Source organism: Onychomys torridus, chromosome 13 (genome assembly GCF_903995425.1).
Source record: "Onychomys torridus chromosome 13, mOncTor1.1, whole genome shotgun sequence".
In the NCBI taxonomy this organism is placed as follows: domain Eukaryota; kingdom Metazoa; phylum Chordata; class Mammalia; order Rodentia; family Cricetidae; genus Onychomys; species Onychomys torridus.
In genome coordinates, this window is record NC_050455.1 from 58308010 (window position 1) to 58380098 (window position 72089).

Consider the following 72089-nt stretch of genomic DNA (forward strand, 5'->3'; position numbering starts at 1 on the left):
TTGTGCATATCCAGTTTATACAGCGTACTATCAATCAGTCCAGACAAGAGCAGTTTCTTGCCCAAATGGCTAGCCTTTCCTCCATGAAAGCAAACTCCATAAGGAGTTTCTTCGATGCCCATCATCTCTGAAATAAATTGGTGCTTCCAGGAGCACATGTGCCATTGTCATGAAAAGCCCCAAGTTAACAGCACATTTTAAATGCCATATTCTGCAGGTCTTTGGAAGATTTGAAGACCATATATCTATCTAAAAGATATCTCTGTATGATCTGGAAAGCACACCTAACATATCTACAATTTTGATTGTTATAAATGATTAATCATTAACCTATAGTTCCTCATTATCCTATAGTTTATAATAATAGCTTTCAAAAACTAGAACTTCACCCCACATTTCCAAATGAACTGCATTGGTACAATACCTCAAACAAAAATAGAAACATACATACAATATGTTGTAACAAAAATAATGTTAATTTTTTATCAATATACAAAAATCCTTTAAAGGAGTAGAAACATATATACACTGTAACAAAAAAACTTTAAATTTGTATCAATATTCTATATTTCTCTGAATCATAACAAACCTTTACAACCCACCAAATAACCCAAACCACCCACACTCCCAACTCTTGGGAATGTGGGCATAGCAGTAACTTTTGTTGATAGATATCAACCTGTCAAGATTCAGGAGGTCTCTCCTGATCAAACCTGATCCATATTATTCCTGAAGGAATCCATAATATCTTGTCTCCTGTAGGAACAAAACTCCAAAGCATTTTTTACTTCCATTTGACAAATACACACACACACACACACACACACACACACACACACACACACACATATATATATATATATATATATATATATATATATATATATTTTAAACATTTTACAGACTGGTTTATTTCATCAGCCCCTCTTTCAATCCCATGTCTGTTAGCAGCTGTTGTTTGCTCATTAATAAACAAAAAATTTAAAATCAACACAATATTATACAGGATCCAGACTCCCTGTGTGTTACCCATCTTACATGGGTTTTTTCATTGATATTACCTTTACTCTCTCTTTAAAGACTTTATTTTTAAACTATTTATTTTTACAACTGTCTATACTCATATTCTTTCTTTCTCATGCCTACTCACACTTAAACCTGTTTAGAGGTTTTTCCATCTGGACTTTTTTTTTTTTTTTTTTTTTGAGGCAGGATTTCTCTGTGTAGTTTTTGGTGCCTGACCAGGCTATCCTCGAACTCACAGAGATCTGGCTCCATAGTGCTGGGATTAAAGGCCTGCGCCACCGCTGCCTGGCGTAGACCTCTTCTTACTGCATATTTTTAGCCTTTTTTTGACTTCATGGGCAAACTTTAGACTGCTAAGCTACATCTATATCCTTCCTGTGTGGCTCTTGGCTGGTTCTACCCACTTCTGGGCTAGTGAAAGCCAGGCCTAAATCTCATGGCTCGGTCAGAGCTTCCTGACCGAGAACTGCATTCAACCTTTTTAGAGTTCTAGAATGCTGATGCTTGTGCTGTGGCAGGAGTTTTTACTTAGTTTTTTGTTCCTTCTTAATGTACTGGCTGCTCAAGGGTTCCCCGCCTGGCAGAAACTCTTCCAGGAGCCGTATTTTTTTTCTCTTAAGCTTTCTTAGGCACTGTGAAAATTCAAGCCCCACAATGGGTGTCAAAATGTTGTTAGTTGCTTTTTCTACTTTTGGGGGGAGCCCCCCCCCGGCACCCAGCTCCCACAGAAATACACAGAGACTTAGCCTTAGCTTGGCTTGTTTCTTGCCAGCTTTTCTTAACTTTAAATTAACCTTTCTGTCTTTTGTTTCTGGGCTTTTACCTTTCTCTATTTTTATATACCTTTCTTTCTTACTCCGTTGCTGTTTTTGTAGCTGGGTGGCTGGCCCCTGATGTCCCCTCCTTCTCTCACTCCTAGATCATTCCTCTCCTCCCAGATTTCTCCCTCTATTAACTCTTCTGCCTGAGAGTCCTGTCTATCTCTTCTCCTGCCTCACTATTGGCCACTCAGTTCTTTATTAGACCTCCAAGTGTTTTACACAGGCAAAGGAACACAGCTTCATAGAATCAAACAAATGCAACATAAGCGAAAGTAACTCACCTTAAAATAATATTCCCCAACAGCCTACTGCCCACAAGCCCTAGCTACTATTAGATAAAGTCCCTTTCCTTTACCTTCCATTGATATGTTTGGGCAAGAACAGTTACTTGAACTATTTGAACTAAGTTCTTGACAACAACTCTTTCAAGTACAAACACACATTTGTGATAGTTCCCTTATTTGGCAGTTTTCACTTTTTCCCTTTTCTTTTATTATTATTATTATTATTATTATTATTATTATTATTGGCCACAAGCAAATAAAATTTAGTCAGGACCATGTAAAGGAGTGTTGGTACAGGTTATGGCTGTCTTTTTCTTTGGAGGCAAATCCATCACAGAATCTTCCTTGGGTGAAGGAAGGAGAGGAAATGGGTATGGGGTGTGCCGCAGATTCCTGCCCAACCCAAGGGCAAGCTCCTTGGCCTCACTCCTTGGTTATTTGCTTTGTGCTGGAGGCATGAGTCATGGTGCTTTCCACCTGGAGTGTCTATTCTAAGAACCATTGTCCCTGTTGACTTTTTCTCTAACAGAGAAAACACATACCGCCACATAGTTACTAAGTCTTAGAGAGAGAGAGGGTAACATACACTCATTTCAATGGCCATCAATTTATAATGTGAACTGAAGTTATCAAGAACAAAAGCTATGCCTACTTAAGCACATTACAAAGTTGATTGAGGTGAATTGGGATGTTACAGGTTCATACACAAGTTATCTTGAATTATCTTAGCCTCTCTTCTGAATGTGACCTAATGTCCTTGTGACTACTATATAAACTCTTCTGGAATGCACAAATAGATCCATAGCTTTCCCAAAATCTAAAGATAAGAATGTCATCAGATGATGCCTGATGTCTCTGATTTTCTGTAACCCAGTTATCTGATGTTTCCAGTAATGAATTTAAAAACTGTTTTGATTGATGACTGTCTTTGCTTTATCACCATATTGGAACATGGAGCTATTGGAGTAACTTGTTGGAGTAACTTGACTCAGTCTTTCCAGGACACACCCTCCTCTATTTGGTTTTAGAATACACTACTGAAATCTTTGAATTGAGGGCTGGTCTTATTTTTTTGTTGTTGTTTTTGTTTTGTTTTTTGTTTTTGTTGGGTGGGGGGATATCTACAATAGTACAGTTCCTTTAAAAAGGGAGATCTGGGGCAAAAAGCTCCCCAACTTGTGGTGATACTGTATTTGTAAAATGTGATTTTATTTGTATGTTAATAAAGTTGCCTTGGCATCAGAGCAAGCCATAGCAGAAGCTGTGTGGTGGTAGTGCACACCTTTAATCCCAGCACTTGGGAGGCAGAGCTAGGTGGATCTCTGTGTGTTCAAGCATACAGCCAACATGGTAACACATGCCTTTAATCTTAATACCAACCATAGAAGACCTGGAGGTCTGTACATACAGGCAGTGACGAGGAGGTCATGTGGCTGGGTTTACAACCAATGAGAAAGCAGAACAGAAAGTCTATATAAAAGACAGACACACAGGAAGTAGCTCTCTAGCAGAGAGGAAAGACAGCAGAAGCAGTGAAGGGTAAGGTTTTCAGCTTTTGCTCTGACCTCGTGGCTTTTAACTCTGCAATTGGATCTGTGTTTCTTATTCAATGAGACGGTTATATCTATACCAACTCTAAAGTGGAAAACTCAGGTTTCATTGGAGCCTCTCCTAGGATCAGAACTGAGAACAGGAACAATCCAGCACCAAGTAGCCAGAGCAGGCAATTGACACGAAAGCATGAGGACCAGAGTTCTAAATCCCAGAAGTCACACAAAAGCCAGGCTAGCATGGTGGCCACCTGTAATCCCAGCACTCAATGTTCAAAGACAGGATCCCCAGGGCAAACTAAGGAGTAGATCTATATACCCTAGTTAGTTGAGAGATTCTACCTCAATAAACTAGAGAGTTCAAGGAAGGCACACAGTATCAGCTTTGTGCCTTTTCATGAGCCTGCACATGAATGTACATGCACTCATAAACACACATGTGAATATGCAAACACATAAGCCAAAACAAAAACAAAAAGCAAAACAAAAGAAGGTTGAGTTCCAGAATCTATAAGGATCCATTCTATTCCAGGAGAAGAGGTGAGAACACAGGTGCTATTGAAGTGCTGTTGAAATCCTCTGCAGCGGTAAAGACAACAGGAGAGCATGTGAACAAACGGTACTAAAGACAGCAGTCTTGAGCTTTGTTGGCTCTAGGTATGGCCAACAAACTGTTTAACACTCCTTCCTGTTCCTTACTCTGCACTTTGCATCCCTCCTCCAGACAATCTCTGAGAAAAGTGTTTATAGTTGACATTTCAGCTGTTAGTTCCAAAACACAACCCTCAAGTCAAATGGACTAACAGGTGACTTTATTTGACAGCCAAATATAAATGACCATAGCTCAGGAACACAGATCTAGGCTCCTCTAAATTCTGTGTTTCAATGTGGTGGTGATTATATCAAGTTCTTACTGTAATCAAACAAGTTTTAAAACACATTGGTGGGGCTGGTGAGATGGTTCATCAGTTAAGAGCACATTCTGCTCTTTTAGGGTTGTATTCCAGCATAATCCCCAGAAGGTTTACAACCTCTATCTCCAGCTCCAGGGGATCTAGCACTTCCTTCTGGTCTCTAAGGGCACTGTACTCATGTATCCACACACAGATGTGTACACATAGACATAATTCATTTTCTTACAAAATAAAATATTTAAAGTGCACTGCTAAGAACGTCAGTCAGGCAGGGTACAGTAAAACAGGGAGGTCTCTGCTATAGGCTTCAGATGCTACCTGACAACATTCTTAACCTGGGGGTTGGTGGAAGCTAAAGTGTTGTTGGCAGATTTTAAAGAGATTTATTTACCTACTAATACAGGGAGGGATGATGGGTCACAGATGTGAGCAAGGAATGATTATTAAGAGTGATAAAGACAGGTCCAGATGATTTGACTCTGTGATTTGATGGTCCCTCTTTCCATAAACACACAGGTTTTAATCAGTCAGCCTTGCAGAGGAAAGTGACCTTTAATATTCTAGCCATGTTCAAGCTAGGTGAAAGCTGAACTCATCAGCGTAAGGAAGTCCATAGAAATCAGAACTTACTAACAGCAAACAGCTATTGGACCAGAGTGTTTTGAAATGACATTTCTGGTAGAATATCAGCTTTGTGTCTGTAGGGCATGGTTGTGAAGATGGTTTGTTTGTTTTTGTGGTGCTGGGAATCAAATGCAGGCCTTGTGCGTACTAAGCAGCTACCTTACCATTGACATGCATACCTAGGCTTGGACTTCTAGTTTTGCTAAGAAGGAAGCAAATACTGATACGTAGACGTCACATTCAGCTGGTTGACATACCAATGGTGTATTGTGGTTAGCATTTTTTTGATTGTTTAACCAGTAGGTACATATTTCGGATATCACTCTTGGTTATGTCATGGTTTCTGCATCTGTGATGTGAAAGGAGTCATATAAAAGACTTAGCTGTTCAGACAGACTTGTATATACAGATGGACATGCTTATTGTTCCTAAACACTTGCTATGTGTTTTGCCCATGACCTTATAACAATGATGAGGGTTCCAGTTCCTGTAATGATTCTTTCCATCTTTTCTTCACAGAGACTGACCAAAAAGTAACATTAAGATGTGAGTGAAGCAAACATTTCCAGGACTTTCTTCCTATTATCCCACCCCTGTTTTACCTGCAACTAGAGTCCTTTATCCCAGGTGCACTGGTCTAATTGTTAGCTCCTAGACTGCAGAAAAGTGTGGATTTAGGAAAGCACACAGAATCTTACTTTTCTATCTGATTTTGCAGATTTCTTCAGAGACATTGTCTTAATCCATTCTGACTGTGATAACAAAATGCAATAGGTTCACACACACACACACACACACACACACACACACTCACACACACACATGTTTATATTTAACTGGCTAAGTAATTAATTTTATTTCTCACATGTTAAAGACTGGGAAGTTCAAGATCAAAGCCCACACAGATGTGATATGTGAGATCCTCTTCCTCCTTTGTCTCCTCTTTGCTGTGTCCTCAAATTACAGATTCCTTCTCTCCTGTTTCTTCTAAGGATACCACACTCACAGGGCCCAAGACCTAACTGCTTAAGAAAGATCTCATGTTTGAACATGTATTTATTTTTATTTTATATGCATTGGTGTTTTGCCCACCTACATGTCTGTGTGAGGGTGCTGGATCCTCTAGAACTGGAATTACAGATAGCTGTGAGCTTCAGTGTGAGTGCTAGGAATTGAATCTGGGTTCTCTGGAAGAGTAGCTAGTGTTCTTAACCACCGAGCCATCTCTACAGCCCTGAAAATTCTCATTTTCATTTTAAATGGCCTGGCCGTGGTCATTTGAGATTTAGTGTGTGTGGGTGGGTGAAGGGATAAGATTTACTCTATTAGCAAATCTGATAACACTTAACTATAAAGTCAAAGGGTAGTTGTAAAGTAGGAAGCCAGTCACCTCTGTGGGCTGCTCATTATGTGAACCGGGCACATCCTGGGTCAGCGGAGAAATAGCGTTACTGTTCTGGGGAGGATTCTGGCCAGACAGAGAGGTTGAGAGAGCCTCGTCAGCAAAGTGGCCCCAAAAGCTGAGTGAAAGCCAAGCTGAAGGGAGGAAGTATGATGTTTAAGGAACAGGCTGGCAAAAGAAAACAGGAGCAATCCAAAGCCAAATAACAAATGGTTTGTAGCATCTGAACTCCTGTGTTTAAGCCAGGAATAAACATCTGTGGCTATCTTGGGATCATGAGTTTTCTACAAGCATAGGTGTACGAGTTTAATAGAACCCCATGGATGAGTGAACAGAAAATTACCTGAGAGCCATCACCTTAAGAATATCATTTTTACTTTTTCAATCTCTTGCTCTTTCTTGCCAAAGATAATTTCATTAGTTTGTTTTATTTTGAAATTAACGAACTAGTTAATTAATTTGGTGTGTATGCATGTATGTATGTAAATATATGTGTACTGAGCATATCTGTCTGTGCAGGTCAGAAAACAGCTGTTCAGAGTCAATTCTCTCCTGCCGTCTTGTGGGATCTAGGGACTGAATCTAGGTGGAAAGAACTGCAAACAGTTACCTCTCTTCTCTCAGCCACCTCACTGGTCTTCCTTAATATAAGGTTTCATTTTATAAGGGTACCTGTAGAAGGTTTCCTTTTATTATTGAAAATTACTGTTTCTTTGGCTTTAATAAAAATATCAAATTCTAAAAAAAAAAAAAAAAAAGCTATCAACATTTGTTTCTCCAATTGGGCCATAATCCACACAAATTAATTTGTTGAGAAAATACCATTTCCTTCCTTCAGATATGCTGGGTTCAAAGGGAAATTCTGAAAAGCCTTTTGATATTGAGGGATTAGGCAGCAGTTTTCCTGTTAAACATGAGAGGAGTGGAGAAAGAAGCATTGTTGTTTGTGACTTTGTTTTTGTTTTTCTTCAAAGACCTAAATATTTGTAAACTTTCAAAGGGACATAGAAAAATAGCTAAAATGGTCTCCCATAAAATAAATGTACAGGTCCATACTGATGTAACTGATTGTACAGATAGGTGAGAGATAAGAAAAAAAAAAACACCTTAAATGCTAATATCTGGATACCACAGGAAGTAGAGTTCAATCTTCCTCTCACATGGAGTAAAATGAACTGAATGATTTCAATACAAAGAAGACGGTGTGGGAAGAGAAAAACAGTAACTCAGCAGAGACACCTAGCCTAGACTTGACTTTAATCAAGGAATCAAGGTCAACATTGCCAGTGATGTCATGTTGCTATCATATTGACCATGGGCAGGGACTGGTCCCTGTGGTTTTTTTCCTGGTACACACATAACCACGTGTGAAAAACACCTGACAGACAGGTGGGATACTTACATAACCTCACTGGTGTACCTCAAATCTCTACAGCTGTTCGAAACGAGGAAGGACTAAGAAACTGTCACAGACCAGCAGAGTCAGGGTGGCCTATACTAATGCCATGTAGCATTTTGAATGGGATCTTGGGGATGGGGGTAAAAGGTATTAGCTAAAACACTAGTGACATTTGCAGAAGTTTGAGGCTTGTTCATAGCAATGGGCATTGTTAACTTCATAGTTTCGACACACCCACCTCTGTGAAAGTGTGTACCTTGCGGGCACTGGCTGAGGGGTCATGGGAATTTTTCCTCCTGATTTCTCAACTGTTTGGTTTCAGATCATCCCCAAATAAAGTTTTATTCACACACACACACACACACACACACACACACACACACACGAAATGAGTTTGTGTACTTAGGTGCAAATAGGTCATCATCATCTAGGGCCTCTCTCCTGGAACAGGCCCCTTAGGGCGTGGTCCGCACGTCCCAGGCAGCTGGAGCAGAGGCTCCTCCCACGAGGCCCGCCCCGCACCGGGCACCGGACTCTGCCCTGGACGCCCTACCTAACTGAGCACTAGCTGCCCACAGTCGCCAAACTGCACCAGCTGGGGACCGACCCTGGGCTCATCCCGGATCTCCCCGAGCTGCAGCAGGCGGAGCCGTGCACTGAGCGCCTTCCAAGGTAGGCGAGCCCCATCCAGCTGAGGCCGCACCAGAGGCGCGCCAGGTGGGGGCACGCCAGGTGACCTTGGAGCGGGTCACCCAGTGGAGCTTTGCGCCCTGAGACGTTTCCTGGAAAGGAGGGAAGAGGTCTCCAAGAGGTGAGGAGGGTGTTTCTTGGAACCTCTGTTCTGGGCGCTCGAATTCCCTGGCCCGAAGTTTCAAGGAAGAGAGAAAGTTGCCTTTCTCCTACATAGGAATCCACCCCAGGGCACTCACACCTGCTTGTTTGTTTAGGCTGTTGTTATTCACTCCCTTAGTCAGAACTCTGGAGACACCGGGCTGTCTGCCTGTTTCAGCGATCCTGCAGAAAACGCTGATTCCCCTGGCGCTGCGTTTCTGCTTCCGCGATTTTCAGCAGCAAAGATGAGCAAAGGTATCAGCTGTTAGCGCTGAGTGGAGAAGCTGCAGGTGCAGCGAGGGGACAGCCCACTGCCGAACAGTTTCCTACTGTTCATCTCGATTTTAGACAGGCCTGGGCAGCGTTGCCAGCGAGCAAAATCCCCTCCAGAAGCAGTTCAGGTGCTAGGATCACCATGGTTGTGAACTTTCAGCCTCTTTCAGAAGGGGAAAAAAAAGTGAACATAAACTTCAGAGTATAGAGCATGCCTCCAGCCCAGGACATAATAATGCTCCACCATGATCTCACAGTTGTTTTACTCAAAGGATCGAGCCTCCTGCCCCCTTCCGTTTGTGCTATATAAACGTTAGCCGAGTTAGGTGATACTTAGGAATGGCAAACAGAAAGTTTAGCAACGACAAATGTTGTCTAGCCTCCTGATGTTACCCCGTACCATTAAATATTCAGCTCTACGGAAGACTAGTTTCCCAGACACTTGAGCTGGGCAGGAGTGTCAGGTGGCTGGGCACAATCGGTGCTGTTGTTCTGTGGTTGCGGAGGTGTCCCTCTCCCTCTGTCTCCCCATGCAGAGGGAGGGGGAAGAGAAGGGAGAGGAGAGGGAGACCTCCATGCGTTGTGTCTCAGGCAGGTAAGAACTCTGTGTGACTCCTCAACTCCAGAAATAAAAATGAAAAGAGCTGCATGCCCTAGGACCCAGACAGACAAGGTCTTAAGATTCGTAATTTGTTCATTTCAAAATAAATTGATCCTCTGTCCTAACCAGAAAGAGACTTGGAAATAAACACAGGCACTGTTCGTGACTTACTAATAGGAACCACAATCCAAATGAATCCACATAATATGGTTTTTTGAGCTTGGCTGTTTCAAATGTGCTCCAACAGTGGACTAGGGGTGTAATGCACTTTTTGGCCAAAATGCTTTTCAAAAAATGTAAGTTAGATTTGACCGAAGCTGTGAAAATATTTACTTCAGAGAACTGCTCATCAGAGAAAAGATGTTGAAGAGAGTTGAAAAGTGATTAAACTTGAAGGTTCATGTATTTTGAACTGAGACAGGTGCATCCAATTTCGATGGCCATTTGCTGATTGAAACATTTCAAATCAACAAACACGCGCTACAAACAACTTGTGGATTGATTCAGGTCATAGTCGCCCAACAGTATCTTGTGTTTGATTAATTTAATGACCTGTTCAACAAATAAACTTACATTTTGCTAAGCACAAAATCTGCCCTCTATTTGGGTTTGGGAAACAAACGTTAGTAGGGTTGTTTTTTTTTACATTCAGCTTTAGAAAACACTTGAAGCAATTGTGAGTTTGTGGACCAGATCACACATTCTTTAGGTCAGCATGGTGTTCCTGCCTGGCACCATATTCCATGTTGAAGGCACAGGAAGACACACTCCTGTCTGGTTATGCAACACTGGATCCCTCCAGGGCATTGTAGGATCATATCAGGAAGCATACCAACAACAGCCTGTCAGTTTTGACATGGATAAGAGAAACTTCCTTCTGAAGGAAGTTTTCCTCACTTACAACTAAATCTACAACATACAGAAGAACTCCATGCTGTTTTGGCCGGTGCTGTTTTATTTCCTGTAGATTTGGGAAAAACTTAGGAACTATGGATTCTCAGTTTAATATTACTATCATGAAACTATTGAGCCTAAAAAGTCAAATGTGAATGTCTTAAAGAATAACTAAAGATTAAATGTGTTGTGTTGGGTAGCAGTAATTCTGTAGAGAAATGCGAGCAAAAATTTTTAAATTTAAGAAAAACTTATTCACATAATTATTTTCCCCTTTAAATTAGAAAAAAAAAAAAAAACATAGCAACAATTATTGCAATTCCCCATGGGGGCAAATCAGCTATGTCCAAGTTATTCTTGCCTTTATTTGATTTTCTTGAAAACAGGTTTGATGGAAGTAAAATCAAAATACTCTGAAACATATCTGATTTCCTGCAGTGCTGAGGATCAAACTCAGGACCTAGTTCACACTTGGAAAACACAGGTACCAGCTGAGCTACACCTCCAACCAATTTTTAATATCAACATTACAAACATATCATCTCATTCCTATTAAATAGTGGAATTTTCTGGATGAAACTGTCTAGGAAATCAAGTAATCTTGTCCCAATGCTGCAAAAGGATTCAGGAAACTGATTGCTTTCTAGGCCCCCCATTTACCTTGCTGTGTGCTTTGACAATGGATGCCTTTGGAGGAGGGTGATGCATGATGGTTAAGGCTTTTCTGTCCTTGAGCTGAAACTCTTGTAAAGAGTCCCCGGGTTCTGAGATTCAAGGAGAAGACAATGTCTCCCCCCAGGAGTGCCTTTCTGTCACTGCTCAAAGTTCCCACTGTAGAAATCATGAACAGTAAGATAGCATGAGGTCTTCTTTGCCGGGCAACTTAGAATGCAAGAAATTTTTAAGAAAGCCTGATTTGAGGACAACATAACCCGAATCGAATAGTCTTATTTTCTGTGTTGAATGTATACAGCTCAGCTTTTCTGGTTGAAATGTCAGAGGAGCCTCCTGAAGGTCCTGTGAGAGCCCCTGACTGTGAGCCCAGTCACACCTTTTGTTTTCCCACCTTGGTAAAGGCTTCCAATATCACAAAACAGAAGCGTTGGGAAAGTTTTGCAGTGGCAATCACATTCCAAATGCCCCCCAAGTAGTTTATTCCCAATCCAGGATTCCGTCTTCATCCTTTCCCCTGCCACACACTTCAGGAATTAGTGTGGAAGTGTCCCTCATGCTGTGTGGATCCACCCAGAGGAAGAACTCCACAGATACTGAGCTGTGAGCGCCTTCTGATTATTTTCCTCAAGTTCATGTATGTTGTTAAGATTGACAGAAGGAAGTCCATCTTCCGTCAACACCCGGCGTCTATCTGCCCCTCTCTAGTATCTTTCTATTATCACTTGAGTCTAGGTAGGATGGTGTTTTGGGACAATCGGGCATCTTCATTGTACAGAAAGGATCACAAATGGTAGCAGAAAGAACGGTCTTGGCTGCTTCAGGCTCTGAACAGATTTTGTAGTCATTGCTTCAGTAATCTGCATGTAAAGGGACTCAAGAAAACCATTCAGAAGGGTTAGGTATTTTGGTACTACAAGAGGAGTTGAAGGTTCATGAGTCAAATTTAGATCTTGTTGCAAATGCTCATCTATTTCTTACATACTTTTTCCTGCTCTTTTATGTTAGTACCCGGTGCTCACGATTAACTTTTATTTTCCCCCCTTATATTGAAAATAGATATTTCTCAAACAATACATTCTGATTACAATTTCCCCTCCCTTATGCCTCCCAGTTCCTCCTCCCTGCCATCCCATCCGGATCCACACCCCTTTGTTTCTCTTTAGAAAACAAACAGGCAGCTAAGAAATAATACTGAAAGGAAGGAAAATAAAATAAAATAAAATAAAAACAGAAGAAAAAAACACAAGACACACAAATAAACACAGAGACACACATGTTCATACACATAGGAATCCCATAAAAACACAAAAGTGGAAGTCGTGTAATATATATGCAAAGGACCTGTAGGGTTAAAAAAGGCAAAAAAGCCCTGACACAACATTGTGAGACAAAGAACCTCCAAAGATGCCACTGAGTTCGTTTTCTGTTGGCATCTGCTGCCAGGCATGGGACTTACTTAAGAGTGGTTTGTTTCCCCCTGCGAATCCCCTGGAGAAAACCAATTTTTCATTTGCAGGTGATTATCCAATAGAGATAGCTTTTGGGTTATGGATGGAAATCAGTGTCCATCTACCTCTCTTGTTTCTAGGGGCCCATCAGAGGCAGATGAATGCAGGCCGTGTTCATGGCCACAGCCTCAGTGAGTTCATAGGTGTGTTGTGTCCAGAAGGCTTTGTTTCCTTGGTGTCCTCCATCCCCTCAGGCTCTTATACTTTTTCCACATCCTCTTCCAAAGATATCTCTGAGCATTTGGCAGGGAAGGAGTGGCTACTGTAGCAGGGCTGCTGGACTCCATTGTCCTGGATGTCATTTGTGTTTTTAGGCTGATGTCTAGGCATCTGGGTTTAGGATGATTGTAATTCTAGGTGCTGACACCTGGTCTTGTTTTTGTTGGGTGGGTATTTTGTTCCTTGCTTTCTTTGGCCTTCTCTTGTTTCTGGGAGAGTGTGGAGCTGTGGGTTGCCTGGTAGGGAATGCTTCTGGGATCCTGCCAAGTGGTGGCTACTAGGGGCATGGGATATAATATGCTTTTGGGTATTTGGAGCTGACACTTAAGAATTGGGATGACCTAGAAGGGAGCTGCAAGGATCCTCTAGAGGGAAAAAAAAAGCAGAATTTGCCACTGGAATCTGGGTAGACCCCTGGAATAGGGACAGAGAGGGAGGAGAGGCCACACAGGTGCTCTGTTACAGAGCTGTGGAGGAGATGGGTGATCGAGGGGTTGATTACTTGGTTCCCTGGCTGGATTGACGAGAGGGTTTCCAGGGAAGGTCAGTGGGAATTGAGACAAAGGAATGGGATGGTGAGAAGGGCTATAGTGTGATCCTCTGGCAATGGGTGCCCAGAAGGGGAGGCTTCAGCAGGCGGTCTGCTACAGAGCTGCGGATGAGACTGGGGGATTGAATTTGGAGGAGAGGAGGAAGAGTGAAAATCTCCTAACTGCTTCCCTGGTCAGTGTGTCCAGTGGGTAGCCAGGAAAAATCAGTGATGAACTGTCTTGCTCCTCTTAGAAGGCTCTCCTTGTCTCTGTTGTCACAGCACACTGTGAAACAGTTTTGTTGTGACTTGACCCCAGTTTTCCATAACCTTTGCATAGTTAGCCTTTCCTGTACTCCCAGACCAGAAGCCGTAGATCTGTATCCATGGGCATCTGACCAGGACTACAGAGCAAGACATGAGATTCTATCCAATGGAGCAGGCCTCCAAAAGCAGTTATCCCATAACAGTCATACCACTATTACACCAGTGAGCTCATTGCCTGATGGATTGGTATTGCACCATGCAGGATCCAGCCCCGAGTAAGACTATTGCTATCTTCTTTCTTCCTGTAGCCTACATAGCACCTTCTGGCCCTATAAAAGCAAGAGGGAGGAGGTGTTCTGGTTTGTTTAAGGTTAATTTCTCTGTGTTCAGAAGTCGAGTGTGTGGTGTGTTCAGCAATAGGGCCATACCATGCAGTTAAGATGGGTTACAAAGGGTAATGACAATTGACAACAGCCAATTGTTTTGGAGGTCCCTGGGGTCTCCCTGACCAATGTGAATGCTAATTCCATTCAAAATCTTTTTGTTTAACTTTTTTTAAAGTTGTGTTTTGAAGTTAGTTTCCTGAGTACAGGGTTTTCACACGTCCTTACTTTTGGTTAACTCACTTTCGACTCCCTCCTTCCCTCCATTCTCCAGCTTCCATTCTTGCTTAATCCTGTTGTTGTGGGATTTTTGCTCTTTTTTGGGGTGCCCCACCACTCAGCTCCCAAATAAATCACACATAGAGCCTTATCTTACTTATGAATGCCCGGCCTTAGCTTGGCTTAGTTTCCTGCCAGCTTATCTTAACTTATCCCATCTATCTTTTGCCTCTGGGCTTTTCCAGTTCTCTTTCTTTTGTAATTTTTTTTTTCTTTTTCTTTATTGGTTTTTCGAGACAGGGTTTCTCTGTGTAGCTTTGCACCTTTTTCCTGGAACTCACTTGGTAGTCCAGGCTGGCCTTGAACTCACAGAGATCTGCCTGGCTCTGCCTCCCAAGTGCTGGGACTAAAGACATGTGCCACCACTTCCCGGGTTGTAAATCTTATTCTTATTCCATGGCTGGCTGTGTAGCTGAGTGGTTGACTCCTGGAGTCCTCCTCCTCTTCTGGCTCCTAGCTAGCTCTCTTCCCCCAGATTTCTCCCTCTATATATTCTCTGTGCCTGCCAGCCCTGCCTATCCTTCTTCCTGCCTTGCTATTGGCCAGTTCTTTCTTAGACAATAAGGTGTTTTACACAGGCACAGTAACACAGCTTCACAGAGTTAAACAAATTCAACATAGTCAAAAATAACACACCTTACAATAATATTCTACAACATAATCCTCTAGCTCTTTGTATTCCCCCTCTTCTTTCATTTCACGAGTCTTCTACTATCCCGTCAACTGGTATTTTCAGGTTGGGTTGTGAGATTAGTAACTTCTGTGTGGCTTTTCACACCACCTTCCTTCAGGTTAGCCCTCCCCTTCTCTGCTTTTCCCTGTACTGAACAAAAATAATTCAATTAAAAAGGGGCTGTGTCTTAATACAAGAGGAGGTGCCATGTTTTGTTGATATCCATGGGAAGCCTGCCTGTTTCTGAATAGAAATGGAGGACACGATGGGGGGAGGGGAGAGGGGAGGTTTAGGAGAGACAGGGAGGAGAGGAGGGAGGGGAAACTGCTGTCAGAAAGTAAAGGAGAGAGAGAGAGAGAGAGAGAGAGAGAGAGAGAGAGAGAGAGAGAGAGAGAAGAAATGGGCTGTGGAACTGAACAAAAATTTCTCAAGAGAAGAGATGTAAATGCAAATGGTAAGGACACGCTAAGAGTTCTCAGTATCCTCAGCCATCAGGGAAATGAAAAGTAAAACTGCTATAGTATTCTTCTTCCCTCAAATTGGAATGGTCGTCATCAGGAGTACACATGTCAACAAGTGCCGGTGTGGAGGCAGGGGAAAGGGGAATTCATGTGGTGTTGGTGGGACCATCAACTAGTGCAGTCACTTTGGAAATCAGTCTGGAGGTGTCTCAGAAACCAAGAATGGGAACAGCCATGTGGCCTAGTGATACCACCCTTAGGCATGTACCCAGAGACTTTGTAAACTGCTACAGATACGCTTCACTCCGTGTCCATTGCTGTTGTTTTCACAATAGCTAGGAAATGGAGCCAAGTAGATGTTCCTCAACAGGTGGATGGATCAAAGAGCGGTTTATACGTTTATACATAAACACAGTATTAGTCGCCTACAAAGAAAAGTGAAATTTGCAAATGGATGGATGGACCTGAAAAAATTATTTTGAATGAGGTTACTCAGGTTTGGAAAGACGAATGTTTTATGTTTTCTCTCACATGTGGATTCTAAGTTCAGATGGTTTGTTGCGGGTGTTTAACCTGGAGCCCAAATGGAGGCCAGGAAACTAGAAAAGGGAACTCTTGTGTGGGAAAGGGGCAAATTAAGGGAGGGAGGATAATGGATTCTAGATAACACAAGTGGAACATTGTGGGCAGAAAGGCTGAAGCTGGGAGGGGTCTGCAAATACATCGGCAAGCAATTCCTAGGACACAGACACATTCTATAATATAGCGTATTTGCAGTGATCGTTTTCTTCCAAAGAAATACCTTATATTTTATATCTAGGAATTTTCTCTAGGACTAATGCATAATACATACTTGTGCATGTGTACTGAAGAATAGACACATGGCTGAACAGAATTAACCCTTCCTAAGAATATCATAGTGAAAGGCTTGGGTTCTGTGTTACATGCATGCCTTTGGTGGGCTGTACTTCATTTTCAGGTAAAACCTGTCACCTAGGCTTACAACCAGACACTGAATGTCACCATTGTGCTGTGAAATATCACAGAACAGGTGTGCTACTTAATATTCCAGGCATAAAATTCTCTTCAAGTCTTGAAGATGCATGGCCCCTTCCCCTCACAACCCGCTCATCCTGTGGGACGTTTCTCCTAACTTCCTTTTACAGTTGAGCTGGTATCAAAGCATACATTATATCCTAGTGATAAAAAACAAACAATGTTGTTAGCTCAGGGCCAAAATTCTGAAACCTGAAAACGCAGAAAATGTGGCAAAACCAGTCAGGGCTCCTGCTTACAGAACACTGTAATTGCCTGAATGATGTTGCCAGTAAGAATCTGCTGTAAGGATGTGTACTTGCCCCCAGAATTGGTGGGGAAGTTGAAAAACCAGGTTTGGAAAGTGGGAGGGTCCCTGTGAGGCTAATTCTGCAAGATAAGGACTAAGGAAGAGCAGGTGGGGCTCCTGGGGTCCAGCGGCCACCACCACTTCCTGCTTCTTCCTTGGTGGATTTGAGAGGGGATTTTTCTTTCAAGACTAGGGCAGAATGTAAACGGTGATTCCATCAGTCTTGCTGCTCTGTGCTGTCTGCCATGGTGCCCCTCAGAACAAAACCAGGCAAATCTGCTTTGCCCCTCCTCCTGCTTCTACCTGGAATCCGCTTCTCCAGGTAGCCACGGGTTTTCCTCTGTTCCAGAGTTTTCTCCAGTGGGACTTCCTTGGGTTGGCTTCCTTCGTGTTCATTCCTAGCAGCACTTCCTTTCATTCTGCTCCCCCAGTCTGCTTTATTCTTTACACTGCCCGCCCCCATATTTATTTATTCCTCTCTGCCTTGCTTGCTGAACACAACGTTCTGTGTAGCGGTCTTCAGAGACTGAACCTGTAGACACAGCTCCTACCGCAGCAACGTTCAGGAAATCTCTACTACAAGAAAGGATGAACCACCAGGTAAAGAAAGGCAATGCCTTTATTAATGTTTCTTGATGACAAGCAGCCCTATCTTGGATCCCTACAGCAGCAGCTGTAACCTACAACCACCAACTGAGTGGCTTAAACAGAGGTCTGCCATTTGGGAGTTCTGAAGTTTGGAAGTCTAAGATCCAGGAATTTGAAAATTAGATCTGTTTGGGAATATGGAAAAGAGTCTGTTGCAGGCTTCCCTCCAGGCTGCTGGAGGTTTGAGGCAAATCCTTGATGTTTCCTGGCTGGTAGAAACATCACTCCGTGTGTGCCTTCATCTTCACATGGCCTTGTTCTAATGAGTCCATCTCCAAACACCCCCTTTTGCATAAAGATGTCGGCAGTTGGAATGGAGGTCACACTGCTACTGTGGCACATTACTATACATGCAATTACCCTACTTCAAAGAAAGTCTTATCTTGAAATACTGGGGGCTAGGACTTCAGCCTGTAAACTTGGAGGTGGGTCACAGGTAGATCGGTAGCAAAGCCTTATTATGAGCTTACTTCATACTCCCTCAGCTCTTTCCAGGTCTTTAAACTGTGAAGTGGGTTTAATTACATTATCCTGGTCCTGTGCTGTGTTGGTTTATCGCACAGAAAACAATGCACCACAATATGTCTGCATTGCTGTGTAGACCGTAAACTATTGCTAATATCATCATTTCAATATGTTGAAGAACTACTGATGCTTTAGCAATAAGGAATGACTGATATAATTTGCTAATTTCAAAATGCCCCTCAAGCAAACTTCCCTTTGTAGCCCAACTCAGAGTGCAGACTATTTCAAATACTACCTGATTTTTCCCAATGGGGGGAAAATCTACTCAGCCTGCTCTTCAGCTTTAATTATGGATAATTGTCTCATATTTTATTTACTCATTTGACAAACATGTGCAAATCATTCATTATGTATTATGTGTGCTAAGTGCTTGACAAATACTAACTCACAAACCGCCCCCTGTTGACTTTTATTATTAATAGTTAATATTTCCTGAATTTTGCCATAAAAGAAACTGAGGCACTGAATGATGGGGGAACACCCATGCTGGCTGTCTCCTGGGTGGTGATATTTCCAGGAGCCATTGAAGCTAAGAGAGCTCCCTCCAAACTTTTAGCTACAAAACCCTTTTTATTCACTGAGAGCTCTAGGGATGACGCTGTGTGGTAAGACCACGCAATGCTGCTTTGGCTGAAGACAAGGGGCCTGAGCACAGTCTGCCCAGCACCCCCTGCTGCCTTGTTTACAAGGCCTGATATAGGAAATACCTCCCCTTGGCACCGGGCCACATGGAAGCTGTCTTCAATCCATCCTAGCATAAAACAAATAAAGCCTTTCCTCGATTTAATTAACTGATTGTGTTTTATTTTGAACATTTTATCTGTCTAATCTACTTCTGGCTGAAATCAAATGCTAACATGGATTTTCCCCAGGATGATAATGCCATATGGATGGTTGGACTTTGCTGTCCTCCACCCCCGACTCTCACACACCACATACACACCTATCTTGGGTTTCTTTATTCCACTCAGGGACTGTAGGCACAAAAGTTTTCTGAACCAAAGAGAAATGGGATTTAATTTCATATAGATATCATTGGATGTAAAGCTTTCAAACCACAGGGGGCTGACTTCTCTCCCCTGTTATGGATGGCTCCTTTTAGGAGGTTATTAGGAATATAGAACAGGAGTGCAGTAGCATTAATGTTTGCAGTCCATTGGTCCATTGAATGCCTCCGTAAACCAGCCAATAAGAATAATTCATTTTGCATATATATGTATATATATATATATATATATATATATATATATATATATATATTCAAGCTAAAATTGTATGTAACTTTTACAACTAGTAAGTGGGGAGGATGGTGTTTTTGAAAGAATGTAATTGAGGGTGACTTATCAGGGATTAAGGAGGAAATGTCATTGTTATTAGGAATGAAAGGCAGAGAAGAAAATGTATTTTAGGATCTGTGACATGGGCCCAATGTGATTGTGAAATTAGGAAAGACAAAGAAAGCCGGGAACTTTTTTTTCCCCTGAAGATTCGAGTTTAGTGATGAAATGCATGCACACAACACATACCATGTGAAAAAGGAAAATGAAAGTACCTCAGTCCAGTAAGGTTGTGGAGAAGTGAGTTGCAGTAGAGAAAACAAGCTGGGTGGTGGATTTGCTTGCCTCCAATCGCCCACTGCCACAGTCCCTACTCCCTGCCATGCCCTGATGCCAGCATCAGCAGACTTTTTTCCTCCCTGGAAATGGACAGACAGTAAATGCTTTAGTTTTGCTTGCTGTGTGCTGCTTCTGCGGTAAAGGCTCACCTGTGCTGTTGTAGGGCCTAAGTATCAGGGACTGTATGCCAGCAAACAACCACCACTGTGTTACGGCACAACTTCGTATATAGGGATACAGACACTGTTAGTTACTTTAGTACTGCTGTGACCACAGACAACCTAGGGTGGGAAGGTCTGCTTTGACTCATTGCCAAGAGATTTCAGTGCATCCTGGTGGGAAGACAGAGCAGCAGAAGCACAGGATGGATACGGCAGACCAGCTAACAGAGAGGGAGTGGGGAAAGGGATGATTAACAACCTCCAAAGGCTCACCTCTAGCCACCCACTTCTGTCAGCTACACCTCACTGCCCAAAGCTTCACAGTCACCCTGAAACAGTACCACCTGCCTGCCAGAGGAACAGGTGCACAAAACATGAACTGGAGTATGTTTCAGGTTCAAGCTCTATTTGTTTGTCTGAATTTAGTGCTTACAAATTTCAACTTCATATACATTTCACACTTCATGAGATGATATACTTTCAGATTATTTGGAAGCATTAAACAAATACAAGAATAATACTGGTAGGCTGTGCAAGCAAAGGAAAGCCCAGACAGAAGGCAAAAGTACAGATTGCCGACCACCTTCTTCAAGTTTCCGGACACATTGCTTATTGTCTCTACAGGGTTTTATTTTTCTTTGAGCATTCGAATGTTGTTGTGGACCAAGTCCTTAATCCTGGAAGAGACTTCAGAGGCCCAAGAGAGGGAAGTACTTCCATGTTGTTCCACAGAGCGGACTTGGGGAGTTGCTGCTGCCAAATTGAGTTCTGCAGAAACAAAGAGAACCGCTGCTGCCTTCTGAGAGGATTTGCAATAAAATGGAAAATTCTTGGCATGCCCTGTCAATTTCATTGAAGATTAAAGGATAAACTCAGGGCTTTGTGGCGTCCCTAGAGGCAATCTTCTTGCAAAGTGCTGCAGGCCAATATAAAAATTCTCTCTGTCTTTTAGCAGCATGGGTCATTTGCTAGATTTTAAGCATTTTGCTGTTTCTTTCTAGGGAACATAGTCTGAATGGGGTTGGAAATACCCTTGCACTTGGGGTGAAAAAGACCAGGGTTTGAGTTTTGTCTCTGTTAGTTTTACTGTGATCTTGGGTAAGATGACATCACTATGGGAGCATTAATTTCCCAATCAGTAGAGAAGGTCCAATAATTCTACACTCAGATTCTGTACACAGAATGTATTGTAGCTTGTTTTCTAATGGTCAATATTTTCATCACTGTGACAAAGTGTCTGAGGTCCAACTTAAAGGATGGTAGATTTATCTCGGCCCACAGTTTTGGAAGGGTGGCTCTGGGGTAGGACCCTGTGGTAGAGTTCCTTGCTTGGAGACCAGACCAGGAGACCGAGCACTGGATCAAAAGCAAGGCCTGGCTATAGTACTGAAAGGCTACAGCCTTTCGGAGATCCATCTCCTCCAGCCGAAAGTCATCTAGAGACTCTGTAACCTTCCAAATCAGTGCCATCAGTGTTCGAACATGCCGATCTGTGGAGAACATCATAGATTCAAGCCACCTATCGTTTGCCAAACTTTTGACTAAGACATGAATGTAGTCTTTGTCTGACCTCCATCTTTACTGTTTATTCCTCCAGTGCAGGTCCTATTGTTATACCCACAAAAATTCCAGTAAGCGTCATTCACAGACTATTTCCTAAAAGGGTGTCTTAATTCCTTTAAGCTTAGAAACATAAAGGGTTCTTCCTGTGTGTGTGTGTGTGTGTGTGTGTGTGTGTGTGTGTGTGTGTATACATGTGTTTGCCTGTTCATGTTTGTGCAGGTGCATGTGTATGCATGCATGTAGAGGTCAGAAGATAACCTCCCTGATGTTCCTCACATACTGCCCACATTTTAAATTTTTTTTTTTTTGAGGTAGACTTTTTCTTTGGCCCAACACTGGTCAAATAGGATAGGTTGGCAGATCAGTGAGTTTCAGGGATATGCTTATTTCTTAGTTCTGGAATGTTGGAGTTACAAACGAGTGCCATCATGCCCGGCTTTTTCCTTGGATTCAGTGGGGTTGATTTCAGCTCCTCATGTTTGTAAGGCAAGCACTTTACCAAATGGACTACTTCTCAGTATGTGATAAGAATTCTTCACTATCAGCTTTTGCCAATCAATCTAAAAACAAAACAGAAACAAAAACTACATATGCCTAGTGTGTTTAAGACAAAATTCAAACACGATTCATCTAGTGTATTTTGTTGTACGTCTCTTAAGACTCTTTAAAATTCTTTACTTTTTAAAAAATTGTATTTTATGTGTATGCATGAGCCTGTGTGTATATATAGCACATGAATACAAATGCCTGGGAAGGCCAGAAGAGGGTATCTTTAGACTCCCTGGAACTGAAGTTGTAGGTGGTTGTGAGTGGCTAATGTCAGTGCCTGGAAACCAAATGTAGATCCTCTTCAAGTGCAGCAAGTGTTTGTGACACTGAGCCACCTCCCAGCCCCAAGACTTAATCTGTAGCAGACTTAGTTACAAGGATGCCTGAGCATTGAAGCCCATGTTCCTCATTAACCTTTTTTACCCAGTGTTCTTAGCTGAGCTTGAGGATTCTCCTTAGATCCATCCCTTGGTAAGCAGTTACAAATGCTATGGTTTCTAAGTCTATTTCTTCTTTTGAGTTTATTAGCTGACATACCATCACACCTTTCCATTATTCACTATTTAGTTACTGAAAAATTGTTAATGTATTAATGATGTGGCATGTGCCCTCTATGTCCTTTTCTTTCTTCTGCCTTTGTCTCACTCCCAACCGTTGGTTGGCTCAGCAGCTTGCTGGGGGAGACAATGATGACTGTGACAATAGTGAGCTCTCACCTGTTATGAGGTCAAGGATTTAGGGTGTTTAATATTGTTCAGCTCCTCACAGTCATTTACCATGGCTGCCATACTTTATTCAAATAGTATTTGATCACCTGTCATGCTTAGCTTTATGGAATTTGTGTTATTGACATGAATCATCCAAGAAGCCCTAGATTCTCTGCAGGAGGAGAAGGTGTCCGGAGAATACAGCCTGTCCACCAGGAATGTGACTGTGACTCTGTTGGAATCCCAATCCCTGTGTCTGCTCCTCCTTCCCTCTTGTGTATTTGTGTGTGTGTGTGTGTGTGTGTGTGTGTGTGTGTGTGTGTGTGTGTGTGTAAAGTCAGAGTCTCACTCAGGAGCCCAGGCTGGTCTGAAACTTGCTTTGTAAAGCTGTGAGTCAAAATTTCTCTTCTTTCATATCATCCACCTTTAAAAGAAATAAGAAAATGATATCGTGTATTTATTCTGTAACATGTTTTTAAATTGAGTCATATACATAAAGAATATTCCATAGCAGCAATCTAGGTACCAATCCTATTTGTGTGCATTTGTATTTCTTCCATTTTTTTTTTCCATTAAAGAGTCTTTTGATAAATAACCTTTCTAGAGGTTCTATAGGACACATACACACAGACACACAGACACACACACATAAACACAGACACACACATTTGATTACAACTGTATTTCTATTTCCTCAGTCATTTATTAAGCCCTACAGTATGCTATAATGTAAAGTGAATAAAACAAGGCTCTGTCTTGAGATTGTGCGGTCTAAGAAGATACTAAACATTTGATACTAAAACTTTGATTATGGAGAAACTTACGTTGGGTTGCTGTTTTCCTAAAGCCAGAATTCACAATGACAACTGTCACGGTGACCACAGAAGTTCCCCCGAGAGGTAAGACAGAAGGCGCTGTCTCGTATGGCTCTTCATCAGCTCACATTATTGAAGAAACCGAGTACGTGAGAAAGGTATGATGAGAGCAGGAGATATCACAATGTGATTATTTTATGACAAGCGCTAGAATGGGCTTTGTTTCCTCATCCATGCAACGCATGGAAGGAGCAAACCTCACTTGGCTTAGGATAGTTGACAGCTTAGATTTGAACATAGCTAGTCATTTTTTCTTTAGAATATAAACCTGTGCCTGCATGGGAAGTAACAATGACTTTCTCCGCTCAGTAGAACTGAATAACGGCCAGGATGGTTCAGAACACCTATCAGCATTTAATTCACACCCCACCATTCGCTGCTGGATTTCCTGCTGTTTCATAACCTTCCCTGGGGTTTTCCTGCATGTGGATGCTGTGCTCCCAAGTAGATGTTTATGTTTCCTGCTGATTCTCGCTCTTTCCTCACCTTGTCCCTATGCACAACTCCAGCTCGCTAGTGCCAGTGACTCCTCTGCAAGTGACTTCATTAAAAATGTAACTTATGAGAAATCCACCATGAAAAGAACTAAGAAAGGATATTCTCATAAACTACCTGTTAGAATAGATAGAAAAATTCTGACATTGATAGTTTGTAACTTGTTCAGATCAGCTAATTAAATTGTCTTGGAATATCTAGTAATTCCACAGGTCAGCAAGACTGTAGCTCAAATTTCCACACATAAATTTGTATGATCACGTCTTAGGGATGTTTCTGTAGTAATTATTTAACAGCAATTATTTTGAGGTAATTACTATGTAGTAATCATTTTGTAGTGATTACTAAGTAGTAATTCTCTTATAGTAATTACTAAACACTGAATTAGTACTAAATTATAGGTAAAAGTGAACAAAATGTACAGTTTTTAAGTTCTAATTACTAAATTATTTTATAATACATAGTATTAACTTAGTTTGTCATATTTCAGATTTATCTAAAAAAGAGATATAAGACCCAAACACTTTCTTTTCATTAATCTAAACAATATTAACCTAAATATAATCTAGGTTGGAGGCTGACATCAGGATATATATGTAAATAAGGTGCCCTATAGCTGGTATAGAGAAAGAAAAATGCATTTGGAATTAAATGCCTTACAGAAAAATTAACTATTGTTTTTTTCCTCCAGATCCGAACTACCCTGGAAAAGATCCGAAATCACATGTTTAAAGATGAAGAAGGACGTGGCAATACAAATTACAAGCTAGATGCAGAGGTAATAAATACATTGAGATTCATTACTTGCATTCTTTCAGAAAGTTAACATAAACCTACATCGATTTCTATTCAATCAACTGTTCTGCCTGATATTACTCTTTGAAGCTGTGATAAAATATTTCATGCATGTCTGACATCTAAAGATGTTAATGCTTATATGTATAATGTGTTAACTAGGGATGAAATTCAAAGAATCAGATCAGAATGGCCAGAACTTGCTGAAGTATTGCAAACAGAACACAAGTATATGGGAAGACACTAGACCAAGGAGAATACAAGGTAGCAACACTTTTCAGGGATGAAGGTATAAGCTTACAAGTATATTCTGTGGGACACAGCAACTGATGGTTTGAATTGAGTGATCAATAAGCAATGAACTTCGCTGATCAATAAGCTTAAGCACCTCTTTCTAATATCAGTAGCATCTTTGTGTACTTAAGCTTAGACAAACCTCTTTTAGCTCATACTGTACCAAATTAAATATCACCAGAGCCAAGAGTGTCTATCTCATTAACATTACTGACTATAAACCATGGTTATTTATCACATGAGAAGGTAGAATGTACTACATAAACACAATCCCCTTACATCATCCTCACGTTCCAATATAATATGGCTAGTACTTAAGATTTTCTTAATTAATTGCTCCAAATCTGGGCAAAAAGACACAATATTGAGGTGTGGTAGGAAAGATAAAATTAAAAAATCATTTTTGGCCATGTTGAGTTGACTTCTAGAACTCCATTGATGGGTAGATTTGAGAGTACAGATCTGGATTAGATGAATTAGATTATATTAGATAGGGTACAATATACAGAATTGTGGTTTTATGGTTAGTAAAGTTCTGAACCTAGAGCTGAGTTTGGCATTCCGAGAGTATAAACCTGCCTGATTGATACAGCAAGACTTTGTCTCCAGAATAAGTAATAAATTGCAATAATTTTGAAAGTGGAGAGGATTGGAAAGAAAGTAAGTATACATATGGATAACAGATGACCTAAGGGCTTAGTGACGAACGTCCCAAACTTGGGTCTTTGGAAGAAGAGCCATCACAGAGGTTGAAATGGATAGTGGAGAATGAGGAGGAAAAGCCGTAGAGGATGGAATCCCTGAGGGCAGGTAGAAGTAGCAACTGTCCAGTGTTGTCCATGGGCCATGTAAACTGAGAACTGGCCAATGGCCACTGGAAACACTGAAGTAGAATTTTTAGCTGACCTTGCTAGGCATAGCTCTGAATGAATGGATAGAACATGGTGCTGCTATGATATAGGGTCTTGCTACCATGTAACGTGTGGGCTACTGGCCTAGCAGCAGCCTCTCCACAAGCTGATTAGATTTGTACTGTCTAGGCCTCCACCCAGACTTCCTGACTCAGAATCTGTAGCTTTTTATCATCAGCTAATGTCTATGAGAGCACTGATCTAATCATTTGCAAGTCTCAACCACAGCCAATAATCTACCTTCTGCAAGAGTCTATCCGTCAATTATTCTTTAGCATATATACCCATATATGGTCAGAGAAGGTGTGCATACCTTTATTTTGTGGTCTGGACCACACACACACACACACACACACACACACACACACACACACACACACACATGCACAAGGCTGAGGATGTACTATATATATGTTATGTGCTTAGTTTTTTTGTTTGTTTTGGTTTTGGTTTGTTTGTTTGTTTGTTATGGGTTTTTTGAGACAGAGACAGAATTCCACTGTGTAGCCCTGGCTGTCCTGGAACTCGCTCTGTAGACCAGGCTGGCCTCAAACTCACGGAGATCCTTCTGCCTCTGCCTCCCAAGTGCTGGGATTAAAGATGTGCAGTACTACCACCTGGCTCATTGTTCTTATTTCTGGACTATGGATCATTTTTGTAGTGGAGAAATTAAAAGTTTGGTCATTGAGCAATCTTAGACTCTGAATCTGGTCTCAAGGTTATTTATGTAGGTGTAACTTTAGTGTCCTAGTTAGGTTTGGCTATCAACTTGACACAGCCTAGAGTCATCTGAGAAAGGAAACTCAACTGAAGGATTGCCCAGATCAGATCTGCCTGAATGGAATTGCCTTGGTTGTTAACTGATGTAGCAAGTCCTAGGCCAGGGTGGGTGGAACCTTATCCTGGGCAGGAAACACTGGATTGTATAAGAACATTAACTATGCTTGGATGTGTGAATGACCCCGCATGCAGTGTTCCTCCAAGGTTTCAAAGTCCCACACCAGACCCTTCGTTGGCTTCCCTCAATGATGGACCTGGAAGTTTGCACAAGATACATTCTTTCATCTCCCAAGTTGCTTTTGATCAGAGTGACTTTTTTCCCCCCAGGAGCAAAACAATCAAACTAGAACACTTTAATTTGTGACACTCTAATTTTCAGTTTCCTCACTTCTATAAAGAACAAAATGCTTTTTTCTACCTGTAGAATCCAGGCAGAGAAATGTTCATAACATTGGAAAGCCGACATGGTGCATAATAGGTGCTTAACAAGTAGACGTTGTTATCAGAACCACAGGGTACATGGAGTTGCGTGATAGTTTCTCTCTCTGCCATGACATAAGGTGAAAGAGCCGACAGGGCAGATGATGATCAAGAAACTATGTCACGAGCTCTTGGACTTGACTTGCGTGAAAGTGGACCCTACTTCTTAGTTTCCACATCTGGGAAACTGTTGGGCTGAGATGTTTTCTCATTTCCTCACCATCTCCATATGCCCAGGATTCTGTGTAGATTTATGTTCCAGGTGCATTTTCAGGGAGCATGACTTTGCATGGGATTACATCACAGTGGAGCTCTAGTCTGATATCTCTGATTAGACATTTAATATGAATTGATGGTAATGAAACACTGTTAACATTGAATGTTAGCAGCTCCGACTCTGTTTAAACAACATATATTTGTAGGCATGATTTTAATTAATCCAGTCTCATGGTTATTATTTGGTATGTACAATACCCTCAATAATGTATTTAAAGCTGCAGGAAACAGAAGAGGCATAAAGGATATTTGTTTTGCAAGACTCTTTAAATTGGAGCAGATATGTAAGCTGGTTCATTTGTCTAGAATTAATCATCAAAATTTGAGGTTCAAAGAGATATTTTTGCTTATTTGAATCTTCTGTCACTTATGTAGTGAATGATCATCATCATTGCCAGTGTTCATAGAGGAATTGTTGGAAGAAGTGTGCCACTGAGGGGACAGGCCTTGAGGTCTCATATGCTCAAGCCATACCCAGTGTGGCACACAGTCTTCTTCTGCTGCTGGAGGATCCAGATGTGGAACTCTCAGCTCCTTCTGATCTTTATGTTTGTTCATTTCAGCCATCTGGAAACATGCAGAATGGCTCAGATTCCATGACAGACCCCACCTGTTTGGATTTGCTCATGGAAAACATGAGAAGAAAAGACCAGCAGCTCCTAGAAATGAACAGAGAGAATGAAATGTTGAAAATCAAGGTACAACTGCTAGGAGCTCATAAACAGTTAGCTTTCATAGGTCTATACTTGCTGTGAGACATCCACTCACACCCAGAAGCCCACAATACACAAACGCATGGCCAAAATATGAAAATGTTGTACAAATCAGTCTTACTGTTTTAGTATTTAGACTACTTTTAGTATTAAAGAAACTAATGAAGGTCTGTGGGTGTAATTTTCAGCTATGCAAAAGTAGCAAGTTCTGGAAGTTTCCTCTGTGATGTCAAATCTACAGCTAACAGTGATATACTGTGTACTTACACATTTATTAAGGGAAGAGATCTCAGGCTAATGGCTTTTTACCACATTTTTAAAAGATTTTTGCATCTCTAAGAAATATTAGTTTGAGGCCAGCCTGGGCTATAGAGTGAGTTCCAGGAAAAGGCTCAAAGCTACACAGAGGAACCCTTCTCAAAAAAACAAATAAACAAAAACAAAAAACAAAAAACAAAACAAACAAACAAAAAGAAATATTAGAGCTAGGGAGATACCTTATTCAGTTAAATGTTTGTGCTACAAACAAGATCCCAGCACCAACCCTGAGAACTATGCACGGAGGTGTGTGTTTGCGATCCCACTTCTCAGGAGGTGGAGCCAGGGGGATCCCTAGGGCTGCTCACTAGACATCCTAGCCTAATCTGTTAGCTTCAGGACATACTGAGAAACTCCATTTTAAGGGAAAAAAAAAAAGAGACAAGATTGATACCTAACTGAGAAAGGATCTTCAAGGTTGACTTCTGACCTCACTATGCATGTATAAACTGTGCATCTGCACCCACACATATGTGCACATGGGAACATGGACACGTACCCCAAATCCAAATGCTGATTCTAACTTTTATTATCGAATGCCTCAATAATTGTTCAATAAATCTATTGTTGAGTGCTTTGTATTTCCCCTTTGGGGTTTATTTTGTATGTAGCCTCACAGTGATTACCTTGGTATGTAAAGCTCAGTAGCCAAGCACCTTGATCATTGCCTTAGGTTATAAAGATCAGCATGCATACTTCATTTTTCTTACTACTCCAATTTCGTCCCACTTCTATTTCATGGAGCTTCATTTGTCAGTACGGAATGAACATTGGTGATAAGAGGGTTGCCGCTATGTGTCCCGACAAGATGCCATCTATCTGTGCAAAGTACCGATATGCTTAGCACTCAGGGTTAGCTTCGCCATGACAAATGCCCATGCTCAGTACCCTACTAGAGACTTCTTCACTCAGCACTCTCTTCTGACTCAACACCAGCAGCTTCTCTCCCATCAATTATCTGTATGGCTGCAAATGGTTATTAGAGACTGTGTTTAATGGACCATGAAACGGTTCTGCTTTCAACTATTTTTATTTAGTAATGTCAAACTATGCAAGGTGACTTTTGTTTTTCCTAGCTGGAAGCTTCCCGAGAGGCAGGAGCAGACACTTTGAGAAACGTGGCCCAGAGATTATTTGACAACTACCAAATACATTCTGAAGACATGAAGAAAAAGCATGAGGACAGTAAACATTTACTTCAGGTACTGGTCCCAGCCGCGGCCCAGGAGCTGGAGAAGTCAGCCCCACCCAGCCATATATGGCCTGGTGATGCACTGTGTGAATAGTGCTACCTACAGGAACAGGTATATGTGCCCTTACAGTAGGGGCTCAGCCCCAACCTGAATGGCCTGTCAAGAAGGCACACCTGGTAATTTCAAGGGCAGATGCATACTCATTTTTTACTGGGCCATTTTGAGCTCTGTTTTATATATGCATGCAAATACGCATGTGCACTACAGGCAGAAGTTAGCTGAAGTCCCCTCCCTAGAGAGGAAACTTCTTTGCTGTGACTGACCTTTAGCCCCAGCTACATATCTAACAAGTAACCTTGGGATACAGTGGGAGTAATTACCCTGCTTTGGGAACATTTTTTTTTTTTTGGTAAGAAAGAAAACACTTTTAACGAGATATACAAGATGTTCTGTTTTGTTCTAGATAAATAATAAAAGCAAAAGTCTAGCAAACTGTTTGTTTCTGACCACAGATCAACAACCTTGAAAAAGAGCAGACATTAAAGCATCGTGCTGAAAATCTGAGTCAACTTTCAGAAAAACTTGAAGAGAAACACGTTCAAATCATAGGACTGGAGAACCGTGTCCAGAGGATGGAAAACGTAGGTCCCTGGCAAAGCAAAGACATTTCATCCTGACAGTGTCACGTGGTGGGGCAAAGCAAAGACATTTCATCCTGACAGTGTCACGTAAGGGGAAGTAGAATGACATTAGTTGGAAGTCTTTCTTGGCCTGTGGGTTTTTGTGTGAGAGTGTGTGTGTGTGTGTGTGTGTGTGTATGTGTATGTGTGTGTGTAGGACGGCACAATTCCGCTTTTTACAACTCTGCTCTTCCTCTTAGACATTTTATGTGACCTGTTCTGTAGTTGTTGGCTTGCCTAATTTCTCCTTGTTGTCAATGTGTGTATTCAGTGGTCTGTGAATGAAATAATGGGTTAGGTCACAAAGCAGTCCTGTTAGGATCCCTGTAATCTAGCCTTTATTAGAGCCTAATAATAAATAAATTCAAGTTTACTAAGTCCAGATACATTAGAGCTAGTATAGTATCCTTTTTTTTCCCTCACAGCCCATTGTTACTTATGGTTTATAAGAAAGAGTGGCTATAAAATGTGTGATAAAACTGTTATTAGAACTGATATCAGAACTCTCAAAAGGTCTATTTAGGGAAGAGCAGCCGAAAGCAAAACTGTGAAAAATCTCATGGAATCCCAGTGGCTAACACTCCAAATACCAATATAAATAACATAAATTTAACTATGTGCCTTTGAATTAAAAAAAATAAGGAATATAATCTTTTACTAGCAAAATAAATGGGCATCTCAGAAACTAAATTGAGAATGGATGAGAATATAGTCTTAGGCTTCTAGTAAGTCATATCTCCCCCATCCTCCCTCTCACTGTATTCCTGGGTTGGCCCCTAATCTACGCAGCCTCCACTTGTTTGAGTTTTCTGAGGTCTTTGCCACTAGGGAACTTGTACTTACTGGGTGAAACCTTTCAGTACTATGCAGGTTTCTGACCAAAAGAAATTTAATTAGTTTTAAAGTATTTCCCAATAATGTAAAATTCTATAACACGGTGACTATTAAATATACAGTCCTAATGAACGTCATGTGAGGAAATCAGAAACAGGACCTGAGTACCAATGTAAAAGGACTTAACATTAGCATTCACCTACAGCTCTAGTGTGCCATGGGCCATTGTTGTCATTCCCAGAATCACCGAGTCACCCTTAGCAGTTTGCTTACCCCAGAATTGCCAGTTTATGATTTTTGGGAAAGCTGTAGTGTTTGTTGGGTGGCTGATAGTGTTAGAATATTTTACATTGCAGTAGATAGCTTGAGGGACTAAGATAGCACTGGACATATTTGCATTGAGGGAAGGAAGAAAGGTCTGTGAAGCAAACAGAATTATGGAACCAAACAACTGATCAGCCACCTGGAAATGGGAGAGTGAGATTGTGATGACCCTCTCCAAAACCCAGAGGGAGGATCTTGGCCACCTGTGGGTGCGTGAAACTTAACAAAAGAACATCGGAAGAAAGTTCTCTTTCCTAGTAACTCCAAGAGTTCAGTACCAGACATGAGCTCTTGTCGGACTCCTAGGTGTGTTTCTTTTACTGTTATTTCAAGATATTTGAGCACCTGACATTTGCCACATGCAGCCAGGCACAGGAGGTATGTTAATATGCATGAACGAATGGGAAATAATCACTGTTTACGATGACAAGAGTGTATATGACTGGATTGTGCTGGGTGTCAGGAACTTTGCAGAGCTCCTGTTTTTAATTCTCCTAAGGGTCCTTTGGAGAAGCTGAAAGCCCACATAAGGTAGGGAGGGCGGTGTGTCCAAAAGTACTGACATTGGCCCCTAACTGTGATTCTCTCTCAGAACTTTGTGACACAGTAAATAGGTAGGATGCTGTGCTCAGCAAGGCCAGGAGACAATCTTCTAAAATTTATTCTATGGAATCTATTCAGGAATAGCTAAAGTGGGACCTGATAGAGGAGTCTCTTTGGTTAGTGGAGGTGAATGGGGATTTAGGAGCAATGTGCAAGACTGTTGTTTTAAAACACATTTAGTCTAACGTTCTTTCATATTTTTGAAACAAGTATGGAAATAAATAAAATAAACAGCAAAGCTTGATGACACCTTCTTGGGCTCAGGAGGTAGCAAGCAAGCAGGCTGTATGGAAGTTTCTTGGGTGGAGAATGCATATTGGAATAAAGGAGAGTATGCTGAGCCTTCTGTATTAATGGGGACAGACGCAAGTTCAAAACGGAAGTGAAGACGGAAAGCACACATCCTTAGGAAGGCTGATAAGTATTGCCCTAGCAGTGGCTGCTCCCTGAGAAGGATTCATTTGCTACTCACTTGAGCAAGGCCTTGCTCCAGTAAATAGCCATTAGTGCTGTGAGGTCTGGTAATGAAGACATTACTTAAAACCTCCGCCATCTGTCCCACTTTAATCAGGAATGCAGCGAGAATGAATTCCGAACACACAGCACCAAGCTAGCAGAAACGCCCTGGAAGAGCATTTTAGCGTGGCATATGTTCCTGTTGCCAGTAGTGCGATTCTGTTGGTTCACGTTTGTTTGCTAGTGTCACTGATTTTGCCCCACTAGAATCTAAGGGCTCAAAGGCACTTTGGAGACCACCTACTTCCTCATCATTGTTTTATAAATGAGGACGGAGCAAGAAACCATTTTCTCATCTCCTGTTTCTACTTACAATCCTTCCTATTATACCCACCTGTTTTCTAATATGGGACAAAGAATATGTTCTGGGACCAGCACAATGGCTTAGCAGGTAAAGGTGCCTGTCACCAGGCTTGCCAACCTGAATGAGAGCCCAGAGACCTATACAGTGGAAGGAGAGAACTCATTCCCACACTGTCCTCTGACATCCATATGCATGCTGTGGTACATGCATACACATACAATAAGTAAGTGAAAAACGTGATCATTTTTTTAAAAAGATGATATTCTGATTGTTAAGACATTCCTATGTTAATATATACCATGTCATAAATCATGTCAGTCCATTTTGATCAACCGTAAAGGGAAATCTTGACCTCTCAGGGATAGAGCAGAGAGCCATAGTGGGGTGTTATGTGCATGAGGAAGGCACCGTAAAGCAGTGCAGGTATGATTTCATGAGTTACCTAAGAGGAGTTTGTGAAGAGCCCAGGGCATATTCGAGAACCCTGGCTAGGGTAGAACACGTTCTTGTTAGTTGCCCCATCTCTGACCCTGGCTGTGAGCATTCACTAATCAAGAGAAAGTCCACAGGGAGGACTGGGTTTGGTGCAAATGTACTCTGCACCCCACAAAGTCATAATGCATGGGCTGTGACAGTGTTTCCTTGAGCGTACAGACACCCACATCAGGCTCAAGTGTAACGGCTATCTCTCAGGAAGTATTGGAAGACACTTAAGGCTAAGGTGGAAAAGGTTAACATGGAATCATTTCTGTGAGGCAATATTGCTCTGGGAAAATAATTTAAATAAGTTAGCATAATTAAAAGTAGCGACTCACACAGGATATGAAGTAATTGGTACTTGTAAATTACTATGTATTGAAGCCCAACTTTCTGCCAGGGAAGCCGGTAAGATTCTCATCCCACACTCTACTTATCCCATCTTACCTTCATTTTAGTATAAAGTTGAAAATATGGCTCGTACAAATAGATAGTGAATACATCTTAAAATTCAATTTATTACTAACTTTGGAACCAGTATTATGGTAAAGTTAGTTTATATATGGTATTTATAGGCATTGGGTGTAGGGGTGTGTGGATGGACAGAATACAGGATTGTGTGACCACTCTAGGTATATCCAATGAATAACCTTCAGGATTATCTTTTACATGTTATAGAAATCCATAAATTAAATTTGATATGAAAGATCATACCTGTTATTCAATACTAGGGAGACTGAGGCAAGGGGATCATGAGTTTAAAGCCAGTTTTGGCTACATAGTAAGTTTAGGGCCAGTCTGTACTACAAGAGACCTTGTCTCAAACAATAAAACAAAGTAAAATAAAAATCTAAAAATTCACATGCAACTTCAGAGAGCTGGGGTTCTAATCAAAATGCAATAAAGTAAAACAAGCAAATTGTCTGGAATAACAAAGTAATGGTTGGATCCCATTATTGAACAGTGTCCCAGGGTGCCACTAAAGCTTCACGTTGGAGATCACTTCTATTTTCAAGTTTTGGTTAATGTTTATCTACAGTGATGAGGTCCAGAGAGGTTAAAACAATGGTCAAAACTTCAAAACCAGATTGGTGTATAGCACAAGCTTTCTGGTTTTGGTTGCATAGCACAGCCTTGTACGCTGTCCATTTATATGCTGTGGTAGGCAGTAATTTTAAACAGCCTTGTGTGTATTTTGAAACATTTCTCCTCAGTGCTGCCCATGCTGTCAATACCATCTTTGCCTCATTGCAGCTTTTCCTGGTTCCCCCAAGTTGGCGCTAACCAGCAATGCAAACTCTGCTTACCCAAGCTTGGCCTTTCGTGACCTTGTCACTTTTCCCTTGGGGTGAACAGTGTAGTTTAATAATTAAATCACCTCATTTTAAAAGATACTCTTTCTCAGTCTTAGAGTTTCTCCTGGTTCCTCATTAGGAAGTAGTTTTAACATTTGTGGCCTCGATCTCTCATTAAGGGTCCATTTACCTGTTTACTACATGGCGACAGATGCTGGGAGAGCAGGTGGAAACATCACAGTATGTGCTGTGGTGTCCTTGGGTACCAACAACTCTCCTAATGTAGCGAAGAGGCAGGTGCAGCAGTAAGGGAATTCACATCAGGCAAGGCTGTGCAAGCATCGTACTCCAGGTGGCATGGGGAAGGTAGATGGGCCAGGTTGTACTGCAAGGGCTCCATTTTGGCAGTGGGCTGGAGAAGGAGCAAGCTTTGTCATCCAGGCTAAACGAGTGAGTTATGAAGACATTTGCTTATTTGGAGACAGGATCTCCTGCAGTCCAGACTGGCCTTGAACCTGCTTTGATATGGTGGCCAATCCTGGACTCCTGATCCTCCTGTCTCTACCTCCAAAGTGCAAGGATTAACCACATGCACCACCATGTCCACCTTAAACAATACTCCCCACACAGCCCTGATTTACTTTTAAAACACAAAGAACACTGCCTGGCCAGGCTTCGGGGTGGCACATTGTAATTGCTCAGACAAGATGAGCTCTGGGGCGCAGACTCTATTTCTAGTATCACAAGCCACATCTATTGTGAACAGTTGGCAAGCACACATACACACAAACAAAAGCTGTATCTTGTTTTCTCCTAGGAAAAGAAAACACTCCTAGAGAGAAAATTGTGTTTGGAAAACAAGCTGCTGCAACTCAAGTCCAATGATGCACATTCAAAAAGGTTTGAAAATCTACCTCCTTAAAAGCAGTTTCTGATAGCGATCCTGTTTATGGGTGTGCTGGGGTGTAGGTGGGTAGGATTTATACATCTAGAGGAAGCAAAGAAAGTAGGGTAGATGCAGGGAGAAGGGAGGTCAAATTTCTAGGGTTAATAGACAAGCGCCTCATTTCTTACCTATGAGGGTTCAGGGGCCAGAAGTACAGGATTGTCCTGGAGACCCATTTGGAGAGTTCTTTCGTCTGAAGAGTGAGTCTCCCATGTCTCCATTGACTCAAAGATGCTGGAGGTATCTTTATCCTCTATTCATCTTTGTGAATGGGTCTCTTGCACAGTCTACATCAAACTGGCTAGTCATGAAGGGAAACTATGGTAGCCTGGCAGTCTTCAAACTCCATAGAAAATGAAAGAAACGCTAGGGAAAGCCACTTTAGTTGGTTGGGGTGGCCTGTTATGTCTCAGTCCTTACTGAGGAGGCAGGACAGTTTATGGTCATCGTAGCAGCTGTCCAGTTCAGTTGCTCTTAGGAAATCCTCTGGACTGTGAGGTCCTGACTCATCTCACATTTCTTTAGATTGTTTTTCCCCTTATAGTCATGGTCTATTCTGATGTCAAGATAACACACACCCTATTTCAGCATCTTAGTTCAACCATCCAGGACTTCAGTTACTAGATGATCAGGCGCTATTATGAGCCTCTAAAGGACAGATTTTCATTGTTCTTTCTTTATATTATCATCCTTATGGTCACAGACATCCTTATTCCTTGATCTTTTGACTTTCTCCTATTTCTCATTTCTTCCTTATTGTATCTGTCTCTTTTTGTCTTTCATTGTACTTTGTGCCTTCTATTTGGCTGGTAATGATACATTTTTTGACCACTTATGACAATGGCCAGAAACAGGCTGAACTTTAACTTGCATGCAAATATTTGAATAATCTGTCATGCTAATCTGGTATTTTTTTTTCTATCTTTTTACCTGTGAATAAACATAGAACCCACGAGAGCATATGTAAAATAGCTGCGCATCACTGTCCATCTTGATAAAGAAGGACATAGACACAGAGAACAGCTTAGGCCCTGGCGTCACTTACAGATAGTTGCTAGTTAGGTTTATTTTTGGCCTCTCTCTTTTTCTCCCTTTTCTCTTTCTTTCTTTTCTCCTTTTGCATTTAAATGTAAAGATCTTTCTCATGTAATGAAACTATGGACTTACACAATGTTCCTTCCTTTATGAGTCCAGGTAGTCTGAGTTTGATGTTTTCCTTTAAAAAACACAACAATAATAGGTGTCTTTTCTGATTTCGAAGCAAACTGACCTTTTCTTTTCCTCTGCCATATATGAACAATCCATATGAAATTCTCAAAATCTTTTTGAGGACATTTTGGAAATTTCTTGGGAAAGTGAGTGCTCTGTGTTTCCGGAAAGGTAACAGAACATCTAATCTTCTTCTACTTTCAGGTTATAGACATCCGACACTTTATCTTCCTTCTTACCTTTGCTGAGCTGTGTAAGGAGGCATTGTTTACTTTACTGGGTGTCAGCAAGAGAACAATCAGTATGAACTGGACTCTTAAACTGAAGCCATAAAAGCTTGGCAAATGCACCACAAATATGAGATATTTCTCTTAGTCTGAGGTTAGATATACATAAGGAAAATACAGAAAAGAACAGAGTTACTTTCTTAAACATAAGATTAACTTCATATTGCTGTTGCTATCATCTTGTGAAAAGTATTTTGCAGCTTACAGAATAACCAGAATAACTTTGCATTAATGTAATCCTAGTGGCTTCTCAAGGACAAACTCTGCACTCCTAAGTGCCTAGCTCCTCAGGAGATGTCTCGCTGGTTTGGTTTTAGTATTCCCATATGTAGCAAAGCCTTGCATGTTGCTATGGAGGTCTTTGATATCTGTCCTTTCATTTCTGGAAACTCCTGATGGCCTCTGAGACTAGTTTCCTCACTCCCTTGTATAATAATATAGGAGTAGCCATGGAGGAATGCTGCTTACTGGCTTGTTCTTCATGGCTTGCTCAGCCTGCTTTCTCCTGTAAATCAGAACAAGTTGCCAAGGGATGGCACTGTCCTAGCCTGCTGGGGCCCTCCCACATCAACCATTGATCAAGAAAATACCCCACAGGCTTCCCTACGGGAGACACTTTGTCAGTTCTGTTACTTCTGCACATTTGACCCTATATTGGGTCAAGTTTACAAACCCCTATCCCACATATGTGTGTAGTAAAGCCCTTTGTCTCAACAGAGCACCCAGAGTTCTGGCACCTTATTGCCCAAAGGAAACACAAGTCTGACCACTGAATACGTCATTATTACTCTTTTTCTTTCCTTCTTCTTTCTTCACTGAAGGGATTTTTTAATTTTAATACTAACTTCTGTATTAGCCTTCTGTCAATCCTCATACCCAGAAGTGAGCTTTCTGAAGCTGTCCTTTGTTGAGACTCCCCATCCTCTCATCCCCTGAATCTCAATAACTCTCCCTCACAGGGTTCTGTACATCCCTTTAAGACATCTCAGCTGGCCTGCTTGCCTGGCCCCAGTCTCCCTGAAACCCAAGGAATGCTGGCTTTTTGGGGTTTTGGCTCCACTCGTTCTCAGTGTTTGAAGACCTCCAGAGACCACAGTCCTTGGTGGGGGGTCTGAGTTCCCTACCTATTCCTTTGGCATGTGAACCCTTCTTGCGGTGTCTCTCCTCACAAGCTTCCTTTGTCCTTGTAAGGAAGCTGCTGGTGCTGAAACCCAGAGAGAACTCAAATCTGATGTTGATGTGCACGAGCAGGTCCACAGCCGTTCCTTGAACTTTGGAAATGATGAGACAGCTGAGACTTCACAGCCTGGTCTGTTCTAATCCCAGGAGCGCAAATGTTTCCAGGAAGAGCCGATATCCACTTATTTCTTTCCCAATACTTCTGCCCATGCACATGGAAAGAAAAATAGACTGACTGTACATTTAATTGCTGTTCTTTCCCACTGCCAAGGCTTGTGTTTCTGCTGGGGACTGGGTCCTTTAAAGGAACGTATTACAGAGACAGGGCCTCTTGTTTCCTTCTCTATATGACAAGCAGTCTGGCCTCTTGAGCTGATAGCAATTTGTCAGTCTCAGCCTCCCACATTGCTGTGGAAATACTGGGATTATACATGCTTGCCACCACACCCAGCTCTACATGGGTCCCGAGAATCCAAACTCAGGTCATTATGCTTATAGGGCAAGTACTTTAGCCATGGGGCTGTTTCCCTACCCAGAAGCGGCTTTTGACCTTTTCAAGTTCATACGCAAGTGGATCACAGGACTGTTCTTTTTCGTATTTATTGTGTGGTACATGGATTCCTGGGACCTTCACCATACAAGGCTCAATGGCAGGAGAGGAGGGCTGGTACAGCAAAAATTCCTTCACTCCCTCCTCCTTTCTGTACTTGTCTCAGTTGCCAGGGTCTTCAGACTGAGATTTCCATCCTCCAGGAGCAGATCTGTCATCTACAGTTTGTGATTCACTCCCAGCACCAGAGCCTGCGCAACATCATCCAGGAGGTCAGAGTAACAAGTGCATCTCTCAGGTAGATGCCAGGTTTCCAGGGCAAAGACCAAACCTGGCCAGTGTGGCAGGCTGAGTCCTGAGACTCGCCTTCCCATTGACATAGCCCTTCAGTTTCTCAGGCAACCTGGCTCCGATGCTTCTCTTGCCTATAATATCAACACCTGTCAGGTTCTAGACTAAGAGAGTTTGAGAAACTATGCTTAACTGCTTTTTAGATATTTTAGTGATTTTTGTCCAAGCACAAATGTTCTGAGTCAGATGATATTCACTGTTATATGGAAGACTTGGTGCATTAGGAGAGAGATTCAAACCTTTCTTAAGTATTGAGGTTTGGGTTGTGTGTGATATTTTTTTTTTCAGTATTGTACATGGACCATTCCACCTTGCATGTGCTAGTTAAATACTCTAACACTGAGCTGTAGCAACACCCCTATTTTACATTGTATTTGTGATAGGGTTTTGCTTAATTGACCAAGGTAGTCTGGCCTTGTTTCAAAATCTTCCTGCCTCAGCTTCCTGGGTAGCTAGGATTCTAGATACAGCTAAACTTGACTGTTAGACCTTCATATCCTCATAAGCAGTGACTCTAGGGGGTGTTTGAATGCAGGAAATCGCCTGCACTTTGTTCCTCAGACAGTTCTTCTGCAGGATGAGGCACACAGCCTTCCCCCTGCTAGGCACCTGTTGGCTTTTCTATAGGTAGGGCTCTCCTAGAGATGAAAATGGAGGGTGGCACCATTTGGTCCTTAACTCCCTGGGTGGCAATTTGGCTTGTGATCTTAAGTGGCCTTCTGACTCTGCTCATGCTGTGGGATTGCATCTTTTTATTTGATGAACATCATCTGGCCACAAAAAGCTGTGTAATTCTTGGTTTATGTAGCTATTCCCCATGGTCTGACAGGATTTCCCAATTGTTCTTCCCCATTCTTAGATGGAAGGATTAAAAAATACTTTAAAGGAACAAGATAAAAAAATCGAAAATTTGAAAGAAAAGGTCTACATCCTTGAATCTCAGGTAAGAAGAGAACCTGTATTGTATGTTTCAGTGTTGGTACATGCCTGGGTATGTGTGTGTCTGCAGGTAAGTGATGTACTACCACGTGTGTATATGCTTGTGTATGCTTGTGTGCCTGTGTGCCTTTGATGGTATCTCTGTGTGATTGCATTTGACTATGTCCGAGTGTCTGTATACAAGCACGTGTACCCTGGTGTGTATGCATGTGTCTGTAGTGTATATGTATCTACTATGCATGAGAAATTATAGCCTACTTTCAATAGCTATTAAACTGTGGCTAAAATATTACTGAACAAACATATTAACTTTTTATTATTGGCTTTACATACTAAAGAAATGTTAAAGGTTCATCCACATTTTCTTTGGATGCTCACTGTATTGGTAAAACAGGTGATGATCTTGGACTGGAGGTTTGGTCAAGGCTGCCCTTGTGCAAATTTTCTCTAGCAAGATGATGAGGATCCTTGACTACTTGTTCCCACACAGTTTTCTGGCCTGAGAAGTCCTTTTCTTTCTGCTTTTCTTCATCCATATTATGCTGGCTTCTCAGCTTTCCCTCTGGGCTTAATTGCCTCTCGAAGTCTGCTGAAATCATCATGCTTTTTCAGTGTTTTGAAAACTCTGTGTAAAATGAGAGGCTTTTCTAGAGTTGGTTGGAAAAATGGTGTGAGTTGGTTTTCCTTCCCAGTAGAAGATTCTCTGTGACTGTAAAATCAAGAGCTTCCCACGTGGCAGTTACAGAAAGAACTGACTTTTAAAAAACTTTAAGTAATTTTACAGTTGTATTAAATTCTACTTTTGTTAGTTTTAACTTAACAATTGATCATGGACAACGATTTTTAAATTAAATGTTATTGTAAAGATTTAAAAAGTCAAAACAAAATAAAAAAAAGAGACAACATACTTTAATTTCCTGTGATAAGATGTTCCACTCCACTCATTTTCTCTACTGTAAACCCTTTCCTGGCTTTTCTTTGTAGATTCCATCTGCCTTACAGGAAGTATAGGAAAGCCCTCAAAAAGTAGAGTCCCTCCAAGGAAAATTTCTGTTATTCAATGAGTTCATTTTATTTTTCCCTAGAAGCTGTGCAATGATTTAGTTGTCTCTGAGGTCTGGTAGTAGACCCAGGAAAGTGTGCCTCTTTTCATGTCACTCTGCCTTTATATTCCAGTTTCAGCCAGGGATTGTTGACACCCCAGTGAATGGGGACATAATCAGGCCTGTGTTGCCCTCATGGAAACATGTGAGTTGGCTACAGACTGTTCACAATGATGTGACAATACCCTTTTAGTGAGTTCCTAGATTTTCTGAGTATAGCCGATCCCCAGGCAGTACTTTTTGTTTTCATTTGTAGACAAGGCTTGGAATCATCTAGTGAGTGTCTTTATGTTCTCCAATTTATTTTCTTCAGTAGATAAATGTTTTCCTTGTCAGTACTGTAATCATTTCCTTGGAGCTTTAAAACCCCAAGCCTTATTAATTAACTGCCCTTCAATTTACTACACAGCCAAGAATGACCTTGAATTTCTGATACTCCTGCTGCCACCTCCTCCAGAGTGTTCAGATTATAGGCCTGTCTAAGATTTATAATCTGCTTGAGGTGGAACTCAAGACTTTGTGCATGCCAGACAAACACTCTACTAGCTCAGCTACATTAGCTTACTTCATTTATTCAACAAAACATTTTTGTGTATTTTGGTGCAACAATTGGGTCGGTCTTTCCTCAACTTCATATAGTTTACATTTCAATTGAGGATTTAAGGAATAAACAAATAAACTTCAGAGGCACTAAGTACTTCAAGGGATGATAGGGCAGCATAAGGAGTAAGAGAGGAACAGGTCAGAGAGGGCATCTCAGAGTGAGTGACATTTGATAAGGTATCTAAATATAATGAGCAACGAGCTACAGTGAGCCAATTTCAAGCTTATTCCTAGTACATTATTCTTCTTACATGGTAGGAACCACAGCCATGCAATTTTCCCTGTTTTATTTCACCCATTTCAACATGCACTGACAATAAATGCGTATTTATTTTCTACACATTGGCTTAGTGTTGTACATTCGACAGGTAGTGGATTACTGGGGTGGGTGGAGTATGAGACTCAGTAGTTATTTCAGTCGACCATTGATTTTTTTGTTTTTATTTTAGTTACATTTTTTTCTTACTTGGACTACTTTCAGGCACTCCTAAGTATCTGTATCTCTTGAAATCACTTGTTATTCACTTTCAAAATAAGGAGGCTGAGCTAAATCTTGTGGTCACGCAGAAAAATAATGTCTTTCAGAGAAAAGAAAATGGGCTGTGGAGTCAAACAGCCTGCCCACATACCAGAGTTGGATATGAAGGCTGCATGCACTACCTATTGTTTACCCAAAGCAGCTACTTTGTCAATTTGAGTTTATTTGGTCTTACTCTGTTAGCAAATAATATGTGTATTAATTTTATATAATCTGTTCTCTATTATGCAGAATCTTTTAATACCTAATTCTCATGTTGTCTAGGGCCAGTCAAATGAAGAAAAGTAGTGCATATAACATACTTGATAAAAGTCTTATATGCTGGGCACTCGTTAAATTTCTTATGGCTGGATTTCTTTTTTGAAAGATTTCTATCAACATCTAATGTCTGCTTCTCAAAACCTTACATTTTGGAGTCAGATTTCTCCAAACCAGTGGCATTTCTGAATCAATATATACCACCTCAGAAATTCTTTAAACTTAATCATATGACTTGAAAAGAACAGCCTCTGCTATCATCATTTCACCTAGCTCTGTGTAAGTCCCAGACACTTTAAAATCCTTTGAACCTTTCATACAGGCACATCAAATGTTCTGTTTAAATCTACTCTCCCTCCTTCCTTTCTAACTCTTCCAATACCTCCTTCCACTTTTCTCTACCAACTTCCTGTGCTCTTTTTTAAACTCACTGAGGCCACTTAGTGCTGTCAGTATGAGCATAACTATAGGACCAGTCATGGGAGCATGAACAAGATATAACAGGGTCACATCCCTAAAAAAAATCATCAGCATCCCTCTCCCATCAGTCACCAGTAGTCAATAGCTCCTCAGCTGGAGGTGGGACTTCATGAGCCCCTCTGGAATCCATATTGGTATTTTGATTGGCTTGATCTTATACAGGTATTATGCATACAGTCATAGCCACTGTGAGTTTATATGTACAATGTCCTTGTCATGTCTAGAAAACCCTGTTATGTATCAGTCCTCCACTGCCTCTGGCTCTTACACTCTTTATTTATCCCTTTTTGTGATGATCTCTGAGCTGTGGGGGAAAGAGGTGTGAGGTAGATGTCCCCTTTAGGGCTGAGCACTCCACAGTCTCTTATTGTCTGCACTTTGACTAGGTATGAGTCTCTGTTAACCACTATCTATTGCAAAAACAAGCTTCTTTAATAATGATGGAAAGATGTACTAATCTGTTGATATAATGACAAATAGGGAGAAGTTTAATACTATGTTCATTTAGCAGAGTAATAGTAGGACATTTTCCTTTGGAGCCTATGACCTACTGATCTATGGGTTCTTTTGTCTTGTGGAGTGGACTTGAAATCCATTCAGAAGCTGGTTGGTTGCTTCAGTAACATTTATGCCACTGTTACACCAATGAGCATATCTTATCAAGACAGTTGTTATTGTAGCTTCTTAGGTTCACAACTAGGGAAAACTCTTAATGTGTTTTCTTCCTCAGTAGAGTACAGAACGCTTTCCAGCACATGAAACTAGTCAGTAGGAATGAAACTTCCAGTTCAGCATTGCTAGGTTTCTCCATGTTTTACAACTCGGGTATACAGTGTCTTCAGGAATAGGATCTTACCACCAAGTTCTGGAGAGTTACCAGGAGCAATGGCAATGGCTGCAATTTTTTTTTCGGGGGGGGGGAGGTCTGCAGTATACTAGTTACCAATGGCTGAAGAAGATGTAACCAATACCTGGCAATGGATTTTATTTTTTAGTTTTGGTAGCATATGGCATCTTAGAAAGGAATTATCTCCCTGGGTAGGGCTCAATTCTGTAGATGTGTATGATTAGAAAAATCTTGAGTTTAATGACATCTGACCTGTTATTGTAGCCAACTGGCAACTCAACATGGGCGGTGTTTTTAAAGTTCCATGTTCCAGATTTGTGAAACAATTTTACTATCACCTGTCAGTCTCACTAGGAGTAAGTTTCCTGCAGTCATTCTCTTAGAATGTAGAAAATAGATAGACAAATGCACCCTGAAAGCTGGGTAACATAGCAGAACATTATCTTTTCATGATGAAAATGCTAAGTAGACTATTATAATAACTAGTTGTCTATAAGACTTAACACCTGTGATGGAGACTGTCTGAATGAGTAATTTCTATATCTTTATGTCATTTCAAACCTGGAAAGAAAGTGCTCCTGTGGGGTATCTGCTATATAGATGACAAAATTAGACATACAGAAGCTAAGTAAGCCAAATGACAGCACACAGATGGTGACTGACACTCCTGGAAATTATACCTGGTAACATCTTCTCTTACCTGCTGTCAAGTGTTGTATTGTCTCCCAGAATTATGTAATTATATAATAATACCTATCAAATAGATTGAAGACATGATTGTATGGTTTTTATCTTATAGTACTTATATAATAGAGGTAAGACTGATATCTTTATCAGGAGTATAGCTATAAAGAATATAAACTTTCAAGGAGAAACTTGAATATGAAGACACCATGAACTATTAAGGAGAGACTGAATCTATTTTTACAGAGTTTATAATCAAGTGGTTGCATCAAAAAGATAATGATGTAATCAGCATCATGGTTATCTCTAAGATTATTTTCATTTGCCATGTAAAGAAATCTCTGTAAACTCAAATAGTTTGGAAGGATGAATCGCAGAGAATATTTTAGCCACTTGGTACATTATGTACTTTTCAGAGTGCATTTAATATTGTTTTTCTTGATTCTAATAAGACAAGCAGAGCAAACTTACTCAGTTGGTGTGAGGCAGGTGGGGAGTAGAGATGAAGCATTGAAGATGTAGGCAATATGCAGGTCTGCTGTCTGATCTCTCTGCCTTTTGCTTTCCAATTTTAGAATAAGGAACTGAAAACCAAGGTGGCACATTGGACTGAAACTCCTAAGACATCACTATCTAAGGCTGTTTCTACAAGGTAAGATTTTTTTCCCTTCAGCCCCAAATCGTGTCTTGAAAGACATCCTCAGAAGTGTATCTCCTAAGTTACTATAAATCCATAAGGTTCATGATGAAGATTAATCACCACACTATCTACTGCCCAAATACTGATCAGAATTGTTCATTTTATCCACTACTGCCTACTGGAAGTTGGATATATTAGCATTTACTAAGTAAGTGCATACATTGTATATCTTTCCCCCATCTTCTCTGCCATAAACCAAAGCCAACCTTAACTTCAGCACTTTTTTTTTTTCAAATATTACACATAATTTTCATGCATTCTTCTTCTTCCTCAGCTGCTCTGTTCTGTGTGCCATTAATGGATGTTTTAATCACGAGTTGTTAGTACTTACTAGAATTTTCTTGTCACCCCTCAATCAAAGAGATTGTAAATATTCCCAGGAAACCAGAGTCCTCCAATTCCTTTTTTTTCTGTACTGCTAAGAACATGTAACTTCAGCAACTATCAGCTCCAAATGGAAGATTTCAAGCAGGGGTGATGACCCAAGAAAGCAATCAAAATGATACTTAAAACCAGACTCATTTCTTTGTGTATAATATTTATTGTTGTTGGCTGATTCAGAATTTGAATCTGGGCTCGAACCTCATTTCCATAAGCTTTAGGAAATGATCACTTAAGAGAAAGCATACCCTGTAATTACACGAATCGTTTAAAAAGTGATTAAAAACTTCCTGTTCTAGCTGCTTTTGAATTCCACTGTCTGGTCCCTGCAGGGAAGATTCTCATTTTCTTAGACTCTTGGGCACAGGGCCTGAGGTGGAAAATCAGGCTCACTATGATTAACATCAGTCTAGGAATTCAGACAGATTCATCTCTCTTTTTAAAACTCCTAGCGACAATGATTCAGTTTGCTAATGATGTACATAATTAGAGAGCAGAGACGAAACCACTTTGAATCAAGTCCTCTCAGATCTCCAGGTGCTAAATTCTCAAACTTGTTGGTCACTAGCAGTGCCACTTCTACAGAGAAATGAATCCCTAGAGACACTCCGAGGGGACCTGGGCTTTCCTGGAGAAGGGAGGATGGCCAGTGCTCTATTCCCTGCCTTGCATAACCGTTGCCTTCTAGAACTTGGTGAGCTTCATGTCACAGTTAAGTGGCTTGAACCCTGTCAGGAACAGAACCAGCTTGGAGGAAGCACTGACTGTTTCTCTTTACAATGATTTTTGCATTGGATGCTACAAATCTGGCTGGTACAAAGGTGTGCCGGAGAGAATGGTCTTTGATGGTGGCTTTTAGCTACAACTAATAAACAGCTCAAGATTATACTTTGTTGTTGTTGTTTTGGCTTAATTTTTCAAAATAGGGTTTCTCTGTATAACAGCCCTGGCTATCCTGGAACTCACTTTGTAGACCAGGCTGGCCTCAGACTCACAGAGATCCACCTGCCTCTGCCTCCCAAGTGCTGGGATTGTACCCATTGCCCAGCTTCAAGATTATACTTTTAAAGAGTTTGTTTTCTTTCTATGACTTAGAAAAAAGTCAACTAAGAAAAATTTCCTAACTGAAATGTTGAAACTGGACATTCTGCATGTTTTAAAAAATAGAAATTAAAGCGTTAAGGGAATAAAGTCTGATCTTCATTTTCAAAATAGAGTTGGCTAGCTGCTTTTAAAGTGTAATTGCAATGTGGTTTGGTAAATTAAGCCTAGATTTTCCAATATACAATGGAATTATAATTTGAGGGAGGTAACATTTAAAACTTGTCTGGACAAATCAATCATGTTTCCCCAAGATCTAGTTCTATCCTATATCTCACAAGATATAGATATACATACACACAAGATTTTTTACCCCTGAATCATTAAAGCATAGAGCTGTTTCTTGTGCTGAATAAAAGATCTACTTGAGATAAGGGTCCATATTGCAAAACAAAACACGTGCATGCATATATAGATGGGTGCATATGTGTGTATCTGCATAAGCACAAATGTGTAGTTTTAAATACTAGACTCACCCAGTAAGGGAGAAAGTTCAGGCCCCGAGAGACCCACAGCAGTGCAACACACTTCAGGAGCAGATGTCCGAGTTGTCTTGTCTTCAGTTTACTTTGTTGTGTAGAGTACAGCTCAATAGAACTGAGTGGAAAGACTCTAATTCTCTGCTTTCCCCCATACCTCCTCATTCTTGCCCCACTCAGCCTAGCTGAAATGGCTGATGATAACTGCCTTCCCAATGTGATTTCACTGTCTCCCATGGGGACTCCATCAGAGTAGATATATTAATGGCTGTCTCTGAGATCAGATTTCACAGTATGGTAGCAGTTGAGGTGGGGATGATGATGGTCATTGCATTACTGGACTAGACCACTCTGATAATGTATATTGTCTTTTCTGCAGTGAATTGAAGTCTGAAGGTGTTTCTCCCTATCTGATGCTGATCAGGCTACGGAAGTGAACAGGCTGGATGAAACTTGGATGGAGAAGGACTATGAGGATCTTATTTATTCCTCGAAATGCAGTTTCACCTCCCAAGTTAAAATGATATCATGCCAGTGTTTATCTAAATGTAACTTACTGTACATCAATACAGTTTAGAGGAAGGTGATATTACAGGCAACTCAACAAATGTCTACTGGAGAGAAGAAACATTTCTTTTTCTCTTTCACAGCTTAAGTTAAAAAACCAGGTACTTTCCTGTGGTGAAAGATGAATTCTACTTTAAATTTAAAAAATAAAATAAAATCTGATCCATATTCTCAGATATTTTACTAACAGACCTTTTGTAAGGTTTTCAGATTAGAGCTTTGATAGTGGTTTTTATATGTATATGTGAAAAGAAGGATGTCAATGTGTATGAATGAATGATGTATTTTAATTTGGCCTTTATATAATATCTTACCATGACATATATCAGTGTTCTTTAGAAGTTCAGTTGCTAGAGGAAAACTTCACACATAAACACATAGATGATGCAAGTGGTGCATATTGCTTTGTTACTTATTTTCTTCTTGATATAAATGTTATCTAAAATAATTAGGAAGAAGGATAGAACACAGTGCTGTTACCACATATCTCCATAAAAATGTAAATAGTACAGTTCAGTGGAACAATAGCTGCTGTCTACAGCCAGGAAGAATCACAATTCATGATCTGGAATGTTTGCCTGGTGTAGGGGTGGTTGCCTGTGCTTTACCCCTGAGGCACCACCCCTAGTAGGCTGCAGGTAACTGCTAGGTATTGCCCCCCACCCCAGGCCGTGGCTGAGGGGGGACCCCTTAAGGCCTGGAATGTGTATGTGCTCACTCTCTTGGCTACCTCATGATCCTGGATGCTGGATGCTGGTACTGCTCACCAAACCAGAGTTCTCCAGAGAACCGCATTGGACCGGGTCTCATCTCCCCTAGATCCCATAACCAACTCACTTTGCTTGTTGTAAATTAACTCGAAATAAACCCCTTTTGACTATCAGATAAAGTATGTGGAATTGCCTCATTAATTGCCACTTTACACCTGGTGTTGTTCTGACAGTGTGCTCAAATTCTGATGCCTGCCTTCATTTAAGGTGAGGTTTCTGAGTGCTATGAGTTAAAACAAACTCTAATTGTAGAAACACTGACTTTCAGGAAAGCAGACCATGCTTCAGTTGAAGAAACAGAGAGACACTGGGCCGTTGCCTTAACTAGGGTTACTGTTGCTGTGATAAAACACCATGACCAGACCAAAGCAACTTGGGGAGGAGAGCATTTATTCAGATTATACTTTCTATTGCTGTTCATCACTGAAGAAAGTCAGGACAGGAACTCCAACAGTGCAGGAACCTAGAGGCAGGTGCTGATGCAGAGACCATGGAGGGGTGCTGCTTACTGGCTTGCTCCTCATGGCTTCCTCAGCCTGCTTTCTTAGAGAATCAGGACCAGCCACTTGTGCTGGGTCCTCCTGCATTGATCACTAATCAAGAAAATGCTTTACTGCCAGATCTTATGGAGGCATGTTTTCAGTTGAGGCTCCTTCTTCTCTGATGGCTCTAGCTTGTGTCGAGTCGACATAATACTAACTAACCAGTATAGTCACTCAAAAGGAAACTTGCCTTTAGTCCTTTGATTATCCTCTCAGGAAAGATGCTTCCCTGTCCATGTGCCATAAAAAATGTAAGTGTTATCCTTTCAGTATTTAAAGGCATGTGCAGGGGAGGTAAAGTGATGTATTTATAAATCCATCTAGATACTACAGTCCTGGAAATGTTGTGTAACTATTTTTATTCTTCTCTCATACAATATATTGACATTTCCCCTCCCTCCACTCCTCCTAGTCCTTCTCTGCCACCTCCTCTTTCCTCTAGATCCACTCCTCCTCATTTCCCTTCAGAAAAGAGCCTCCAAGGGGTATCAACCAAATATGGCCTATCAAATTTTTAACAAGACTAGGGATATGCCCTCATGTTAAGGCTGGACAAAGCAACCCAGTAGTAGAAAAGGATTCCAAGAGCAGGCAAAGAGTGAGAGACAGCCTCTACTCTCACTGTTAGGTGTTACACAAGAACACCAAGCTATACAAACCATAACATATATGCAGAGGGCCTAACTCTGGCCCATACCGTCTCCCTGATTGTTGGCTCAGTCCCTGTGAGCCCCTATGAGTTCTGCTAAGTTGGTTCTGTGGATTGTATTCTCCTGGTGTCCTTGACTTCCCTGGCTCCTACAATCCTTACTCTGCCTTTTCTGCAGGATTTCCAGAGCTTTGCCTAATATTTGGCTATGGTATCTGCAACTGCTACCATCAACTGCTGGATGAAGCATCTCTGATGATGATGCTAGGCTCTGGTTTATGAATATAGCAGAGTATCATTAGGATCATTAGGAATTATTTTATTGACTCCCCCCTCTTTTTTTTTTCAGTCATATTTGGATCTCCCTGTGGAGTGGAAATAGAATATATTTCACAGGTGAACTGGGGGGGGGGGGGGTCAGGTGGAGATGGGACCAGGAGGGATTAGGTGGGGGGGGGGGGGGGGGAGAGAGTGCTGGGAGAAAATAGAGAAACAGTTAATGTTTCTTTATTTAAGTTATGCCCCCCTTTATATTCTGAAGCAAGTAACAAAACATAGGAAGGGTTTTTCTCATCTTTGTCTATGTCACCCTCATTTGGGGGGCACCGTTCTTATAGCAAGAAGAAAGGAATTGCCTTTTGAAGACTCAGGGACATAGGAAAGATCAGAGCAAGCAGGTTATTCCCTATCTACCTCATCATCAAATCTACCATCAAACTCATAACTTTACCCTTTTCTTCATGTCTGCATTTGCTTCTGAAGGCATCTATATGATATAAAATTTAAATAAATGTGTGTGTGTTTTCTTGTTAGTCTGCCTTCTGTTATAAGGGCCTAAGCTGGAAAACTAAGGTATGTTTTAAAAGTAGTGGCAGCATCCTGGAAAACTGGAATGCATTTTAAACATGTGGAATTAGTTTATCATTAGAAAATCAACTAGTATATTCTACCACATACAACAATAAGGTAGGAAATGTGATTATTTTTAAAAATAAATAAAAGTACTTGAAGAAACTCCCTCATTTTTGACAAAAATGCTTAGAAAAACAGAATCAAAGGGACTTTGTGATTGTGATAAAGAGCATTCATGTCAACCTTGTTAGCTCATATATTTAATAAGGAAAAACTAACCTCCGGAAATAGGGCAAAGAGGCAAAGATGGCTGCTGTCACTACTTATAAACACTGTAGCAATGGCTGGAAAAAGAAACAGAAGAGGCCTAAGTGTGAGAAAGGAAAAGGTTAGACTTTCCTTTTGTCTCTCTTATAGTAGGTACAGAGAACTCTAAAGACTCAAAACTATCAGATTCCAGCTATCTGAGAAACAGTAAATCAACTGAGAGAAGTTCCTAAATCTTCAAAATATACATGAAGTGATGTATATTTTTATTTACTTGATAGTGATAATTATAATGGTTTGTGAATATCAAAATGCTATGTTATGTACCTTAAATATATACATTTTTGATTCGTTGATTATACTTCAAGCTGGAAAAGTAAAAGATTACTAATAGAAGTTAAAAGTCAATGAATATAAGGTTAACAAGCAAAACTCATTCTACTAACAGCTAAAGGAAAGAAATATATCAATGGACGGAAAAGAGAAATCCAAAGTAAGTTCATATGTAATTTATTTTTGACAAAAGTATGAAAGTCTATCACATGGGAGAAAGGAAGTCTTCTTAGTGTTACTGAAGACATTGGAAATTCCTGATGGGGGGGGACATTGATAGTCACCTCACATACAATGACCATATTTAAATCGACAATCTATCTAAATACTAAATGTAAAGCAGAAATAAAGTTTTAGGAGGAATGATCTTGGCAACAGTAAAGTGAGGAATATTTTACAGCATCACACAAATAATAGGAGCCATAAAATAATGAAATTCTCATCAGATTCCTTAAGATTCAGATCAGTGTTCATTGGAAGGCACGATTAAACAAACAAAAGGGGGAGGCAGAGAAAAAGAGACATTGCATTAGTTACTTTTCTGTTGCTCTGATAAAACACCATGACCAATGCAACTTACAGAAGAAAAGGTTTATTCGGGCTTACTGTTCCAGACAGAGTCCATAATGATGGGACATCATAATAGCAGGAGCTGGGAACTGATAATACATCTTGAAAAGCAAGCACAGAGAGGAGAGAGTGACCTGGAAGGCATAGAGCCTTCTTAATCTCAAAGAGCATCCCCCTAATGATCTGCTTCCTCCAGGAAGGCTGCATTAACACAACCTTCCCAAACAGTGCCACCAACCAGACAGCAAGTGTTCAAATGCCTGAGAGTCTGGTGGCAGGCTGGGTCATTTCTCATTTAAACCACCACAGCTGTGAAATTCGAGAAGCCCTCTACAGCATGCATAGATTTTTTTAAAGTCTGGACTATATACTTATTAAAATATAGGACAACAATATGATAGAAAAGGGCAAAAATTATTCAACAGTTACTTTATGAAATGAGATGTATTAAAGACAAATTAACACAAAAGATGCTTAAATACATTATCTGTTAGAAAACTACAAATTAAAAACACTAGGAGCTAACCACCCAACATCCATTAGAATAGTGGAAATCAGAGAGACTGCCAGTACTGAATATTTGGAACAAATGAACTGATCCACGCACTCCTGACTAGACCAGAAATGTGGTAAAACCACACTAGAAAACTGACATTTTCTTAAGCACACATTGGTCACATGATCTAGCCATTCAGTGGCTTAGTTTTTGCTGAAGGGACACTGAAGCTCTTTTTTAATCACATCTTTATAAGAGCCAAAAGCTAAAATCAAAACAAATGTCCACTGGCAGATGAGTAAATAAAGTGTGGCATACTTACACACTGGGCTGTCACTCCTGAAAGATCCAAGCCACCAACAATTACATACCCCTAATAAAATCTCAAAGTATTATTCTAAGTAAAAGGAAGCCAGAGTAAAATAAAAATATACCATATGATTTTTTAGTAACAAATTGGTGCCTGTAAGGGAGCAAGAATTGAAAATGGACAGAGAAACATCAAGAGGTCAGTATCTTCATGATGGTAAATTTTCACAGGTACCACCCATGATAAGTTAGGCAAATATACAACTTGAATATTTATAATACATTGTATACATAGTTACTCCAACAAGACATTAAACATGGAAAAGGGGAAAAGGATAAATAGACAAAAAGAAAAGGAGGAATGAAGGAAGGAAGGAGGGAGGGAGGGAGGGAGGGAGGGAAGAGGAAGAAAGAAGTGGGAGAGGAGGAGGAGGAGGTGGGGGAGGAGGAGGGGGAATTAGCTGTAGGTAATTCTACATTTCACCCAGTTGTGTTCTCAAGTAAGACTTGTTTAGTTTTACAAGGAATATTGTTGAATGTCTCTTGGTTGTCAGACCCGGTTCCAGATGCCAGAGATACAAGAGGATGTGGTAATGGGCCCAGGGAAGAAGGAAAGAGTCAGGGAAGAAAAAAATGTAAATGTCTCTATTTTCCTAAAGTATCTAACAGGGTTGAGGTGTGGCTCAGTGGTAAAGCACTTGCCTGACATGCTTGAGGCCTGGGGTCCATCCCCAGAACTGTGAAGAGCATACATTCTACTGACAGGGAAGATAATAAAGTCAGAGATGTCTGATGGAAATATGCGAAGAAAATATGAAGCTGCCCACAGGGATAAGCAGTTGCCAGGAAGGCTTTACCCCTTTTAGATAGGGCGATATAGCAGTAACTATTCATCGGTGATTTAAACAGGGCAGTCATATCAACTAAGAATGCTTCTCTTTGGAAGTATATTTAAGCAGAAAGAGGAAGAGCAGAAAGTGTGGGAAGCAGGCACTCTTACTGGACCACAAAGAGGTTCATGCTGATGCTCTGGCAGGCCCACTAGTCTCCGAGGAGCAAAAGTCTGGGTATGTCCATGGCCTAGGGACCAAACAATTAGTTCTATCATCTTTGTACACAAATCCCCTTCCACATTTATAGTCTTTCATATTTTTTTTCATGGAAACCATCTCATTTGTGTGTTGGGGAAACCAAGGCTTAAGCTCATTAAGGATAAGCTTAGGAGCCTGTATGGTTCTCCTCTTTCTTCGGTTTTCTCTGGGAGGGGCCATGGGGGTGGGGTAAACTATGCCTAAATGGCTCCTTTAAAATGCTCTTGTTGTATACTGCTCCAGTGGCCTCATGAAACACTTCACTGAGAAGAAGAGAAAAAAAATGGCCTAGATTTCTGGGTGGGAGTAGGGTGGTCTGCATCTGTGTCCAGTGTGTTAAATGAGAGGGCTCTTTATCTTTCTGTCTGGGTCACTTCCCAGGGTGAGCGCATGAGTTTCTCTAGTGAATTGAACACACTGAGGAGGTCTTTTGCAATTTTACAGCTGTTGCTGCTTTTTTTGTTGTTGTTTTGTTCGGTTGTTTGTCTTCAGACACTTAGTATAAAAGAGTCCCTCGTCTTTTAGAGACTTACGAAAATGGTCCAAAGCAAAGATGATTGCAAAAATGAGATTAGCATAACAAAACCACTGCAGGAAGCAGACTGGCTTAGTGAAATCATAATCAGTGTTTTGGCCTCTAAACCTCGGTGTGTGCTGCTTTTGTGCATTTCCAACAGAATAGCAATGCCCATGTTCTTCTTTTGGTTAATTCTTTCTGCAGAAGCAGCAACACATGAAAGTAAATTTTTCCTTAGAATAGAGAACTGTGAATAATACAACATATCCCAAATGCAGTTTAAACACAGTAGTCCCATAATTACAGAAAACAAATGTCAGGATTCTCTGTTTTTTCCTCTCAGTATGGCACATACTATGCCTTAAAAAGTTCTATAAAACATTTGGAAAGCAAGACCTTAGAGATTTGTATTGACTGATCTAGGATGAGGCCAGGAGCAAAAGATTCTGCCTGTGCACTACTGCAGTGCTGGGCAGTAAAGTCGAAATGGAGAGGCCAAGGATTTCCTAGCTTACACAGGGAGCCTTGTTGATCTTTAAATTAAAACTTCATCATTATCCTGGCAAAGCCTGTCTAAGCAGCATACGGAAAGAGACTGACTCTGGGAACAAAGCAACTTTGGCAAATGAACATTGAAAGGGGAGCTGTGGTTCAGAATGGGCCTTGAACTGCCAGGCTTTTACCAAGTCTGTCACCAGACTGGAGTCCGTTACCGTGCAGCATTTTTTTTATGGATAAGGAACTGGGAAGTGCTTATGGACTACAGAACACCTCAATATGTCAACTCATTTCAATGAATGCATCATTCAAAACTATTAGAGAATTTCAATTGAAAAATCTCAGCTTTTAAATAACAAATTAGGACATTCAGAGAGATGAATACAAGTCACTGGGATGAATTCAAGGAATGTTTACCCCACTCCAAATGGATTCCATTTTTAATGTTGCAAACATTTCATGCTGATCTGTCTGTATCTAGTTCTTCACTCTTTGTGCATTCAACATCAGTGTACACACAAAGTTGATTTTAATATACAGAGTACTTGATAAAAACATGTTTTTATTTGAAAAGTATGCAGGAACAATCACTAGTTACAGGTCTCAACAATACTAGTCAAACCCAGACACTACAAAATCACAGGGTGCTATGATTTCTGAAGCCAGTGGAACTTTGATATAACAAATAATGACCTAATAGTGTTTGTCAGAAACCACTGCCGCTTGGAAGCACATTGAAAAAGCCACACTCAAAGTCTTAAGTTACATTGAAAGCACTAGACAGAACTGAGATCCATAAAGAAAGCAGACAAAATAAACATGCTCAGGTTAAAGAGATGGATAATATTCCTGGAACAGAAATTGTTGAGCTACCATGAAGCACTTCAGTGTCATCAGAAAATCTACTTTCACACATAAAGTAAAGCAGGATAATTTATTTTCTTAACTTCAAATACAAGAATCTTTTAAACATAAAATTTGTACATGGGATTTTAACCAACTTGTAATATACTACATTGAATCCAATTTGTCTCCTTGAAAGAAGCACAAGATGACACATTAATTAAAACAGAGCTCATGTTTTTTTTTTCCCAACAGTAAAATACATAACACATTTTCAATCAAATGCAGTGACCTCAAGGTGACTGCCAATCCATTTAGCAGTCTATTATAGTTACTGTGATGGTCCTGCTGTACATCTTATCATGACAAGTGGCCCAAGTTAAGAGTGAATTTATTTTTTCTTAGTTTATGATAATGGTGTCTGTTTATGAAAGAGAACAGTTTCTTTTGTACCATTCTTTGGAACCTAACTTGAACGTTATGAATTACTCAATGTTTGTAAAGTTCTGTGTGAGAGAAGCCACATGGTCCTGAAGTTGTCATTTCTGGCTGTTTTTCTTTCTACAACAGATTCTCCATCAAAGAGCATCTGGGGACAAGAATCACATAGAACAAAACAATAAGGATATATGACTGAGTCCCTTACTCTATATAGTGTTTGACATGAGGACAACAGTTACTGGTTAAATGGGGGAGCTATTCAATGAAGGCATGATGAGCTGGCTCCTGTAGGATTTGCTAACGACTAAGTTCGCTAAGAGGTACTAGCCACAATGCAGATGACCTCTTAGAAAGGAAAGGAGGCAGCAAAGCAAAGGTAAGCCAGAGGCGATCCCTAAAAAGGTGATATCCTTTCAAAGAGTTCTACCATTTCAGTACTAATGTTTAACCTTGGTTCTTTCTTACTTATGTTTGGTTAACGATCTTTTCACACATGAAATTACATAACACCTCAGCCATAAACTGTTGGTTCAAAGAAAGTGGCAATAAAGCATCTTTAAATGTTATTGCTTGAAATGAAAAACATTCATTATTAAGAATTTCAGACTCATATGTAGTAAATGAAATATTTTTAAGTAACCTAAATATTTGGTAGTCATACATGTAAGCACATACATTTTTCTTAGCTTGGTTCTAAGGGCATAAACTCCACAAAGCAGATAAAAATAACAAGGAAACATTTCCACAGATCTAGTTTAAAAATGGTAAAACTTTTCCTTGTCTGCCTAAGTCAACCTATGGCCTTCTCCATGATCTCCTATATTGAAAGACATGACCTAGCTAGCTTGTCACTCCTATATCTTCCAATTTCTTAATCAATGACATCATTGTGGTTGGACACCACTCAAAAATTCAATAACAATAATTTTTTTAAATAAAATCTTCTCTATACCCAACAGTGTTTATCATTTTTATACTATGAGACAGGCAGCTCCATGCATTGAGATAACTCTCAGTCACTACCCAGTACCTATTGTCAGGTCTCAGATCTCTGCAGTCACCTCAGAAATAAGCTGACCTCATTGTGGTTAAATATTGGGAAGAAAATATAATGGAGTGAATTCTTGGGCAACCATAATGAGTTTCTTGGCATCTTGAAAATTTATAAAGCTTTCTTTAAAATATTCACACTTATAGGTCAGTATTGTAAAGCTTGGTAGCAGAAAATGAAAACCAGGTTTTCTTTCACTTTGGTTAAACTTCGCTCCCCCTTCTTCTCCCTGCCCTTCTGTCAAACCCAAGTCCCCAGACATACTGCTCAGGTATCCTACATCTGAGCCTGTACATCCCCAGACCTTCAAGGAGTTACTACATATCCTAGCAAGCCATAGACTCGGAATGTTACTTCTTTATAGTTTGAGTGTTGAACATAACTCTAAAATCCTCCATGGATGACAATTCACCATCACATTTTTAAGTGTGATATACAGCAAGGAAGGCAATTTGTTTTCTTCATTAAGAGAAAAGAGATACAGAAGAGTGAATGGTCTCCTTCATAGGCGCTCTGGTTTGTTCACCTTGTCTAGGAACACACTGCACCATCACATAGGGCTTCCTCTAACTGGTATCCTTGGATATTAATGAGGAGGTGCCCCAGCCTCATCAAATCTGTTGAGTCCCAATAGACTCAGTCCAGAGCTTTAAATGTCTTCGGAGTGAGATTGTTATTACAGATCTTTAATTCATGCTACAGAGCTTATAGTCAAGTTCTTCCTTCCTTCCTTCCTTCCTTCCTTCCTTCCTTCCTTCCTTCCTTCTTTCTTTCCTTCCTTTCTTCTTCTTGATACAAAGGACAACAAAACAGATTAAAACTCTTAACCAGTCACCTTTTCAGTACAGGTTGGCAAACAATAACTATACATTAGAACAAAGCCACCCACTGAAGTATAGAATGTCTAATCTGGTTAAAAATTAACAGATAAAATGCTTTTGAAAATGCTGGTTTTGGTATTTTTTTTACAGTAAAATGATAGCGAATTGACTAAATTAGTAAATTATGAATTTTGAAACTATTACAGAGAGATCTAAGTTCATCTCCCAATAGACAGCATTTTCTCCACTTAGTCACAACTTGTTACAATAGTCAGACTAAGATCAACAGTATGTTCTCTTCACTATTTTGCATATGTTTCAAAAGATAATTCTTATATTAGATTAAAAATAGAATTATACCAACTTATAGTTAACTCCCAAGAAATGTCTAATCTGTGTCAGGCTAGGAGAAGGTAGCAATAATCTCCAGATCCCAATGATGTTCTTGAATCCTTTGCTGCTATCAGCTGGCTTTGCACTATAGTATTGTCTCTGTGAGACCTTCTGGAGACCTAAGATTAGAGAAAATGAGTTATGTGGTCGGAGACAAAACTGGTCACAGAGGTGTTTGAGGCACTGAGTTTGGGCAATGTAAACATCAACCAGTGTAAACACTCTAGACTCGGGCTCTGTGTCAGAAAGAAGTATCATGTACATTACATACCTCTCAAAAAACACAAGCATTTGGGAGGTAATTGTTAAAAGGGAACAACTGAACATACATGTTGTAGTGGGATAAAAAGTACAGAGCTCTTTAAAGCAGAATATTCATGGCACCAGTTCAATTTGAAGTTATATAATGAAATTATGGAACTAGGATCTGGAAATCATACGAGAATGCATTTCTAACAATAGTCAAATAGATTTCAAAGTCAGACATCAAGATTTACAGACAGAAATATTTCTTGATTAAGTGTTTATAAGTAGAATATTTTCATTTTTTTGCAGCTTGAAATGTCAACCCTCCCAAGTTTATTACCCAGTATTTAATACTTGTTACTCTTATAGGCACATTTCCGTATTTATAGGTATCATTGCCCTCCACTTCATGCTACAATTATCAATGATTCTCTTAAAGCAGATCCTGAAAAATTCTCATCTGACAGTGAAAAATGTTGGCATAAGCAAATTAATTATAACTAGAACACAATGAGAAACTGTATATTGGAAAGATATAATTCCTTCACTATCATATGACTCAACCATTCCCTGTTATGGAAATACTGGTACAATTTGAATCAAAATCATAAATATATTTATTGACCTCAATATATTCACCAGATTCTGTGATAGCTGTCGTCATTTCTTTCTACTTTCTGTCCAGAAGACATGAGCTTTCTCCACCCATGGCACAGACTTTGAGATCAAGAAGAGCATCCCAGACAGTGGGAATATTAACCTAGAATCAATCATAGAAGTTGGAGGTCATGGGCTATTAGCACTGAGAATTGTACTAAGGGCGGATGCCTTACAAGCTTCTACATGGTGTTGATTTGTTCATTAGTGGTACAGTTCTGGATTCAACTTACCTTAAAATCATTTTATGTAGACATGTCCTCAGATCTGTGTATGTTTCTGAAATTGACTGGACACCAAATGGAAGATAGCAGGAAAAGGTTTAAAATGGCACTGGGATTTTACTTTGCAATGTTTGTAATTTTTAAAGGAGGCAAGGTATGCAAAAGTTTGAGATTGAAAATGTTTTAAAGGATGAGAAAGTATGCTATCACCAACTGTAGGCTCAAAGAAAACAGAAAACTCAAAGCAATTTATTATTGGTAAAATGGACTGATACGTTTAAATGACACTTTGATAGGATTGGGTTATATGTATGCCAAATTAAGATAATAAAAACTAATACAATATGAGTTTTCACAACTGAATAAGTCAGTGTGAATTCTGTGGTTAATTCCAGAAAGAAAAGGCAGCTTCAAGGAAAAATAAAACCACTGGCTACAGTTTTGGTGAGATAAAATACAGATCTGTCCTTGTTATTTTCTCAAGTATATCTCAACTATAGTTATTTTCCCTCTTGACAAAATAAAGATATTATAATAAAGAATGAGACATCACCAATTTTTGGTTATTGATGGTATGAAAATTCAGGGTGACCATAGTTACTGGTCCATAATTATTTTGAAGTTATTGATCCATGAACATACCTTCATTGGTATAACTGCTTCAACACAGAGATAAGTGTGGTATAGAGAGAAAATGTGACTTAGAATTTCTAGTGCTTTTCTAAAATGAAGCAAAACCCACAACTAACAATCATTCCTTGTTTTCTACCATCAACAAATTTTGTATTTGGAAACTTTAAGACTAATGTTAAGTTTCTTGACTACATTTATAGGGTATATTCAAGGAATATCATTTATTTTTTCTTGTGACTCTTTATAAGAATTTGACAAAAAAATAAAAATAAAATGTGAACTTAGGCACTATCAGAAGCAATGCTAAAAACTTGAATTGTTTGAATTGGAGCTTCTAAAGGCCTTCTCAATCTCAGCTGATAATGTTCTAATCTGCTTCAGTGAAATTTGGCTAAGTGACTCTCTCAGACTTATCTCAAAGATCCATTTCATTTTACCTGTTCAACTGCCATATTCCCATGTTTCATTTGCCTCCAAGGAGTGTCCCTTATATTTTTTCATCCATGGTCCTATTCTTGTCTCTCTGCCATTTATAAAAAATATATATATATATATATATATAAATGGCATTATTACACAATTTCCTTCAAGAAATCTGACATTCACCCACTCACAACCTTATCAGTGTAGCTTATTGGGTAAATGTAGTCATCCTTAATAAGCCACACAGAATTATTTGTTATGTGTCTATTTTAGGAATATGTTTTCCCCAGTGTAAATATAGACTATGAATCATACTTCACATAAATAGATGTGAACAGAAATCATCTTTTCATATTCTTTTTAGTTAGCCTATTCCTTTCTCCAGGCTGATAGTAATATGTGCTTTTGTTTAAAAGTCACAGATACTTCTTCTCATATACACAACTTCTTTATAAAAATACAACCAAGCATCCACGATGGTGAGACCACCTTAGGAGAACTTTGATTTTTGTTTGGAAGGGACTCAGGTTAACAGTACAGTTCTTTTAACACTATTGACTATTCTGGTTTATTAAAATAGATTGGGGTAGGAAGAGAAAGACATGCCATTGCTCATGATCTACTCAACAACAACTTTGTGGTTTGCATTATTTCAGGATGTAGTATTTGGGTGGGCTCTTCATCACTGGTTCCTAGGAGGAGTGTCTCTAGCAGGCACATTTCTTTTCTGCTGGCTTTTCCCCATCCAGCTTTCCAGAATTTCCACCATTGACAGTGTCCGGAACCTGTGTCTTCTCTACACATTGTTCCATTCTCTTCATTATTAAGTCCAGAAGGGTTTCCACAGACTTCTCTACATTCTGTCCTGTTGCAGCACTTGTTTCAAAGTATGGGATGCTAACATAAAGAAATGAAAAACAGATTTTTCAAATTGATCTGTAAAATTATATCTATGATTCATATATAACACATTCTTTTGAAGTGTGTATGCATCATAGAAAGATTAACTCTAGCTAATTAACAAATGTATTACTTCATGAGATTATCATGTCTTATTTACTATCCAAACAGAATACAATGTTACTATCAATAAATATAATCACCAAATTGTGACATTGAACTTACTATATTCTTGAATAATGTAGATAGTAATATTCTCCTGCAAAATCATTTTAAAGCAGATTTAGGGTTTATTTTTTAAAAGATTTTATTTTTATTTATGTGTGTATATACATGCATATGTGTATGTATGTATGTGAGTGTGTGTGTATGTGTGTGTGTGTGTGTGTGTGTGTGTGTGTGCATGTTGGTGTGTGCACACATATGCCTAAGGAAGCCAGAAGAAGGTGTCAAGTCCCCTGGGGCTGGAGTTACAAGAGTGGTTATATGTCACATGACATGGATGCTGGGAACCAAACTGGTTCTCTAAAATAATGCCAAGTGCTCTTAATGACTAAGTTGTCTTTCCAGTGCAAGAGCTGAGGTTAATTAAGGACCAGGGAGTCTGCTATAAGATCCTGTCTCTCCTAGAAATGACAGGGAAGTTACACCCACAATACTTCAATAATATGGCTACCTAAATAGAAGGTGGGCAATGACAACACCATTTGAAATGCCAGTGTGGATAGGGAAATTGCATGGGGCCCCACCCCTAGTTGGTTAAAGACTGCCAAGAGAGAAAGAGTTAGTCTTCCTTAGAGATGAGCACCCTAAATGGTTATCCAGGCTCAAATGGTTAATGCCACTGCCCCCAATATTCAACCAAGCAATATTAAATGAACTCAGTGGCTTGTATTTATATACAGGGAAATGATGCAATTACATTTTAATTTTTAAACTTATGTTCTTTGAGAACAAAGATATTGGTATAAATTTAAGTTGAGCACATGGTTTAACAGAAAGAGAGGGACCTAGGGAACAGAGAACCACACAGCTGTTGCCGGGGGCTTCTCAAGAGGAAGCAGTCTCACACAAAATACTAATGAGAAATGGTTTTTAAAGAAAGAGATCAGAAGAGATACAAAACACAACAAGTGAATGCCATGTTATACATGGCTGGCAAAAAGATCTTAGTGTCAGTTTTTGCTGGCAAGTTGGAAACCTTGTTTTCTGTTTCTTGGTTTTGTTTTTTCACTAAATTTAATGAGTTGTTCTTCATGCTGTCATGACCCCAGTGTATAGGAAACCATTAGAGGGGATAGCCAGAAAGCTGAAGCCAAGGCATCATCACCACTTTAACACAATGAAGTAAACAAAACCCATAGGAGAAATACCTAGACCAGTGGTCAGCAGCACCACTAAGATTTTATGGTCAGCAGCATCACTAACATTGTGCTTCCCTCTGGCCAATCACCTAGAAATTTGCTTTCAAAATGCTGCATACATTGGATATAATACTCATGGGAGTGTAAGCTATATTTATTTGGAATTATCAGCATCAAGAAGATCTAAACTTGAAAGATCCAAATGAGCTCTTTCTGGCAGATGACAAAACTGCTTTAAGTTGAAAAGTCACTGACAGATTCTGCCATGGAAGTCAATCTGCAATGACATGGGTTGATTTTCTTTGAGTTTGTTTTCAGCTGCCAGTAAAGTCTACCCAGGAAGATGGACGGCTGCATTATCCAGGCCAAATCAGATACTGTTCTTTGCTCACCTAAGTAACTGTTAAGTGAGAAGTAGTAAAGCACAGAGTTTATGAATATAAGGCTTGATATAGATTCCTTGGACTAAATTTAAGCTTGGTTCTTTAATAGCTATTTAGTTTTCCACCAAGCACTTAATTATTCTGTGACTCAGTCCTTCTTATCCAAAAGGTGGTGACTCCAGTGTGTCCTACATAAGGCTACGAGAAGCTCAATGAGCTGAAGGCTAGCAACAATGGCCAAAGCATGATAAAGACTCAATCAATGTTAGATGCTATTATTAATCTGCTTTTGGAAGGGAGGTGTGTGTGTGTGTGTGTGTGTGTGTGTGTGTGTGTGTGTGTGTGTGTTACATGTATGTACGTGCAGGCTTGCTTGCTTGTGAGTGTCAGTCACTAAATCTGGAGCTCATTGATTTACCTACACTGCTACACTGAGTGGCTATGAATCTCATCTCTTCTCCTAGCACTGGGTTACAGACCCATTCTACCATAGACAGCTATTACGTGGGTGCTAGAGATCCAAACTGAGGTCTCCACTCTACTAGTAAGCCATCTCCCCAGCTGGAAAGACTTTTTAATTCACTGCTGTTTCTGATCCAAGGGGTTTCCTTCAACTGTCTCCCTCATGGCTCTGTTTCATCTCTGGAAGAGGTCAGATGGTTCCCAGTGAGAGTGACTCACCCATACTTTTCAGCCAGCTCCCGAGCTTGCCGTTCATTGACTTCCCTTTGGTCTGGCAGGTCCGCCTTGTTGCCGATTAGTACTATGTCTGGGTTTTCACAGTAAGCATTTGCTTGCAGTTGGCCTTAGTAAGGAAGCAGAGGGAAGCAGTGAGTTAGTCACAAGCAAATGATGTTAAAGGGCTGCTCATACTCTAGATTCCCAACCCAGCTGTTCATCTGCAGCTTTGTTGCCTACTAACACTGGTCATCTCCCCTCATAGTTTCATCTATAAAATGGAGATGATGCCTCACAAATTATAGATAGTGACACTGAACAATAGGTACACAGGAAATACCTGAACCAATATTTAAACATGCTCACCTATACCCAGGAGCTTGCCCTCTGACCTATGTGTCTTCTTGCCATTGGTTCCTCAGATAAGAATATCAGGCTTGATCTAAGCCTTTCACTTGGAGATGATAGAACATGATTTTTATGTATGTTCATTCCCTCCATTAGATGGCGGTTCTGTTCCCCTCTCCTGACATCAAAGAGATGATCTACGGAATGGATGGGGCTTGAGAAACTGGAAATTCATGCAAAAACAAGCTTAAGATAAAATCTTGTTTTTACTCTTTCTTTAGGCAAATGTGTGTGTGGTGCATATGTGGGTGTGTGCATTTGTGCATGTGTGTGTGTGTGTGTGTGTGTGTGAGAGAGAGAGAGAGAGAGACAGAGAGAGAGAGAAAGAGAGAGAGAGACAGACAGACAGAGACAAAGACAGAGAGACAGAGACAGAGACAGAGAGGCAGAGAGAGAGAATAAACTAAGTAGCAAAGAACAGAATGAAAGAAGGAAGAAGAAAGGGAAGGAAAGGAAAGAGAGACCACTCCACCTGTGTCTAAGACCTGCAATGTGTCATGTAGCCAAGACTGGAGGAAGCGCACAAAGATTTACCCTGTAATATCAATGGTCTGAGTGTTAGAAACCCAGAGATTATTAGACATGGCAATTAATTATCCTAAATCCCAATAATATCTTCCTGGAGACTTGAGGGAGAGGACCATCTGCCTTGAAAAACAACAAACAAACCATTCTCTGAAAGAATCTAATAATCTTATTATTTCCTTGTCTCAACAGAATCTAATCATAGTACCAGAATTTGGATAAGGACATACAACATTCAAAGGAAATAAAGACAGATCCTAGGGTAAACATTAATTTGGAGAGGCAATTAAGAAAGTCAGGCTTTGTTGATATTTTCCCTATTGGCTACAACTGGTTACTGAATTCACAATCAAAATACATATAAAAATTTACCTATTGCTATATTTAGTGCATCATTAATTTTACCTAGCTATATTTAGTGCATTATTAATTTTGTATAATATGTTTTATATGTAGGAATGTAGCAATAGAGACCTAGGTAGACATAGCAAGAGTCTGAACATACACAAAGTGCCAGGAAAAGTGCAGAATATTGCATTGGAATAAATGTGTGAAGCCTACTCTTTCTCAGCTCATGTATTCTATGCTAGAAATAGTATGAGACACACCTAAAAGCAAAAATTCTGTAACAGTGCTGGGAGCGTGGTTGCAGCATCCAAATGAACCATGCATTGTTGAGAGGACACAGAAGGATGACAAGCACTACATGAGGTGGAGTGGCAGATCAGGAAACCTCTCTCTAAAGAGAAATAAAGTCTAGGCAATATCTTGGGAAGTAAGGAAGGAGCACAGGGCTGTCAACTGAAGAAGAGAAATCCAGAGGGGATGGGAAGGGCAAAGGTTGTTAGGAAGAATAGCTTCACTGTTCTAAGTGTGGCTGAGGGTCAGTGACAAGAGACTCATGAAGAGGGACTACCCTGGCTTCACAGTTTTCCTGGACATAGCTAAAGGACTTGGGCTTTTTTCCGTGCTAAGTATGAAGTCATAGACTCTGGGGGTGGGGGTGGGGGTGGCGAGAAAGGAGCTAGGGAGGTGGGCTGGAGATTCCTATAATTAGATTGTCTTCATGTTTGAACAACTTATTTATTTATTCTTGTGTATGTGCACAGATGTGTACATAGATGGATATGTACACAGATATGCCTGCATTTAGAGATCAAAATTCAATACCACTCTATGCTTCAGGTTGTCTACTTGTTCTTAAGATGCCTCTCAAACCTTGTGGATCCGGTGGCTGGCCACGAAGCTCCGGGGAATCTCCTGTCTCCACTTCCCTAGTGCTGAAAGCAGAACTGCAGCCTACCACTATTGCCACTTTTGTGTGGGTTCTCAAGTCCTCATGCTGACACAGCAAGCCTCTCACTGATGGAGCATCCTATTCATCCTCCTTTAACAACATTGTATTCAAGCAAAACCTTGTGTGAGCTGGGTGATTCCAGAGCCATGCCTTATCAACATGGCTGGCTGTTCTCTGGAGTAGTTCCTAGTTTAGTTAACCCTTTCACCCTTGAGCACGTCTAGATGCCAGTGTCCCCCTCCCACAGGAAACACCGTGGATGTTCTCTGTCTTGTCTATTCAAATCTAATTCTATACATGTTATCTTTCACCTTGTCAAAAATCCTCACGACTTACCAGACAAATGAAATCAATGGCTGCTTAACCAGAATGCTAAAACCCTTAGTCCTGGGATAGTCTCATAGGCTTCTCTAGGAAGAGTCAAAGGAAAACAGAATTCTAACCCATGTTGCTTATTGATACAAAAGTCACCGCTCTGAAGATGACACAGGGTACACTGTGCTCATGTCTTTTCAGAGTTAATCTGTGGCTGCGTTTCCACAGGGCAAACAAGCAAATAGAGCTGCCAAGTCCCAAAGAAGCTGTCCACACGTATTACTCAGCTCACTTACTCATCCAGTTCCTGACATTCAAGAAGCTCTGTTGACTGGTGAGGTCAAACATTAACAAGAAGCCCATGGCGTCTCTGAAAAAGGCGGTGGTGAGGCTCCGGAATCTGCCGACAAAGCACAGTGACTGTTGCTCAGTCCACAAATTCACAATCACAGGGCAAACGTTTCCCACACATACATGCTGTCTCCATAGCACTCACACCCTTATCTTTCTCTATGGACATGTGAAACTAGGCCAGAAGATGGCTGTGGGGCAGGGAGAGAAGATCTGTTTGCAAATTAGTTTTTAAAGACCACTTTCAGGCTCTGTGGTGCCATGGCGCCGATACAGAGTTCCATTTAATCACCAACTTGCCACCACAGCCTCTTGGAATCTTTTTCTTTTTTGGCCTATGGCTTCTTCTGGGCCACAATTAAAATCTTATCCCACTGATAGTGGACTTTATCTTAGAATTTTCAATTTTTCTTGTCTGTGGCCAGAGGAAAAGTAGACACATAATCAGGCTGAAAATGAGAACCTCTATGAGCATGCAAAGCATGCTGCAGTTCAGAACTAGAAGAGTTGATAAACTCTTTTTAAAGCATCCTTTGGGGTAAGACTCTCCCTCAGGTGGGTGTGTGAATCATGAGGAAGAGGAAGAGGAAGGAAGGACAAAGGAGAAACTTAGGTCATAGGGAAAGAAACTGAAACTATTCATTCACAGTGGAGGATGCTGGAAGTATACTATTATAAAAATGCTAAGGTGCACACTCACTGATGCCCTCCCTTGTTCCTGCCCTGACTTCTTTAGCTAATACAAAGATAGGCTGAGACCCACAATGACATCAGCATGGGGCAGAACTGGAGAATGCACACAGGGATCAGGGAAGGGCTGAGTTGACAATGCAATGTCAGAAAGGCACACAGCTTTGAAATAGAGAAGTGTGGTATTTGCTCTCCTCAATGGTTTCCTAATTTTTTGGTCTCTCATTTTAATCCACTTGGTAGCTATTTCATGGTGGTTTTCTCAGAGTTCTATTCTGGACCCTTCTCATCCTATGCACACACACTGGAAGATGTCACTTACTCCCTTGGCTTAGTTGTAGCCTATATGTTGAACAACCCAAGATAGCTAGATAGCTTTTTGCTGTCTGTTGAATTCATGCTTTAGAGAATTTTCCACACAGACAAAACGCAGGCATTTCTAGAATCAAACATCCCAAACTCAACTGCTCTTCTTCCTGTCTTCTTTTTCTGGAAAGGGCGGTCTCACCCTGTTAATGGCACAGCCCTTTTCCCCTTTTCCAAAACTCCTCTGCCTGTGCATCATCAACACCTGCTTCTTCCCTGGCTCACCTCATTACACTATCTCCTGCTCCACTAGCTTCACACTCATGACCGCTCACCCCCAATTACCATCTTAGTAAGCTTCCCATATCCAGTTTTGGGGAGTTCTCATTTCTTCCTGTTGATTTTGTGATTCTTTCACTAACAACATTTTAATGATTACACATGGCTCTTAGGATAGCACCAAAGCACCCTACTAAAGCCATCAAGTCTTTGCAGGATCCTCATCTGTCTATCATTAGGCTTCATCTCTTGCCTACACCCCACAGGCATGCTAATCTTCTCTTGGTTCTGAGAAAGTTCACTGTTCCCCCTGGGCTCCCTCACACGCTGGTTGTTCCGTGGGTTGCCTCACATTAGTCTTTCCTCTTCCTCTGCCTGTCCTTTAGCCTGGATTATACTCCCTCATGCATTGTGTATGAGTGCAAACATAACGCAACAGTGGAAACACCGCTTCCTCCTGGAGCCTTCTGGGAATAGCCTCCTCCTGGAGGGCTCACTTACCACCTTCTGTCTCCTGACAGTTGTCCTGGGGCCATGCTGAGATTGATTGTTTGTCCAATGTCTACACTCATCTGTAAGCTCCAAGGGAAAAGGAGCTGTGTTTCCAATTGAGAACACAGTCTGTTTTCATTGCCCAGAACATGCTATTTACTTACAAAGTGCATTTGATTATTAAAGAAAATAAGAAAAAGAAAGAGTACAGTAAAAGTTTTGCTATTCTTACAGATTTTAAACAACATCAAAAGAGAACTGTTCTTTGAAGCATGAGGGAAGAGATAAATCAATCATTGCTTTTGCACAGCATTTCTGAAATGCAAAGGTGTAGATTATAAAAACCAAAAGCATTACTCATTTTGTTTCCATGTGGGTCTGTTTCTGCTTCTGCCTGGCAGTTCTTAGAGATCACAGGCATTCTGTAATAGTTCCCTCTGCAGAAAAGCTGTGCCCACAAAGCTGTTTCTTAATCATTGTATTGATGTGGCTGAGAAAAGTGGTGTGTGTGTGTGTGTGTGTGTGTGTGTGTGTGTGTGTGTGTGTGTGAAGGACATGCCTGTGTGTTATTTTCCTCATTGCCCACAGCAAATGATGAAGTAGTTAAAAAGCATATTGTGTCATCTGACTAAAGCAAATTTTTCCTCACTAAACAGCAGCACAGACAGACAGGACACTCGCTGTGGAGCAGGCTAACATCCTGGATCAATCGTCCTTTGTCACCCTTCCTTCTGTTATTCTGTGAAAAAAAAATGCAACTGATACACATACTCCTTTCCCATCTCACCCTAGTCAGTGGCTCAAGTGGGAAAAGCTAAGACCATAAAAAGCAACAGACCCCAGAATTAGGCTCCTTATTGTGTATCCCTAGATGGGGCACAAGGGTGAGACTCTTTATGTTCACATAGGATTATGTATTTTCCTGCTTTCCCATAGTTGACTTTTTGTCAATGACCATTATCCTTACCTGGATCATATTGCCAGAAGCCCCAAGGCATAGGGCTGAGGTTTGTGGTATTGTTTAACTTGCTGCTTAGCTACACCTTATATACACAGCATGCAAAATTCTCAAGGGATGAATAAGCCAAGAGCTACTAAGACAGCTCATCCCATTCTCCTACAATGCAGCTGTATTAAGGGGACAGATGAGAGAAGTCGGCCATCATGCAAGGCTGACATATCGTGTGCAAGGACATATGGAAACCACATTTTTTTTTCCGTATTGCTTCTTCAAAAATGAATTACATTGGTCTATAAAACATACATCTTTGTGACAACAAAACTGACACATGAAAAGAGACTCTTATGAGGAATGACTTCAGAAGAACCAGCAGTGTTGAAGGGTGTGTGTAAATGGAATTCACAGTCAAAAAAGCTAACAGAGAGGGCCCGCCACCTCTCCTGGCGTTTACACTCACTGAAAGCGAGAACATTTTGGATGCATTTCAAAAATATGGGTGTTTACAAGCATCAGCATTCTAAGACATATGATGCAGAATCGGGGGCAAGATGTCTCCTACATATCTTTGCTGTCACTCTGTCGCCACTTTTATTCAATCTGATAGTAGACAGTTTTATTAGATGTGGGTCTTTAACACTTGGAAATTGGGTCCCAAAGAAACATGTTTTCATTGAATAATGGAAAATCACTGCAAGCTCTACGCAATCAATGCTGCGATGTACTGTTTGCTATCTTGCATATGACAGCACAAACGGTATGGAAAGACTAGGAAGAATTCCACCCTTATGCAGCTCACAGCTTTGTTGGGATAAGATGGCCACAAGTGAGTCAATAAAGGGCAGTTAGAGATTTAAAAATAATAGAAAAGTTATCTTATTAAATGGTGACATAGCATTTATTGAGTAGCATTTTAGTAGCAGAATACAGGTGTCACTGGAGTTCAAAACAAAGTGGGGATTTGTTACTGGCTTCACTGGGAAGGTGGAATTTGAGCCAAGGCTGGAGAAAGTAGAGGGTTAGGAAGGTGGGAAAGAGGTTAAAGTTTCTAGGCCTGAAGCAACAGCTCAGTGGGCAATGTGTTCCTCGCACAGGCTGGTCATTATGGATCCTCAGAACCCATGCAAAGCCAGACATAGTAGTGTGTATCTGTAATCTAGGTGCTCCTATAGTGAGGTGAGAAGTAGAGACAGGAGGATCCCAGGATGCTCATGGGCCAGCTGGCCTGGTATGGGCATCAGGGAACACCAAGGCGGGAGCCCCTATCTCAACATGGTAGAAGATGAAGAAGACCTACACACTCCTATACCCAAGGCTGTTCTCTGACCTGCCCATGCATGTCATGGCCCATGCACGCCTGCAGTCACACACATGGCCATGTATGCATACATGTAGATGCATACATCATATATAATATATCTGAAAGCGCAGGTGCATCATACACAGAGCTTAATTAAAATATATTCTAGCTATCAAGTAATGGTGCGAGCCAAATATGAGTGAGAAAAGGCAGTCACCAAGCGTATAACAAAGAATATGGGTGGGAGACCAGAAAGATAGGGAAGGTGAAACACCTTCTCTTCAACTCTGTCTGTGATCAGCTCTTGTAACAATGCCAATTCTCAATCTTCACTAGAGTAAATCTGAGATATTTCTCCTTCCTAGGAAGTATGAAGGTAGATTTACTCTCCTCCAATTGTTCGGATCTGCACTAGCTATACAGTTCTAGTGTGAATAACAAACTAGAAATCACAGGCTTTTATTTCCTGACACAAATGCCCATTAGTTGTTTTATTTTGTTTGTTTGTTTAGTCTGAGACAAAGTTGCTCTTATTTTGTAGCCCAGACTTGAAGCAATCCTCCTGCCTCAGACTCCTAGGTACTAGGGTTATAGGAATGTACTACCACATTGGGCATAGCTATCTATTTTGAAATTGGTAGAAAAGTTGGATACCATTTTTTTTTTTGAGGTTCATTTGCAACATTAGTTCTTCAACATTTTCTAAGTTATAGGTAGCTAGAAATAAAGTAATTTCCTGTTACCGCTCTTGTCCAGCAGTGTCCCAAAGCTGCAGGTGTACCTTAAACGCTTTCCCTGAAGACCCATCGGCTCCTTGTGTGTTGTAAACCTGAAAAACACAATCCTCCCAAGTTAATAATGCCTTGGATTTTGTCAACATTGTGTTTTCGTTGATTACTATAATCAAAGTTCATAGTGCAGAATAAATATTTGCTTTATTTTCCCCCAAGTATCACATATATCTCACTTTGAAATGTCAAGTACAGTATGATTTTCAACACAGTTTAAGCATACTGCAAACTTAAATTAGACACCTTCTGTCATTTCCTCATGGAAGCAGCAGACATCAGATTAGGATGAAAGCCCAGGTTCAAAAACCAACTTTTCATTTAAACTACTGAGTCT

At 40.5% G+C, this 72089-nt stretch overlaps 2 protein-coding genes across 5 annotated transcripts in view; one reads left to right on the plus strand and one right to left on the minus strand.

Annotated features, from left to right (window-relative positions):
* The first annotated feature begins 8571 nt into the window (after nt 1-8571).
* Ccdc68 (coiled-coil domain containing 68) lies at nt 8572-48837 on the plus strand. Of its 2 annotated transcripts, none has more exons than XM_036204996.1 (11): nt 8572-8831; nt 23575-23700; nt 24789-24875; nt 28197-28331; nt 29741-29866; nt 30370-30498; nt 35708-35790; nt 39228-39333; nt 40272-40355; nt 45440-45516; nt 47905-48837. In XM_036204996.1, exons 2-11 carry the CDS (start codon nt 23587-23589, stop codon nt 47960-47962), a joined length of 999 nt encoding a protein of 332 aa, XP_036060889.1. In that variant the 5' UTR covers nt 8572-8831; nt 23575-23586; the 3' UTR covers nt 47963-48837. The 2 variants fall into 2 exon arrangements, with proteins under 2 accessions (XP_036060889.1, XP_036060890.1); XM_036204997.1 differs by having other exon boundaries at nt 23579-23700.
* Nucleotides 48838-55528: 6691 nt separating this feature from the next.
* The window catches only part of Rab27b (RAB27B, member RAS oncogene family), a 147743-nt gene continuing 131182 nt past the window's right edge, over nt 55529-72089 (minus strand). For all 3 annotated transcript variants that reach the window (XM_036204784.1, XM_036204783.1, XM_036204782.1), the window contains 4 exons: nt 71708-71793; nt 66885-66988; nt 64047-64170; nt 55529-61615 (listed from right to left, as the gene is read on the minus strand). In XM_036204784.1, coding sequence (XP_036060677.1) covers nt 61426-61615; nt 64047-64170; nt 66885-66988; nt 71708-71793 — 504 coding nt within the window. In that variant the 3' untranslated portion in view covers nt 55529-61425. The remainder of the gene's footprint in view (nt 61616-64046; nt 64171-66884; nt 66989-71707; nt 71794-72089) is intronic.

Bases quoted from the DNA above. Each gene is read 5' to 3' on its own strand.
- Ccdc68 (XM_036204996.1), top strand. From the start codon at position 23,587: ATGACAACTGTCACGGTGACCACAGAAGTTCCCCCGAGAGGTAAGACA. The intron at 23,701-24,788 runs GTATGATGAGAG...TTTTTCCTCCAG, and splicing joins AAACCGAGTACGTGAGAAAG to ATCCGAACTACCCTGGAAAA. The intron at 40,356-45,439 runs GTAAGAAGAGAA...TTCCAATTTTAG, and splicing joins TCTACATCCTTGAATCTCAG to AATAAGGAACTGAAAACCAA.